The 65,868-nt window shown below is 43.5% G+C and overlaps 1 protein-coding gene and 1 pseudogene across 2 annotated transcripts; one reads left to right on the top strand and one right to left on the bottom strand.

The window, feature by feature from the left end:
- Nucleotides 1–20,706: 20,706 nt before the first annotated feature.
- Nucleotides 20,707–51,203, bottom strand: LOC139478974 (uncharacterized). 2 transcript variants are annotated; one of them, XM_071261694.1, is made up of 2 exons: nt 50,459–51,203; nt 20,707–23,235 (listed from the first exon to the last, which is right to left on the bottom strand). In XM_071261694.1, exon 2 carries the CDS (start codon nt 22,736–22,738, stop codon nt 22,244–22,246), a length of 495 nt encoding a protein of 164 aa, XP_071117795.1. In that variant the 5' UTR covers nt 22,739–23,235; nt 50,459–51,203; the 3' UTR covers nt 20,707–22,243. The 2 variants fall into 2 exon arrangements, with proteins under 2 accessions (XP_071117795.1, XP_071117796.1); XM_071261695.1 differs by having other exon boundaries at nt 50,493–51,203.
- Nucleotides 31,439–56,161, top strand: LOC139478441 (uncharacterized; annotated as a pseudogene).
- Nucleotides 56,162–65,868: the final 9,707 nt, after the last annotated feature.

Genomic DNA, 65,868 nt, shown 5'->3' with positions numbered 1-65,868 from the left:
ACCAAAACTGCTGGCATGGTGAGGCCAAAACTGCTGGCATGGTGAGGCCAAAACTGCTCGTATGGTGAGGCCAAAACTGCTCGTATGTTGAGGCAGAAATTGCTTGTATGGTGAGGCGGATGCCTGGTGAAGCAGAAACTGCTGGCATGGTGAGGCCAAAACTGCTGGTCTGCTGAGACCAAAACTGCTGGTCTGGTGAGGCCAAAACTGCTGGCCTGGTGAGGCCAAAACTGCTGGTCTGGTGAGGCCAAAACTGCTGGCATGGTGAGGCCAAAACTGCTCGTATGGTGAGACGGAGCCTGGTGAGGCAGAAACTGCTGGCCTGGTGAGGCAAAAACTGCTGGCCTGGTGAGGCAAAAACTGCTGGCCTGGTGAGGCAAAAACTGCTGGCATAGTGAGGCAGAAACTTCTGGTATGGTGAGGGTGAAACTCACCACGACCTTTTATCCCCTCAATACCTAGGACCATCCATGGTAACAACGAGTTCCATCTGTTAACATATTTTGGTATGAAGCTTTATGGATACCAACTTCTGGGTTAATGCATTTAGCGACGTTTCGATTTAGATGGCGTGACTATAACCAAGTGATGATATATATTTGTGTGCAGGTATATGATATGTTGCAATGTCAAGCGTCAACCTGACCTTCCTCATCCGATGTCCAGTCCAGCATCCGCCTATGCTATACCTCTCATTACTCCCTTGTTGTCACTCCAGCTTTGATAACGACAAGCATGGGTTGCTGAGGACCAGTCTAACCAGGTCCTCACGGGTCTTTTATCATCTATAGAATTTGGTGCGTGTAATCCATCTTACATGATGTCCGTTCATTAAATATTTAATCTTATCCACTGAAGATACATTTTGCAATGACAACCATAACTCTTACTACATGACTCTTTAGAAAATATCAACGAAAGATCATCTTTCGATAAGGGGGCGGTCAGGTAGCTTAGTGGTTAAAGCGTTCTCTCTTCATGCTTAAGACTTGGGTTCCATTCCGACATGTGTACAATGTGTGAAGCCCATTTCTGGTGTCCCCCCACAGGAACTCGTTATTGGTCAGTAAATAAAAATAAATACCCCCTATATGTAAGGGGGGTATATATTTTTATTTACTGACCAATAACGAGTTCCTGTGTGTCCCCCGCTGTGATATTGCTGGAATATTGCTAATAAGGACGTAAAACAATACTCACTCACTCTTTCGAAAAGTTGTTTCGTTTGTACCTCAGATAAAACTAAGAAAGCACAGTCAACAACTTGAGTTTCATTTGCTTTAACACTGGTATTCTGTATCTGATATTAAAGCAATGAATTGCCATGTCAATACACAAATAGAGACAGAACAGGGGAGGTAACTTCTACGAGCATACTAAGCGCTTTAAAAGGGCGATATGAGAAATACTCGTAGCCGAAAGAATGGCTTGTAAGGAAGGTCCGGGTTCGATTCCCTATACTGGTATATGCATGTAACACTTTTTTGTGGTGTCTCCAATTGAAAGTGACAAAACAATTGGGGTGACTGTGGCATTATGTCACGAGCCCATATGCTTCACGTTTGATCAACGACTTTGTAGCAAGAAGAAATAGAAATGTCTCCTTTTATATACGGGAAACGGGTGCACCGTCGTGACTTAGGCGTGCCAGTAACCTATGATTGTTGGTTCGAATCCCGGATCGCCTCGATATCGTGTCTGTTTGTTAGCACAAACCCATGTTAGTGGGTTTCATCGAAATCTAAACTTACATCTCCTAGAAGTGTCCTAGGAGTCGTGGTTTACGCCGCAATGATCAGTATTTCAGTAATGTCAGTTTTATGTGTGAGGAAAGATCTAAGTGGTGCAGGAAATTACCATTTAATAGTAATATATCTTTATATATTCTCCTTGACTTTGAACTGGTATTCCACGTCAGAATAGGTCCTCGGCACTTATAATGCATTTCTTTAGAGCAGACTATTGAGGGAAAGGGAGTTTCCTTTGGCTTCACATTTGACCGATAGTTGACGAGAAGTGGCGGCCATTTTGAAATCCAAAATGGCAGCCACAAACGTTTGCGGAAAAAATATGCAACATCATCTTTCTCAATCAGTGATGTATTTTGAAGGTTTTTTAAAATTTTGTTGCCAAGATTCTACCCCAAAATCTCTCACATAAGTAATTTCTTACATTAGCCCATATACCAAGTATTTAATTACAGTTCCGAGACTATGCTATCTCGCGGCTTGAGACACGGTATTGCCTTGATACCACCAATGGGTCAATAAGGGTATTTAAAGTTTTGGTGATGTAATGCAGGAAGAAATCCCATCCCAGACATCTATCAATCAGTGCACCACGCGGTTATGGTGCTGAAATACCAAGATTCAAAGTGACGACTGGAACGACAGGGAACCCGGCACCTCCATTCAGTATGTCGGATTGACAAGGTTCCTCTTTGGGTAAAAACTAAATATTTTTTATCTGTTTCACTTCTGCTTTGTTTTGCGTTGCTTCAAACCAGTAATCAAACGACTTGATTACCTAGTTTGTTTCAGAAAGACTCCCTGTAACCCAGGTTACTCAACGGCAGGTATACAGATAGGATGGCTCAGTAGCCATCGGCATCGGCTGTCTTGCAAACTTATGATATTGAAATACCAAGATTCAGTCCTGTACAACTAAGAACCACGCATCTCCGATCTTCTGAGTTTCCATTCAGACATCTTGATAACCTAGTTTATTTCAGACAAGCTCCCGTGAAGATCCGGGGTAGAAAAGGCGACTATGCTTGTCGTAAGAGGCGACTAGCTGGATCGGGTGGTCAGGCTCGCTGACTTGGTTGATGCATGTCATCGTATTCCAATTGCGTGGATCGATGCTCATGATGACAATCACTCGATTGTCTGGTCCAGACTCGATTATTTACAGACCGCTGTCATACAGCTGGAATATTTCTGAGTGCGGGTTAAACAACAAATAAACAAACTATTTCAGACAAGCTCTCGGGAACCAGATAACGTAACGTCAGCTATGATATAGACTGGCCCAGTACGCTGTCTTGCTGTAGGTGTGGGGTCTCACCTGTGTGCTGTTTCAGAAGCCATGTTATGATGATAAGACCCATGCTGTACATTACCGGTGCCATATCAATCGGAAAAAGTGTCAAATTAAATTTGAAACACAAAAGTTTGTATCCAGTCTAATTCATAAATAAGACTAAACATCTTTTGTTCAAGTAACAAAACACGTGTTTTTCCCCTTTGTTTCGTCCTTTGAAAATACTTTTTGCAGAAACAAAAAATAAGAAACGCCGTTGTTTTCCTGAAACTGATATTAAAAGGTTCAGTACACTATTACAATTCAATTCTCTCCCACTGAATAAAGGTGAGCTTCGGTAGCGTTGTCAAATGTCGAGGAAGGATACAGAATCAAGGATCAGGGCGAAGCAGAGGCCTTATTCAGTATTCATACGATGATAACATCTGGCTTCATCAGTAATGATTAGAGCTAATTACCTCTGACAACGTTACAATTAATAAAGTCAATATCGCCATGTTTCCTACCCACATATAACCTTACGCTGGCGCCAAGAGAGGTAAATGCGAAATCTAACCAAATCGCTTCTTGAGAATAATATACTCCCTTGGGGGATGTCAAGATGCACAAGCCCCTTTACTGGCGCCCCGTGTCAGGTTTTCCGGGGAGAGTGATAATGTCTTGCCAAAGAGCCTTAAGCAGTGACCCGCTGGAACAGAGCCGCCATCTTGTTTCCGGGCAAGAAGCACCTGAACGTAATTGTACGTCATTGTTGTCGACCGTTGTCTGTACTCGTTGTCTCCGGTGATGCTTGAGCCTCTATTAGCAGGTTTTAATCTACGTTATCTTGGCTTCCGTTTGCGAAAGGAAGAATGGATGTTGACGTTTGTTCTGACTCGTTTACAAGTTGATGACGAATGCGCTGGACGTCTTATGGCTCCATTGTGCTGATGTCCACATCGCCGGTATTCAGCCTCTGGATGTTTTCCTACATACTACGTGTGCATGCGAACGTGTTTCCATTTATTATGTTTTAAGAAACAACTGAGCCCTAAATATTAGGTTCATCCTGGATGCAGGTACGCCACGTACTCCACCAACAACAACCCCACCCCCACCCCCTTACTCGCCTCCGGCTCCACCACCACACTCAACCCCACCCCACACCACCACACTCAACCCCACCCAACCCCACCCCACCCCACCCCACCACATCCCACCCCACCCCACCACACCACACCCAACCACATCCCACCTCACCCCGCCCCATCCCACCCCACCCCACCCCACCACACCCCACCCCACCACATCCCGCATCACCCCACCACACCACACCCCACCACACCACACCCAACCACATCCCACCTCACACCGCCCCACCCCACCCCACCCCACACCGCCCCACCCCAGCGCAGGCTCCAGGTATGAAGACAAAACATGGCCACTTCATATATACAACAGCGACAGCACGCAGGCTACCCGTAACATACAAACAAACAAACAAACAAACAGCCACACATTTTTAACAAAGGTTGGACCATTATCAGTAAGTATTTAAACAGTAAAATTCAAACAATTAAATCGTACAAAATTGTCGCTCAGATGCAGGAAAGGGATTTCTGTTTCCACTATTCCACTACTGTGAAAATGACTTAACCTGTGCTCCAGTGGGGGGTGGGTCTATTGTGTCTCAATGTGTAAGTCTAGGCTTTCCCAACTTAATAATGAAGGTACTCCCTTAGAATTCTGGTGGTGCGTAGGTAAAATTCTGAAACAAGGAACTCTGAGTACGTAACGTATTTCCATCGCGGTTTGACTTATCATTCCAGACCTTTTGGAACCACCAAAGACTATATGTCGATATTTGGTCTCTGGAACTACATTTATTTATCTGTTATCTTCAATTCATTCTTGATACAGAACATCACATACTGAGTCGAGCCGTGTAAATTTAGTTGACCAATGGTATTCAGATGCTTACTTACTGCACTGACCCCATATTTTTTCTTTTTGCTATATTCTAAAATACTGTGTGAAAATCTGTTTTCGGGACTTTTTGCTCAACCACCTGAATACATCGATTTTGTTTAGTAAGCCTTGAGAACAATCTATCTCGCCACGGACTGCTCAGATGGATTGGTCCGGGAGACGCATCAAAAGAATACACAGTCTTTGTTTTGTCCAGTGGTGATATCTCGAGTGAGTGAGTTGGGTTAAACACCACGTTAAAGAGCATTCCAGTCTTATCACGGCGTGTCAGCTTAACGTGGAGGGAAATCCCGAGTGATGCAGGTATCGGACGTTTACCATTTGGTGAAACCAACGAGCGCGGGTATGGTACTGACAAACCTAGAAACTTAATTTGCGCGAACTAGGATTTAAACCCACTATCAGAGTTTTCTGGCGTGCCCAAGACACTAAGACGACTGGGCCACCCGTGCCCTCTGATTTCTAGATGACTACAGAGTCGCCATGAGGGCGCGCACCGTTAAAGAAAGATTGGCGGCTCAGTGGATTCGTCGAGTTGTGGGTATACGTCGTAATTCGTGTCAGCCCGCTTGCAATACTCTGGTGTAAACCCGGCCCCCGGCCAGCAGTTTGAGAAATTTCTGTTATAATGAATTTCATTTCGACAAGCTCGTCAAACCACAAACCGGGATGTTGGAATAGTTCCAATTCTTCTTTCTCACACGTAAATATATTTGATGTACGAAGTAGAGAGTAAATTCTTAAATAACAATTTTGGTTTTCTTCTTGTCAATATTGAGCAGCCGCTTGAAACACCAGTTTGTTACCACGTCCAGCATACGTTGGAACTTGACTCAAGTCGACGCAAGAACCACGTCGTCGGCGTACAGCAACAGTGCGATACATATGTCAATGATGATGCAGCCCGAAGGCGGGTGTGGGAAGGGCGACCATGTTATATCATGAACACAGCCTACAGTCGGATGTGGGAAGGGCGACCATGTTATATCATGAACACAGCCTACAGACGGATGTGGGAAGGGCGACATTGTCATATCATGAACACAGCCTACAAACGGATGTGGGAAGGGCGACATTGTCATATCATGAACACAGCCTACAGTCGGGTGTGGGAAGGGCGACATTGTCATATCATGAACACAGCCTACAGTCGGATGTGAGAAGGGCGACTTTGTCATATCATGAACACAGCCTACAGTCGGATGTGGGAAGGGCGACCACGACATGCCATGAACACAGCCTACAGTCGGGTGTGGGAAGGGCGACATTGTCATATCATGAACACAGCCTACAGTCGGATGTGGGAAGGGCGACATTGTCATATCATGACCACAGCCTACAGTCGGGTGTGGGAAGGGCGACATTGTCATATCATGACCACAGCCTACAGTCGGGTGTGGGAAGGGCGACCACGACATGCCATGAACACAGCCTACAGTCGGGTGTGGGAAGGGCGACCACGACATGTCATGAACACAGCCTACAGTCGGATGTGGGATGGTCGACCACGACATGTCATGAACACAGCCTACAGACGGATGTGGGAAGGGCGACATTGTCATATCATGAACACAGCCTACAGTCGGGTGTGGGAAGGGCGACCACGACATGTCATGAACACAGCCTACAGACGGATGTGGGAAGGGCGACATTGTCATATCATGAACACAGCCTACAGTCGGATGTAGGAAGGACGACCATGTCATGTCATGAACACAGCCTACAGTCGGGTGTGGGAAGGGCGACCACGACATGTCATGAACACAGCCTACAGACAGATGTAGGAAGGGCGACGGCGCAATGTCATGAACACAGCCTCCAGACAGCCGGAAGGACGTGTCACGTCATTACGCCGGTGATCAGTCAGTATGAGATGTTGTCTCGCAACTAGTTTCACCAACACACGGTGCCATGTGTACAGACTCATCCATCCATCTCAAGTTCTCTACACACCAGATGGAGCTTATCACATCATAATTGCGTGTATAATAACCCGACCGAGCGTGCATATGAAAAATATGATGAGTGATGAGTGATGAGTGCTAAAGTTTGGACTTCGTGTAATAACTCAAATTTGGATGTAACAATTCAAGCACATTTTAGCGAAGAAATTTCCTGATGTATCTCTCTTATTAATACACCATGCATCATTTGTCAAACTGCAATTAATGCCCTTTGCGTTAGCTGGCGGTAAATGAATCTCTTGGCTAATATTGAACAGAAGGCTGGAAATGACATTCTCCTGTGGGGATTTCCAGCGTTACGAAGGGATTGCCTCCCGAGACCTAAAATCTCTGGACGCCCTTCTTTATTCGAACAAAGCACGCGTTGGTATCGACCTAGGCCAACTATCCAGGGGGAGGCGCAGGACCTGCACTGTAGAGAGACTGGCCTTCTCACCCCCAGACACCACCAGGGCCATCGCAAACCCTGACAATGGACCTCATTACAATAAAAACATTTTGCTGACGATGGACTCGCATTCCGCGCATGATCCATGCAGTCTGATTCACAGAATGTAATATCGACAGCGGTGGTTTTCACTTGAAACGCCAAGCTGCTAGATCTGGGATGAATTCTGTCACATCTGATGGGGAGTAGGCGCAATCACTGTCAACATAGATACTGTCACGCAACGTTGAGCACAGATTGATCCTGTAAAAACTCGTCGGATTCAATCAATTGTGCACAACCTACTGCAGACAATGTTACTTTATCGAATTTTATCAATACGTGGATAGAAATATCAAAGCTTGGAAAGACACGCATTGTTGCTGTTACTGAGAGGATTTGGCGTAAGCCCCAAGACAATCTATACCAGGAACTCTTCATATAGTGGCTTGTGTGATACCATCGGACGTATACCAGTTATCATTTTATTATACGGGAATATTAGCTTTCTGCTGATAGCGTACAATTGTTTACATCGCTCTCTTACTTTGATGGGGTAGCTATGTGATAAAAGCGTTCGCTCATCACACCGAAGGCCCGGGTTCGATTCCCAACATGGGTACAATATGTGAAGCCCTTTTCTGGTGTCGCCCGCCGTGTTTTCTTGCACTTTGTATTTTATTGTCTCACATTGATTGAACTGTTTATCATTGATCTAACATTAGTCTAACATTGGTTTATCATTGGTCTATCATGGTCTAACATTGGTCTAACTTGGTCTAACATTGGTCTAACATTGGTCTAACATTGGTCTAACAATGACTGGACTTCGTCTCTCTTCATATTTATGTATTATATTGTCTATACACAAATAATCTATGCATACATCGTTCCTCATGAATTGGGGGCTGTTGGGTAGCCTAGTGGTTAAAGCGTTCGCTCGTCACGCCGAAGACCCGGGTTCGATTCCCGACATGGATACAATATGTGAAGCTCATTTCTGGTGTCCCCTGCCTTGATATTGCTGGAATAGTCCTAAAAGCGGCGTAAAACTGTACTCACTCCTCATGAATTGGACTCTGTATAAGTCTTCTATTTAATTGGACTGTTTATAACTTGTTTAGCATTAACTAGACCGTGTTTTGCATCGTCAAGCATTAATATTCCAGTAGTGAATAAGAATGTGTATAAAATGTCCAGCATTAACTGGACTGTGTATAACATTGTTTATCATTAACTGGGACAGCGTATAACATTGCACATTATTTCTTGGACTCTGTTTAACATTGTATATCATTAATTGGAATGTGTATAACATATTTAACAATTATTTCGAGCGTATAACTTCCCATCATTAATTGGACTGTGTGCTACCTATCTATTTTAAATCTGACTTATTGAACTTGTCCATCATCAGTTGCAATGAGCAGCTTGTATCATTTATAAGCAACACAGATTACCAATTGGGGGAGTCGAACTCAGGCCTTCGGCTTGACAAGCGAACGCTGTAACCACAAGGCTAGGCCCACCACCCCCACCGATGTGATACCACAGGCTTCTCACATACTCGGTCAACCAATTACGTTTTTGTACGTGTGAACTTATTCCAAATGTGTTTCATTATGTTTGCATCCTGGTACTCCCACCGCATCATCAGTCATGGCGCTGCTGGTGTGTAGAGGTGTCCCGCTCTCCCTCAGGGGAGGCAAAAGAATTAGAATGGATTCCATTAGGAGTCCGTCATGTAGTGTGTAGGTAAGTCTGCTTCCACAGACTCGGGGGTGAGGTACTGACAGGGAGGCATAGTACCAGTGGTCACCCACGCAGCTTGAGAAGGCAGAAAATAGATACGTATTTCTTCTAGCGGCTGCACGTCTAATAATGCGTGTATAGTTAAGTGTCAACCTACTGCTTACTGCAGCTACACATACACGGTGGCATGAGAACATTATGGTGACATGCGAACGATTACAGGGTACAGCAGTTTGTTTATTGTTTAACGCCACACTCAGGAATATCCCAGCTATTGTGACCGCGGCCCCTAAGTTATAATAATAATAACAACATATGTATACGGTGTTGTTATATGGCTGCAGTGGGTGTTGCCATTTGACTGTAGTGGGTGTTGTTATACAGCTGTAATCGGTGTTGTTATAGTTCTGTAGTGGGTGTTGTTATACAGCTGTAATCGGTGTTGTTATAGTTCTGTAGTGGGTGTTGTTATACAGCTGTAATCGGTGTTGTTATAGTTCTGTAGTGGGTGTTGTTATATGGCTGTTGTGGGTATTGTTATAAAGCTGTAGTGGGTATTGGTATACAGCTGTATTCGGTGTTGCTATATATCTTTAGTGGGTGTTTCTATATATCTGTAGTGGGTGTTGTTATAAAGCTGTAGTGGGTATTGGTATACAGCTGTATTCGGTGTTGCTATATATCTATAGTCGGTGTTGTTATAGTTTTGTAGTGGGTGTTGTTATACATCTGTAGCGGGTGTTGTTATACATCTGTAGTGGGTGTTGTTAAATATCTGTAGTGGGTGTTGTTATACAGCTGTAGCAGGTGTTATTTTACAGCTGTAGTGAGTGTTGGTATATATATGTAGTGGGTGTTGTTATGCATCTGTAGTGGGTGTTGCTGTATGACTGTAGAGGGTGTTGCTATAGTTCTGTAGTGGGTGTTGTTATACTTCTGTATATGGTGTAGTTATAAAGCTGTAGTTGGTGTTGTTATATATCTGTAGTGGGTGTTGTTATATGGCTGTAGTGGGTGTTGTTATACAGCTGTAGTCGGTGTTGTTATATATCTGTAGTGGGTGTTGTTATATGGCTGGTGTAGGTGTTGTTATAGTTCTGTAGTGGGTGTTGTTATATATCTGTAGTGGGTGTTGTTATAGTTCTGTAGTGGGTGTTGTTATACATCTGTAGTGGGTGTTGTTATAGTTCTGTAGTGGGTGTTGTTATACATCTGTAGTGGGTGTTGTTATATATCTGTAGTGGGTGTTGTTATACATCTGTAGTGGGTGTTGTTATATATCTGTAGTGGGTGTTGTTATATGGCTGGTGTAGGTGTTGTTATACAGCTGTAGTGGGTGTTGTTATACAGCTGTAGCAGGTGTTATTTCACAGCTGTAGTGGGTGTTGTTATACAGCTGTAGCAGGTGTTATTTCACAGCTGTAGTGGGTGTTGTTATACAGCTGTAGCAGGTGTTGTTTCACAGCTGTAGTGGGTGTTGTTATACAGCTGTAGCAGGTGTTGTTTCACAGCTGTAGTGGGTGTTGTTATACAGCTGTAGCAGGTGTTATTTCACAGCTGTAGTGGGTGTTGTTATACATCTGTAGTGGGTGTTGTTATATATCTGTAGTGAGTGTTGTTATACATCTGTAGTGGGTGTTGTTATATATCTGTAGTGGGTGTTGTTATACATCTGTAGTGGGTGTTGTTATATATCTGTAGTGGGTGTTGTTATACATCTGTAGTGGGTGTTGTTATATGGCTGGTGTAGGTGTTGTTATACAGCTGTAGTGGGTGTTGTTATACAGCTGTAGCAGGTGTTATTTCACAGCTGTAGTGGGTGTTGTTATACAGCTGTAGCAGGTGTTATTTCACAGCTGTAGTGGGTGTTGTTATACAGCTGTAGCAGGTGTTGTTTCACAGCTGTAGTGGGTGTTGTTATACATCTGTAGTGGGTGTTGTTATATATCTGTAGTGGGTGTTGTTATACATCTGTAGTGGGTGTTGTTATATATCTGTAGTGGGTGTTGTTATACATCTGTAGTGGGTGTTGTTATATGGCTGGTGTAGGTGTTGTTATACAGCTGTAGTGGGTGTTGTTATACAGCTGTAGCAGGTGTTATTTCACAGCTGTAGTGGGTGTTGTTATACAGCTGTAGCAGGTGTTATTTCACAGCTGTAGTGGGTGTTGTTATACAGCTGTAGCAGGTGTTGTTTCACAGCTGTAGTGGGTGTTGTTATACAGTTGTAGCAGGTGTTATTTCACAGCTGTAGTGGGTGTTGTTATACATCTGTAGTGGGTGTTGTTATATATCTGTAGTGAGTGTTGTTATACATCTGTAGTGGGTGTTGTTATATATCTGTAGTGGGTGTTGTTATATGGCTGTAGTGGGTGTTGTTATATGGCTGGTGTAGGTGTTGTTATACAGCTGTAGTGGGTGTTGTTATACAGCTGTGGCAGGTGTTATTTCACAGCTGTAGTGGGTGTTGTTATACAGCTGTAGCAGGTGTTATTTCACAGCTGTAGTGGGTGTTGTTATACATCTGTAGTGGGTGTTGTTATATATCTGTAGTGGGTGTTGTTATACAGCTGTAGTGGGTGTTGTTATATATCTGTAGTGGGTGTTGTTATACAGCTATAGTGGGTGTTGTTATATATCTGTAGTGGGTGTTGTTATACAGCTGTAGTGGGTGTTGTTATATGGCTGGTGTAGGTGTTGTTATACAGCTGTAGTGGGTGTTGTTATACAGCTGTAGTGGGTGTTGTTATATATCTGTAGTGGGTGTTGTTATACAGCTGTAGTGGGTGTTGTTATATATCTGTAGTGGGTGTTGTTATACAGCTATAGTGGGTGTTGTTATATATCTGTAGTGGGTGTTGTTATACAGCTGTAGTGGGTGTTGTTATATGGCTGGTGTAGGTGTTGTTATACAGCTGTAGTGGGTGTTGTTATACAGCTGTAGTGGGTGTTGTTATACAGCTGTAGTGGGTGTTGTTATATGGCTGGTGTAGGTGTTGTTATACAGCTGTAGTGGGTGTTTCTATATATCTGTAGTCGGTGTTGCTATATATCTGTAGTCGGTGTTGCTATATATCTGTACATAGTGGGTATCTCTTATTACAGAGTTGTTGGTGATGTGACACAGCGGATGACAGTCACATGACCACAGATTACATCCCCAGCTCATTATCGTGTTGAAAGGATTTACACCTTTGATAATCATGGTTCAGCATTTCACACCGGGTATTCTGAATGTGAACGGCAATGTAGAGGTGTTTAAAGTGTCTCTCGTGGATCGCCCGCCTGGTGTAGATTCGGTCTATTGTCTGCTACACGACTGCACAATGGCACCCTTGGACGTGTGATGGCTCTCATGGGCGTCATTACACTTGCCATCATTACTGTTACATGTGTTTACCTCAAAGCCGACAAACACAAAATGGTTAATTTCACACATGCAATTCGTTACCAAGCAACCGATAATGTAGCATATGATTATCAAATCCCGGGTGATGCCTAAAAAAGAATCCACATTTTTTTTAAAACAATGTTACATTGTTAATAAAGTTTTAAAAAATCCGACAATCGAACTCAACGTAAAACACGTTTTAGAAAATCATGATTTTGTTTGATTGTATCGGTTTAAAAAGACCGCGTGGTGATAATAGACGTAATCAGCTGTCATTGAACCATTGTACTCAAAGTCTCATTATCTTAAAAACCGAGAGGTTCAATTTGCTATCTTCACGAGCATCGATGGCCATGCAACGACAAAATACTGGAAAATGCATGGAAAACGACGTAGCTGGTGAAGTGACGTTGCGTCATGGGTGCCACAAACCTTTGATCATGGGTTCGAATCCTACTTTCGCCTTCATTATAGTTCCGAGTTCGTCACAGACCTGTACTGATGGGGTTCTCCAAAGTGGTAAACGTATAAGAGGTACAACTTCGGGCTTTCCTCCCACATAAAGCAGACACGCCGTGATACAACTGGAATATTGTTCAAAACGACGTTAATTCAAAACTAACTCACTCACTCACTCACTCCAAAATAAAGAATTTCTATTGTGCTGGAATAGTATTTCATTTATGAACAGTTTTATGAGCGTAAGAATATTTGTTTTGGAATCTGGACAGTCGACATATTAAAACCACGGATCTACGCCAGAAACAATTCATTGTTTGTTATCAACAGAGTGAACTAAGCAGGTCGTAACTTTGACAGAAAATGTCTCGGAACAGGTTTATAGCCAAATGCCAGTTATCAAGTACCAAGTTATTTCATAACGTTGACAGAAAATGTCCCGAAACAGGTTTATAGCCAAATGCCAGTTATCAAGTACCAAGTTATTTCATAACGTTGACAGAAAATGTCTCGAAACAGGTTTATAGACAAATGCCATTTATCAAGTACCAAGTCATTTCATAGCGTTGGCAGAAAATGTCTCGAAACAGGTTTATAGACAAATGCCATTTATCAAGTACCAAGTCATTTCATAACGTTGGCAGAAATTGTCTCGGAACAGGTTTATAGACAAATGCCATTTATCAAGTACCAAGTCATTTCATAACGTTGGCAGTAATTGTCTCGGAACAGGTTTATAGACAAATGCCAGTTATCAAGTATCCCAAGTTATGTCATAAGGGCAATGGTTTTCGCATCAAGCAATAGTGTTGCAGTGCCACTTGACAGTTGAGGTTTCACCCTCACCTTGACCGATGACCTTGAACTTCGATCCATGGTGATATGTAACGTCGTTGCTATTGTTGTATATGACGTCAAGGGAGATATGTTTTTATTACTTGGCAGAGACGGGATTTTTCCGACTGCCAGGGAAATAATAAATATGATTAATAGGTATATTTTCATAGTGTATTTGGTAATGTCTTTAAACAATTATTATGCTTGTAAAACTCTAACTTATAGGAATGGGGTGAGATGAGGTGAAATGGAGTTTAACGTAGTTTTGAAGATTATTACACTTATGTCGCAGAGCGTGTAGCCATCCCACAGATGACATCCTCACCTTGTCAGTTCACCTCTTTGGTCATGTGGACAATGCGTCCCAACTCGGATAGGAAAGACCGTCGTTCGAATCCCATCACGGGACTCGAAAATTTTATGGACGCTGCAATAGCGACGTGCATGTACGTATGTGCGTGCGTGTGTGTGTGTGGTTACTTGTCCGAATCCGAACTAAGCCGGTTTTATAGTGCCAGCCCACTGAGAAACAATGCCGCAGTTTATCATAGATACCCCGCTCAGGTGGTATACTCCAAGCCGACCAGCCCTTGTTTTAGCCCCTCTATGCCGAGCGCCAGGCAGGGAAACAACAAGTACCAACTTCTAACGTTTTAAGACGGCCGGGGATCGAACCTCAGACCCCCCTTTCTTCTGGCAGGCGCTCCACCACTAGACCACGATGCGTTCGATAGAGATAAAGACGTATGGTTGATGCGATGACTTCTGTTTACCGAACACGCATGTCAACTGCGCATGGCTTCCATCGTCTCCAGGAAGCGATATGGAAATGACAGTATCCGTGCGTTCCTTCATTATTTCCGTAAATACCCTATCTGTCATGCAGTCAGCTTCCGACAGATAGTATCATCTTGACTATCTCAAGTGAAAATAGTGTAATCTATCCCGACTTAATCTAATCGTGGCTGCGTGATTAATGTTCCTGGGCGAGCGAGAGCGACATCAGCCTGATCTGCACCAAAGAGTGATCAATGGTGATAGCTGGGCTTGTCTCGGACGGCTGTATAGTTTAAAGTCTGTCTGTTTGGCAATGTTTCTGGCAACACTTATGAAATTAGTTGTCGGAGTATATTCACTATTCACCATTACTTGCCCTGTTATGGACTGTTATGGTGTGTCCTAATGGCGGACATACTTTCAGGTCAAGGGGTTCAGGGCCGTTTGTGTATGCCGAGATGTAATTGAATTTTACTGTTCGGAGTTGCGATGAATTCACTCACTAACTTACTAAAGTGTATTCCGTTAAACGTATACAGCAATCTTTAGTCGATTTAACACAACCTAGGCGTCTTCGCCGGGTCTGCATTTGACAAGACCTGTAGCCGCCTTGTTTGACCGTAACTAACACGGTTTAGGCGACTTTGGTCGACTTCAGTTTGCATGACCTAGGCCTCTTTTGGTCGACGGTATTCAACAAAACCTTTGTGTTAGAAGTTTGCATTCAACAGGATCTAGGTGTAGACCGACTTATTATCACCCGCCACGAAGTGGAAGGGGGATATAGAAATGGGTGGTGTCCGTCTTTCCTACCGTCACGTTTCGTTTACGTCTTCACCAAACTTGGCACACAGATACATCTACTGGTAAACTAGTGCCTTTCGAAAGTTTAGGATCTTAACAAAAAATATCGATTTTCCATGACAAAGTATTTCAGGAAGACTGAAAATGGCGGTAGTGCTCGTTTCCGGAGCAGATCTTGAAAACAGAACAATATTCCTTGCCTTGCACCCAACCGGACATGTCATATTGGTGGGGGATATGAATATTTCATATTTGTTCAACATGACCTAGTTGGCTGACTTTTTCCACAGGACCTAGCAGTCCTTGCGCGACTTTATTAAAGAGGATTTAACTGTCTTTTCTCGCGCGTACTCAAAATGACCAAGGAGTCTTTAGTCAACTGTAGTCAACAGCACCTAGAAGCCCCACGATATAGCGACTGACCACAATCCTCCACAGAGTACACGTCTATCATTGCCGACCCGTCAGTCTGTTACCCCTGATGACAGAGTCCTGTGTACCCTCACTCACCCTAGGGCGGCCGCCCCTACATCAGCGTCCACCACTGTTCAGTAATGGACATTCCACTCCACTCAACGGAAATTAACCACTTGCCACAGTAAATGACGCAGCATCGTCGCACAGGTGGGATCTGTTGTGGACGTATAGTGATGCCTTGTTGCTGAAAAACGTCACTGGGAGGAGAGAGCCGTGTTTCAGGAAAGGTTTGCTTGTTGTTACACTTAACACAAAAAAGCGCAAAAGTGGAAATTCATCCATTACACGATATCGATTCGACACGACCCCGCTCAGGCCGAGACAGCTAATCGAAGATCTAGTTACGCCATACTGTATGTTCAGAAAGCTCGCGCTTCGGGATCTATTGATATAAACATTTGCAGTTAATGAGGCATTGATTAAGATATACGGTCTTTAGGCGTCCGACGTTCACTTATCAGTTGTCGGACAAGTAGCACCTAGCCCTTGGCATGGCAGAGGGATGGGAGATATTGACAGGGTTGGTCGACCAGTATCAATTTGGGATGTTCAATTCTTACTTCAGTCGGTCCCTATAGATCTCCAGGGCTTGAAAATAGAAACTGTAACACTTTGAATCGTCTCCTGTGTTTTCATTGACTACCATTACATGTATACATTTTTAGACGACAGTTTGTTTGGCATATAGAACATAAATCAGACCACCACTGAGTGTAAGAAATTGCATTTTATAAACATTGTTGAAAAATCGATAACACGAAGTAGAGACTAACTAAGATTGATGTCAAGACTCGCTGGAAGGTGACCTTGATAAACAGATTACTAAAAATCCTTTAGAACCCCAGCAACCTTACTATTAGTGCTGTCAGAATGAGCAAGACCCTGTACGAGATCTGGCCCAAAGTCAGTTTACATAAAAGGAAAGATACATCAATGTGATGCAAACAGGAAGGTTACCATAGAGACTGCTACTTTATTATAGGGGGTGGGTTGGTAGGTGGGTGGGGTGGGGTGGGGTGGGGTGGGGTGGGGTGGGGTGGTAGGTGGGTGGGGTGGGTTGGTAGGTGGGTGGGGTGGTGATGAACTAAAAATAGTTACATGTATTTAGGGAAAGAATGGTACTAGCGCAGCATACCCAGGGAACCAGGCTGCCCCCAACTGGCTTTTCTATGATTCTTAAAGACGGCTTTAAAGGGGGACTACGATCGGGTGAATGGACAGTCCAAGCATGAAGCGATTTTACTCCCTCAAACACAACTTTAACCACGTTATTTTACGCCACACATATTCCTCGAATTCCTGGATTCAAGGAAAGAAATGTAATTGATTCATGCGGTTGGCACTCGTAATGATATTAAGCTGTGTCCTGTGTAATTAAAGTGTGCTAACTGGGAGAATAAGTTTGATCCATCATCGATCGCGGTGATTGTAATTTCGCCAATTCTAGATAATATGCAGTAAAACTGTTGTAATTAGGAAGATTTACGTTTCCATTTTAGTGAGGTTGATAAAACCCTTATTTCATTTCTGAAAACAATGAATTACTTTGTGAATCATGCGGTGCATTAAGCGGGTTAACATCTTCATTTTTTAATGCTTGTTTTGTTTGTTTGTTGTTTAACACCGGACTCATAAATATTCCAGGTTTATGACGGCGTTCTGTAAATTATCACGTAATGACCAGACAATTCAGTGATTGACACCATGAGCATCGATCCACGCAATTTCGAAACGATGACATGCATCAACCAAGTCAGCGAGCCCGACCACCCGATCCCGTTAGTCGCCTCTTACGACAAGCATGGGTTGCTGAAGATCTATTCTAACCTGGAGTCTTGTGTGTCAACTGGTTCTATTGGTGACTATGTTGACAGTGGGCACCAATCTTTGGGTCATAGCCCGCCCATCAAGTACATCCTTTCGAGAGACCATTTGTCCGAAGACTTTAAGCTTCAGAGTTTACTCATAAAGGGCCCACCATAAATTGTCTTGAAAACAAGAACGTGTTATCGGGGTTAAAATAAATTCGTTCATTGGACACATTGCATATTCTGAGCAATAATGTATTGTTTGGTATAACAGAAATAAACTCAATTACTACCACCACCATCATCATCATTATATCTATTATAATTATTATAATTAAGGAAATATTTAATTGGAAAAAGTCAAACCCCTCCCCCACCCCCGCTTCTTCCAATCACCATCAAACCCCACCCCCCACCCCCACACCACCCCCACCCACCACACACCCAACATGGTGTCGGTCCCAGAGGGGCGTGGTCCTGTCTCCGTCCTCACCGGGCTGTTGCATCATTAGATACACGAGAAGATGACCCCACGCACTGAGGTGAACACGCCGTCTACCACCAGAGACAAATAATCCCTTACCGTGTTCTGACATTGGTGTGATCCATATATTCATCGTCTCGTCCACCGATCCCCATCTCCAACCGCTGTCGTAGATGCCAGGATCCTACCAACTATATTGTATGCTAGGATCATCTGTCCCGGGCAATGAGAACAACTAGTAATATCCTCTGACATTGTATAAAAAAGGAAAGCACTACTAATCATATAGAATCAATGTCCGAAGCTAGGAACCAATGTCCCTTTGGTAATTCTGGGTTAGGATGTTTCCAGTAACGTATGCTCGTCAAGAATCGATCAAAAACGATCGGGTTATAGGGTTCTGTATCTTACAGGACTGTTCGTTGCTCATGCCGTCGATCACTGGTTTTCCTGGTTTAGACTCATTTGGATACAAACAACCATGGTATAGCTTGAATATTGGCCACTGTGGAGTTACACAGCATGCTTGTCGTAAGGGGCAATGTGGGAAGCTCATTTCTAGTGATATTGCTGGAATATTGCTAAAAGCGGCGTAAAACCATACTCACTCACTCACTTGTAAGAGGAGACTGACTTGGCATTTGGTGGTAAGGTTTGATGATTTGGTTAATGCATGTCATCATATCCTAATTACATAGATCGATGCTCACGATGTCAATCATTTGACTGTCTGGTCCACACTCGATTATTTGAAGGCTACCGTCATATAGCTGGAGTGCGTCGTTAAACAATAAACACACATTCACGGAATTCTAATTGTATATTCGACCGGGAATCAAATACCAAGCCGCAATATGCTGCGGATCAACGTCCATGGCAGGGCACTGTCAGTGAGTGAGTGAGTGAGTGAGTTTTGTTTAAATCCGCTTTAAACAGTGTTTCAGTTGTTATGAAAGCCTGAATTGGCGCAGGTCTCAGGCTTTTACCACTTAGGACAATTCCAACAGCACGAGTATGGTGCTGACCATCTTCTCGAGGCAAGCGTGTCCACTAGCCTATATCAAAGCCAAGCTTCTACCCTTGCCACATCAAGGCCACTTTTCTTAGCTCGACCCTGGCGCCACCCCGCGTAGATCGCTGTTCTTATCTCGAAAAGCTTCACAAAGATGGCTACGACCTATTCCATCAGATAACGAAAACATTCGCGATTTCATCCCTGACCAATAGAAAAACAACATAGGCAATCGGTGGGGGGTTTAAAAGATGAAAAAGACATATTCGTGTAAAAAAACAAACAGGCAGCGGTAAATCACTTTCATGCGAAGGTGTACCAGTCGTGGATGCTGATTTTGTGAAACGTTCTCTGATTGGACTATCGATATGTGCGATAGTCCAATCATATTTAGCACAGGAACGTCGGCTTGATGTGGAAAAGGATGGAAATAGGACTTTGATAAAAAGGCTAGTGGACGCTCTTGCCTCGGGAAGAAGGGTTCTGACAATCCTAGAAACAATCAAGGCGAAGAAGGATTCGAACAAACGGCCATAGGTTTCTGTCCGCTTACGAGACACAGCTTTGGTTTGTGCGCTTTGGACGACAGGACCACCTGTGCGGTGTGAGCTAGGAATTATTGTCCCAGATTCCTGGGATTCCGGACTATGAGTACTAAGACGCCAGTCAACATTCAGGATTAACTGCTTCAAGAGAAGGGTCAATGGACATGTGCAAAACTGGACCAAGGGAAGCTAATGTTTATATATTTGGTAACAACTCATCTCTGCGCTACAAAGCACCATTTAATATTCTGGGGCTTTTGCACAACACGGTCTGTCAGAACATCGAGCATGCTCAGCGAATAAGTATTTTTGAAGTAAACTATGAGTGTCTGTACAGTCACATATGCACTGACACCAATATTACAGTCAGATCTTACACTCTGCTACAAGACCTCTCCATCTCTGCGTGAAGCTCTGAGGGTATCTCCGTGGCAGGTCGTGGCAGGTGAACCCTGACCAATCCAAGTGAAGAATACATGAGATCTTGGGTCAATCAGATGTCATCTTTCTAAAACGATTCGGCTTCAGTTCTTTGGCACTGTGCTGTCGGTGGTGCTTCTTCTTGCATGGAGATGCTACGGACCTCAACAGGGCGTATATACATAAATTATCCACAAGAAGATAATAGCCCATTTATATTTTTGATTTCGGAACTCCCCGATTATATTCGTTTTCGAAACACAGAAATCAAATACGCAGGTTAAATGCTTTACTCACTCGTGTCGATAACTTAGAAGTACTGACGCTGATTGGTTGATAAAAGAATTTACATGACGCGACCTTCTATGGATGTGCCAGCACACCTTCACGCAGAGAGGTATCATATAGGAGTAAGTGATCTGATTTTTACAGGATAGCATTAATACAAACCTTACCTATCCTGTGTATTCCTTCAGTCATTTCGTCCGCTTTAACGATGAGTCTTCTGTGATGTGCAAATGTGATTGTCTAGATAAGTACATACAAGTATACCTGGGCAGACAATAAGCGCCTCCATATAGCTTTAATATTCTTTTTGGAAATATCTAGGTATAACATGGACTTCATGTTGAGTAATGCCTGATTCCAAGACGCCTGCTGAAAATGTTTGCACAGGAACAATGTATGTTCCTTCAGATGGTCGCGAGCAAAGAAGAGGAAAGTTATTTTAAAAGGGTGGTTAAATAACAATTGCCACAGAACGGTTACAGGAAATGCCAATGGATAAGTGATATACACCTCAAAAGAAGGTACAAAATACCCTATTCTTTCACATTACCACAGTTAATCTGCCAAGCCATCGGTTGTTCTTTAACTTCTTTGAGTAGCATAGTTCAAAATATATATACCAGTTTGTAAAGAAAACTATATTTGTTTCGCCAGGAAAATTAACACAGGAAAGGATTTTGTAAATGGTGTTCTTATACAGAAATATATACTTGCGATGCTAGTGTTTTCCCTGGTGTATATCATTGTAAGGTCTGGACAGAGGAAGTAACGTGATTAACTTGTTACGTGGTGTTAGCGACCCCTCCTTTAAACACAATGCAGAGGAGTATACCGTGACTCGAGGCCTCAATGATCAGCAAAGGCCCTGCTTTATTAATGTGCGCAAACACCGATCCAGCTTAATCCAGATGAAACAAAATGATTCATGAAAAAACCAAAAACATCAATGCTCTGTAAATGGTAAAGTATAATAAAAAAAGTCAAATGAAAAAAATTGCAAGTCTTCTATCACAGTAATGGCTGGCCAAAGTTTTACAGCGCTAGACTCAAACTTCCCACATTGTTAAGATTGCTGTAGGAGGCGCTGCCGCACGACGCCGTGGATGTTACTGAACAAGTGACGACGCCAGGACTCCTTGCAGAGCCGGTATCATCGCGATTGTAACAAACAGGCAAATACTATGAACAGGAAAAATATGTTCCTTACAACTGCCAACAGTGGGTTTAAAAAACGTACAATAATCTTACACATCAATTTGTTTGTATCCTGAGTGCGCTGATGTCACACCTGCATTTTCGGCATAATATTGTACACAAGATATACTTCTTCGTCAGAACCAATGCATAAACCGGAAGTTTCTTCTGGATCCGAAATACTCATGTGTTTCGTAAGCTGCTGCACGTATCCATAAGTTAATGTACGTATTCATAATTGACCTTGCAATATATCCGACATTCTGGATCCGAAATACTCACGACTTTCGTTAGTTGCTGTATAGACAATGCGCTACCTCATTTATAAATCCGAGATCATCCTGCATCCGAAATACTCATGACTTTCGTTCATAGTGGTACGTTTCCGGAAGAGGCCTAGCAATGACCTCATGAACATATCCGAAATCATCCTGGTTCCGAAATCCTCATGAGTTTCGTTTGGTGTTGTACGTATCCACAATGTGCCTGACAATGACCTTATGCATAAATCCGAAATCACCCTGGATCCGAAATACTCACGAGTTTTGTTAATTGATGTACGTAAATATACTGAACCCAGCAACGACCTCATCTGTCAAACATCTGACACCAGCAGTGTCTGGGGAGGGTGGATGAGGTCATCGTCCATGGCGCCAACTATACTACTACTATCATAAGCGGCGGCTGTCGTGAGAGTATGGAAGGCCTGTATCGCCACCTTGTTCACGTGGTTCTCCTTCTGCCGTTGGTGATCTGGCATGTGTTTGAAGAAGTTGTCCAAAGCTGCCTCTTCTTCCATCTCCCTCTTCTCCGTCTTCAAATATTTGATGATCATCACGACGATTCCAGCAGAGTAGAACACCAGCACCGTTGTAATGTACATCACAGCGCCAAAGTCTGTGTCGTCCGAACTGGGAGACCGGCCTGTGGTTTGATTCGAGTTTTCGGTTTGGTTGCGCTTGCGCATACATTCCTCATAGAGCACCGACAAAATGAAGGGGAGGGTCCGGTTCTGGGCTATCATTATGCTGTGGGGGTGGGTGAGAGGGTGGGAAGGCTGTGAAGACTGAAAAGTGCACGTGTACCACATTGATGACACATTCTATCCACAATTCTTGTGGTAAAACTTAATCCCAGACTCTCAAGTGAAGGTATGGCTTCATCGATTTCTTTAAATCACTTTGAACACTCGCTTCAATTCAGTGCACTAGCAGTATTTGCAAAGATTCAATTTGGAATCACATCTCGTAACGCATTAGTTCCACATAAAGCTATTCGTCACTGTTAGGCCGTCAAAAAGTCCAAACTTTCACAACAATGCTTCTGAATTTGGCGACTGAAACAACACGTTGAGCAATTTGCTTTGAGGTAGGACAACCCACAATGTTGTCGAGATGAAGTTTGTCACAGTAATGGCACCCCCTTCAGGCAGCGTGTTCCCTGCCTAATGAAGCAAACACGTCCCCCTGAACGACTATTGACCACAACAGCGGACACTGATAGGCTGGGACGGTGGACGAAGCACATGGGTCAGTGCAGTGGTCAGTAGATGAGATGGAAGACCGACGTCCACGGATAACGGGTAATCTGCAACGAAAGACGAGAATAAAGAGCATCACATGAGATGAGGGACGCGGGGCGATTGTCTTGGGGTCAACGTTATAACACGTATTTTCAATACGCGTAGTTTCTGTGGTTCCTTTGTAATAAGTTATTATTATGATTATATGTTTCATATCATAAGTACAGAATGCTGAACATTGCAAGGTTGCGTTAAAATCCTGTGATTCATGGTATATATATATATAGGACAGCCATGACTTAGGGCACACCGTGACACAACTTAACTGTTCAAAGAAGCGTTAAAACATTGCTCACAAACATGAATACGATTGATCATGCTTTTTCGAAACCAAATTGCATTGTCCTATCTCGTGTCCCTTGAATGGCCTCATATATCCACTCGTTTTGACACTAAAATTAATCAAATCACTTTGGAAATTCGATCCGATTGGCCGAGGACAAATGTCTTCAGATTTGATATCAGTAGCGAGTGAGTATGGTTTTACGCCGCTTGTATAACTGTATAAGCAAAATGACCACACGCATAGTTTCCATGAGGGGATCGAGCCTGGTGTTCGGCTCAACAAGCAAACGCTTTTTGCCTCTCTGCTACCCCAACATGCCAATCCAATATCAAAAGACGGTGATCCATCATCTTAATCTACTGCGTTACTGGGGCGTGAAATGCAGAAAGGACTGTCATTGTAAAACATGTTTGTCATTTGTTCAAGTCATACACAAATATCTCCAAAACATCAGCTTGCAACCATTGCTTTTGCCATGTTTCTACGCCTACAACTAAGAACGAATTTACTCCTATATTCAATTATCCGGGCGCGGAGTCAGTCTTAATAATCATCTCTACCATTTTCTTTTTCCGCTGTAGACTAACGGTATTGTTGGCTGCCCAGACAGTGTGCCTTTGTTAGTGAAGGGGCTTCTTAGAGCTTCTCAGGCCGCAATAGTATGAGACAATACAGCACGTCCTTAACACACTATATTTTAGAATAAATGTTCACGTGATATTTTAATACAGGTGTCTTAAAGATACGATATTTTAATACAGGTGTTCCAAGCACGTGATATTACAATACAGATGTCGTTCACATGTGAAATTTTAGTACAGATGTTCAAAACACGCGATATTATAATACAGATGTCCTTAACATGCTTCTGTAAACAACATATGCCACTCACACGTTACAGTAAACAACAAATGTCCTTAACATCCAGCAGTAAACAACAAATGTCCTTAACATCCAGCATTTAAGAACAAATGTCCTTAACATCCAGCAGTTAACAACAAATGTCCTTTACATCTAGCAGTAAACAACAAATGTCCTTAACATCCAGCAGTAAACAACAAATGTCCTTAACATCTAGCAGTAAACAACAAATGTCCTTAACATCCAGCAGAAAACAACAGGTGTCCAGCAGTGTGGCATACTTGCAGCTCCCTAGTGCTGGACACGTCTAGAGTCGTGACGAACCACTCCGTGTCTTGATAGTGTTCACATCCGTCACTCTTACCAACTACTGGCAGACTGAAAGTGGTTCCGGCATTGGATGTTATTTCACTCTAGTGAAGTATCGATTTTAGCTTCCACTAAAAAAGCAACAATTGCTCGCAGGAGATGCTGGATATCCTGGCAACACGCAATGTAGGGACATATGTTTCTCGTATTCTCCATCTTACATTTCTAACACGTATCCAACAGCCAACACAGGCCCCGTGTGACACTCAAGTCAGTACCAGTAAACAGCACAACATAATCTTGATTATTTACAGGCGTTGCTAGACTTGAAGCAGTCCACGATTCCACAATAAATAAAATAGAAATATAGAAATATTCAAAATACATATTCCTTTCATCTCAGCAAACAGAGATACATGTATATGTTATTCTTCACACCAGTGTGTTCCGAATGCAATAAAAAATCTGTTTCCGGGGTTTCCAATTACCTCGGGGTTATTATTTTATTAATATAAACATTTTGAAATAGTTTTGTTATTTTATCAACTCGGTTTTTAGTAAAGATTTCCTATGATTATGGAAAAGGTTTCGGTGCCTTTTTTATCACTAGGCCAAATGCTGCATTTAAGCCGTTTAATGTTGCCTAGCAACAATGATGAAGTCTCAGTAGTGATGGACGAAGCGTGTTAATAGTACTATGCGTTTTAGAAGACTGAAGCATCTTAAATCATCCATCTTTTTATGGTCCGTAATGGGTTTTGTAGTTAGAATATCAGTGGAAGAAGGAATACACTTTCAGGTAATCTGTTTTATAAACGCTAACAGTTTCTATCCTCCTGTGAAACCGTTTTATCATGGGTTTCATAAAGGCGTAAATATCGGTCAGTGATGAATAACTGTTTAAAGGGTAGTAATCATGACGCGGATTACATTTCATTAGCGGATACCGTTATGAGATGATAGCTCATTGATGCCCTATACATCAATGTCAGTTATCAGAGAGTACAAGATTGAATCACTATCAGGCGGCCTTAACATTACATTTCATTTAAAAACATATAATCTTTGAAAAGAACTATCCACCGGGCTACTTCATGAAACTATATTAATCATAACCAATATCAGATAGATTCCTTGCAAAGACATGTTTTATCTTTCACAAAAAGAAAACTGGCCAGTTGCCGGGTACGCGTCTGTAGCGACCGATTACGACAGTTCTTGTTTGAATGAACATTTAATTTCAAAGGCTAAATACCATCTAACCATGACTTAAATGTTTCGTGAATCCAAGCTGCAAAAAAACTTTATTACGAACACCTGGTGTCATCACTGATTTTCATTTCCCCGTTCATATAATTGTCACCGCTATTTTGCCATTCTACGCGCAATGGAATCTGTTTGGTGGGATAATCGAGAATGGTTACTGTCTATAAGCCTTGGTCCAGATTGAGAGAGGACAGGATGACAGAGGGCTTGGTGCTCCAGCGCACAAACATAACAACCACAACCACTACTACTATGTGCTGACCCGACACATATTGCTCCTTTTAAATATCTTCCTCTAGATACTACTTAAAAGTTAAGGACCACCCGATCCTTTCATATTACTACAGTTAATCTGTCATGTGTGGTGTGTGGTGTAGTAAGTACTTGTATATACCGGGGGGACGGGGGGACGGGGGGACGGGGGGCCAAGTCGTCTACGGCGCCGCGATTCGCTGTGCAGAGTTGCGGCACACCAGAAACCTATGACTGTGGGTTCGAATCCCGGTTCGCCCCGATTATGTTTTTAGGTTTGTCAGCACCATACCTGAGCTCGTGGGTTTCACCGAAGTGGTAAATGTCTAAGACCTGCATCACTTGGGGCTTTCCTCCCACATTAAGCTGACACGCCGCGATATAACTGGGATACTGTTCAAAGCGGCGTTAAACCGAACTCACTCACTCACTTGTATATACCGAGAGCTATCGACTTGTCACTTCCTTCCGAGAAGCATACACGGATCCCTTGGGTGTTTCTTTGTTTGTTGTTTAACGCCGCATTCAGCAATATTCCAGCTATACGAGGGCGATCTGTAAATAATGGAGTCGGGACCAGACAATCCAGTGATTGAGTATCGATCCACGCAATACGATGACATGCAGCAACCAAGTCAGCGAGCCTGACCACACGTTCCCGTTAGTCGCTTCTTACGACAAACATGGTCGTCTCTTAAGATAAGCATCCGTTGCTGACGACCAATTCTTGGACGTAGGAATATATGAATAATCATGACCAACGTCACACTCGTCTTTAACCCACAACCCAAAACGTAGTTAGGTCTAGTTTCACTGAAAACCAGCGTTAATTCGAGTGAGTTTGGGTTTAACGCCCTTTTGAACAGTATTTCAGTTATATCACGGAGCGCTGGCTTTCTGTGGGAGGAGAGCCTGAAGTAATGCGGGTTTTAGACGTTTACCACTTTGATTAAATCCACGAGCACGGGTATCGTGCTGACAAACCTGGAAATGTAATCGGGCGAATCTGCAACCCGTGACCCCTCGTTAATTCGTTAATCCAAGTATTTAACAGTAATACAGAACAACATTTCATTGATATTTTGAACCAATGTTATTGTAACACATGAACATATTGTTTGTTATGGCAATCAGGCATTTGTTGCATTTCGTATATGTAAAGCAATATTTTACATTTCGACACATAATATTTAATTATATAACGGATAGAACATAAAGAAGTATTAAGTATGTATAGTATTATATTAGTATTAGTATTTGTGCAGAGACCAACCCCATATAATTGTAGCCTTGAGTTGCACATTTTCTATTTCATCAAAGCTTTGATGGACACAAGTCATGAGTCATGAAATGGGCGATCCCAAACACACATTGTCTTTAGTGCAGCTTTGGCGAAAGGTTACGATGACATTCCGTGCGGGTCACAGGTCAGGGTCATTACCATTTTTCAAAACAGATCAACACTAGGCGGAATATCGTCCAGCATTGAATTCACCATGGCAACGATTTCTCGTTATAAGTCTCAGAACATTACAAATTAAATTGCCAGAGAATACATAATTCCCTTGGGCAATGAAGTTTTACACAATAAAACTGATTTATAATGAAACTTCTGCAATAAAGCAAGCACACTCATAAAAGAGGACATTGTGTGTTATAAGTCTTTAACTTTATGAATATGAGTTTGACAGAATTGAAAAGGGAGACGCTATCTTCTCGTTACATGTGCACCCACGTGCAGTCGTCTTGCTAAAACATTGAGTTTTTATATAATTGGATTTTTTTATTTCGAAATTCCTTGTATTTTAGTGCTGATGGTGTGGTTAAAATAGTAATAGCATGATCAAAATAAGTTCCCGATCCCTGAAGGACAAAATACGTACCCATTGGAATACGTTATGGCAATGGTAATTAAATGAAGCCAAACATACAAGTCACAACCGCATGGACAATGGCTCTGTCAAAATCCGGGTTAGAATTCACCTTCAGGAACTCATGCTTGTAAAAGGCGATCGGGTGGTCAGGCTCGCTGACTTGGTTGATGCATGTCATCGTATACCAATTGCGTGGATTGATGCTCATGATGTCGATCATTGGATTGTATCGTTCAGACTCGATTATTATATCGCCATTATGGCTGGAATATTGCCGAGTGCAGGATCAAACAACAACAAAAAACAAAACAGGCATGGAAAAAGTATGTGAACTCGCTTAATGCATAGTATGATTCACACAAAATTCATGAAATGAAAAATGGTTTTATCAACTTCAGTAAAAGGGAAAGGTAAAACTTTCCCAATTACAACAGTTTTATTGCACATTATCTAGAATTAGCGAAATTACAAATCGACGATGGATCAAAATTATTCTTCCAGTTGGCACACTTTAATTCCACAGGGCACAGCTAAATATCACACATGAAACAATTACATTTCTATACTTGAATCCAGGAATACTTTTTTCCGTAATTGGAATAGACACATCTGTGATGGAAGGTGGCATCACGATTCGCTGGAACATGCCTACACCTAGAAATGAAGTTTAATGTGTAACTAAGGCCAAATCCGTCTGGTTTCGTGATCCAATACGGAAGACCTCCAAAGTGCATAAATATATCTGAAAGTGAAGCCTGACATCTGCCATAACGCCCAGCACGCACGCAAGGTGGTCGATGCAACATCTACACAGAGGTCACAACACTCATCAAGTTGTGTTCTCATGCATGGGTCCTGATTGTTTGGAATACAGCCCTAACAATGAATACTTAACATCCTCCAGTAGAGGTCATCATCTGGTCCCTGTATAAGAGTTGAACATCGGTGGCAATAATGGCTTTCTGAAAACCAGGGTAAATATTTCGATGTTCAAAACCTGATTAGGCGGAAATATCGTGTACAGATTCTCGCCTGTTTCAAACGGACTTTTCCACCTTTTTCACTTCCCATCAGTTTTTTTCTCATCGGACACTTTTCTCATCAGAAGTTATACTAACAAACACAGTCACTCTGGGGAGCGCGGGCTGAGGCAACTATTCAGTGCAATATTTCAGACGAGCAAATCTTCATATCAGTCAAACTAGTTCCATTCAAATCATTTAAAGTACGGGGCGGTCGGGTAGCCTAGTGGTTAGAGCGTTCGATCGTCACGCTGAAGACCCGGGTTCGATTCCCGACATGGGTACTATGTGTGAAGCCCATTTCTGGTGTCCCCTGCCGTAATATTGCTGGAATATTGCTAAAAGCGGCGTAAAACCATACTCACTCCTCATTTCAAGTACAGTTCAACTGGACACATCTCCTATAACTGAGGGGGCACTGTAGCCCAGTGGTCTAAGGCGCCGCAATTCGCCGCTATAAAGAGTTGCTTCCCTTAGGCGTGCCAGAAACCTATGATCATGGCTTAGACTGCCGATTCGCCCTGTTTATATTAAAAGGCTTGTCTGCACCATAACCGTGCTTGTGGGTTTCTTCAAAGTTTTAAACGTCTAACACCTACACCAGTCCGGGCTTTTCTCCAAAGTCAAGCCAACGCGCCGTGATTAACCGGACACGTTTAAAGCCGTATAGCGTATATTTCTTACGAGCAAATCTCTATTCCAGTCAAACTAGTTCCATTCATCCATTTAAAGTACAGTTAACCTGACCACATCTATGACTGAGGCGCCGCAATTAGCTGTGCAGAGTTGCCTCCCTATGGCACGCCAGAAACCTAAAGTATGATTGTGGGTATGTCAGCACCATACCCGTGCTCGTGGGTTTCACCAAAGTGGTAAACGCCTGACAGTTGCGTCACTTTCCTCCCACGCTGAAACGCCGTGATTTTACTGGAATATTGTCCAAAGCGCCATTGAACCCAACTCACTCCTTCCTATAACTGATCCGGAACGGTTGATGTGTGCAATGCATACACTACAAAATCATAGTCACGTCACAGTATGAACAGGCAATATCAAGGTGTATTCTGATTCGATAATTTCACATTTCGTTACAGCTTTTGACAAAGCCAATATGGATGCAATTCATTTTTTTTTCAACTGGCGAGCAATTCCCTCCCTGAAAGACCAGTTTAATTACCTGGAACACTCAAACTGGATAGAAGTGTTGTCATGTGCAACATGAGCTCGTCATGGCGCCGATTGCATGCTCAGTGCTGCGTTGGTCTTCAAAAGTTCTTGTAACGATCTGGTGCGAGGTTCTAGCGTCTTCAGGGAACGCCTAACATCTTCTTTGGTCAAATGTTCCACAGATGTTGTTTTTTAGTGGTCATGTTATGAAACCACAGCTGTCACAGACAATGCAGGCAATACTTTAGTCCGACCTATTCGGTGGGTGAAATGGGGTTTAACGTCACTTCCAAGATTATTGCACTTATATAGCGACGTGCATGCACGTGTGTGTGTGTGTGTGTGTGTGGGGGGGGGGGGGGGGGGGGGGGGGTGTGTGCTTGTACTAGTCCGGACTGATGCCGATTTATAGTGCTAGCTCACCGAGATACCATGCCGCAGTTTAACATGAATACCCCACTCAGACTTAGCCCCTTAATGCCGAGCGCCAGACAGGATAACAACAAGTACCATCTTTTAACGTCTTTTGGTATGACGCGGCCGGGGATCGAACCCCGGACCTTCCGCTCTTCGGCCAGATGCTCTGCCACTAGACCACGGAGGCGGTCTCCGACCTATTCGTGGAAGCCTGTAATACCAGCTGTGGTAGAATGTGATTTGTATATTTCGGGATGCAGATGCCATTTAGAGAAAGTACGGAATTGTTCAGCATGTAAAGAGGGGTGAGACAGGCCCCAATACACAGCACTTGAGATAACGTCAACAATGACTGTAGATTCAAACTTCCCAACAGTGCCACCAGGTGGCGGTAGTCCATCGCTACATTGTGATATTTTGTGAGGTACGAGCGACACCTGGCGTCGTTGTGGAGAGTTTGTAGTCGAGCCTGCAGAAGACCTGTTACGAAGCGGTATACACTTGGAAAAAGTAGTTTGAGACAAATCAACTTTGGCACACGCATAATTGAAATTGTTAGGACAGCTGTGTGCTGTATGTTTTATAATTGTATGGCATGTGCTGATCGCACTGTTAGAAAGTGCAGTCGGCGAATGTGGAGGGCGTTTGTGTTTCGTGGATAGTTCATCACGTGACAACCCCCATATCAGCATGGATGACCTTTCACCACCCCATATCAGCGTGGATGACCTCTCATCACCTCATATTAGCGTGGATGACCTCTCACCACGCTATATCAGCGTGGATGACCTCTCAACACCCCACATCAGCGTGGATGACCTCTCAACACCCCACATCAGCGTGGATGACCTCTCACCACCACACATCAGCGTGGATGACCTCTCACCACCCAATATCAGCGTGGATGACCTCTCACCACCCAATATCAGCGTGGATGACCTCTCACCACCCAATATCAGCGTGGATGACCTCTCACCACCCCACATCAGCGTGGATGACCTCTCACCACCCCAACATCAGCGTGGATGACCTCTCACCACCCAATATCAGCGTGGGTGACCTCTCACCACCCCACATCAGCGTGGATGACCTCTCACCACCACATATCAGCGTGGATGACCACTCATCACCCCACATCAGCGTGGATGACCACTCATCACCCCACATCAGCGTGGATGACCACTCATCACCCCACATCAGCGTGGATGACCTCTCACCACCACATATCAGCGTGGATGACCACTCATCACCCCACATCAGCGTGGATGACCTCTCACCACCCCACATCAGCGTGGATGACCTCTCACCACCACACATCAGCGTGGATGACCTCTCACCACCCAACATCAGCATAGATGACCTGTCTCCCGTCATATTCCACATCAGCATCAAGAACCATTCGTCAGTGCATCACCACCAACAAACACATACTAGCCACATCGCAACATAACCACCATCCACCACTACCTCACTGTGACACTACCACACTACCCCATCACTATACCACTACAGTCTACCACACGTCACGCCACATATGTCATCAAAACTACCCTACGGTGCAGCAAAGATTAATTTCTATTTCATTTGGCTGTGATCGCATTTTGCTGGTGGATGAATTATTGGACTTATCCGCAGTGATCGAGTTCGCATGTGGAACTCTCTTAATTCTCAAACGCATAATTCTATAAAAAAACTTCCTTTCTTGTGGAACTTTGGTTTTGGAAGTAGACGCGAGACAGAAACACGATATCACCCCAGTGGTAGCTGTCAGACAATTACCATGTAGTAGTGGAACCGTGAATTATAGAACGGTTACCATGTAGTAGTGGAACCGTGAATTATAGAACAGTTACCATGTAGTAGTGGAACCGTGAATTATAGAACGGTTACCATGTAGTAGTGGAACCGTGAATTATAGAACAGTTACCATGTAGTAGTGGAACTGTGAATTATAGAACGGTTACCATGTAGTAGTGGAACCGTGAATTATAGAACGGTTACCATGTAGTAGTGGAACCGTGAATTATAGAACGGTTACCATGTAGTAGTGGAACCGTGAATTATAGAACAGTTACCATGCACTTGTGGAACCGTGAATTATAGAACAGTTACCATGTAGTAGTGGAACCGTGAATTATAGAACAGTTACCATGTAGTAGTGATCCCTGGTTGGGGGTAATTATCATGACTAGTGGTTCAAGAATTAAGACAGTAAACCCCCTACTTGACAATTATCATGACTAGTGGTTCAAGAATTAAGACAGTAAACCCCCTACTTGACAATTATCATGACTAGTGGTTCAAGAATTAAGACAGTAAACCCCCTACTTGACAATTATCATGACTAGTGGTTCAAGAATTAAGCCAGTAAACCCCCTACTTGACAATTATCATGACTAGTGGTTCAAGAATTAAGCCAGTAAACCCCCTACTTGACAATTATCATGACTAGTGGTTCAAGAATTAAGCCAGTAAACCCCCTACTTGACAATTATCATGACTAGTGGTTCAAGAATTAAGCCAGTAAACCCCCTACTTGACAATTATCATGACTAGTGGTTCAAGAATTAAGCCAGTAAACCCCCTACTTGACAAATATCATGACTAGTTGTTCAAGCATTAAGACAGTAAACCCCCTACTTGACAAATATCATGACTAGTGGTTCAAGCATTAAGACAGTAAACCCCCTACTTGACAATTATCATGACTTAAACCATGGCTCCTTTGTATTTATAGTTAAACACTTGGCAATGACGGAACTTCTTTTTTCGCTGTCATTTATCTTGGTTATAGAACAATTTCATGTAAACACGTTTGTCGCCAGCGGGATTCGAACGGGTCTTCTGCCACGGCGACATTGGACAAATCGTATGAAATTAACAATTAAATATTTACTTACTGCGATATATGTTTTATGCAATTTTTAAACAGTATGTTACTCTATACATTCTAGTATTTGTATGTACTTGTGGTTTGGTAGCTTTTCGTTCAACGTGTGGTCGACTGGGGATTATTGTGGGTAAATTGTTATATTTAGGAACATAGTGGGTGGGTTAGTTTAACGGGAGTTGAACGGCTGACGTTGAACCTATCTTGTAGTCCTTTTAGTAGCAGCTTATGCCCACGCGGGCGTAGTGGCTGGGAAGACATGACGATGCCACACTTCTTGCATGCTCGGCTGCGGAAGCCATGATTGGGAGGGCCGAGATGAAAGGAGCGTGTTCATCGGGAGTTAAGATAGCGGGGTGGTAAAAAAAGAACATGTTTAAGTAAGCAGGTTGAATTGGTTCACGAAGGTAGGGGATGGGAAAATTACGTAGTTTGTAGTTAAGTGGAGAAGGTTTTTGCCCCTGTTGTTTTTCTTCTGTTTTTTTTTTTTGTTAAATAAACTTTAAACCCAACTTCGCTCATTGTGTTTTATCTATATTTAGAACTGGTAACTCGATCAGGAGCCTCCTAGAACATAAAGACAAAAGAATACTGAACATGGAGAAGAGAACACAACGCAAAGCACCGCAGTAAAACATCAGACCTTTTGTCAACTATTGTTTATAATTCTACTGTCACTAGGCGCCTTTGACAGGCTTTACAGGGCGCCTATTACAAACGAAATGAACAGGTATAAAAGAAAGTACTATAATCTTGATCAGGGCTATGTTTGCTCATAATAGGCTCATCAACATGGGCAAATACAATTTATGCTTGAATTGGTCCAACATGAATGGTTTACTTGCCCCGGGACATAACCCAAATCGGCAAAGTGCGAGGTGCACATGCGAAAAGCTCGGGGAACATATTTCACGTGCTCCACACAGTCTTCTCATAGTTGAGCAGACCCATGAAGATTCCGGGGTAGAATAGGTCTTCAGCGACCCATGCTTGCCATAAAAGGCGACTATGCTTGTTGTAAAAGGCGACTAACGGGATCGGGTGGTCAGGCTCGCTGACTTGGCTGATGCATGTCATCGATCCCAATTGCGTGGATCGATGCTCATGATGTCAATCACTGGATTGTCTTGTCCAGACTCGATTATTTACAGACCGCCGTCATATAGCTGGAATATTGCTGAACGCGGCGTTAAACAACAAACAAACCAACAACATAGTTGAGCATAGAGTTCCTTCATATCTTTCATAATAAACGATTAGGCACTGGGTCCTCGTGGTCTAACCTATACCTAAACACATCATAACTAACAAAACATGAGTTCATAACATTATTGCTGTATGAGTATTTCATACATACAGGAAACTGACAAAGAAAGTATATCCTACTACAACGATAGACCCTAAACTTGTACTTAGTTAGCGCCCCCTCCCCCCCCCCCCCCCCCACACACACACACACACACACTCACACACACACTCACACACACATTAATTCATTTAAACTGCTAAAGTAGCTTTTATCCCTCCTCCCACCTCCACCACCTCTCACTCACTTCTGTATCCCCATTAAGCGCTAATAAAAGACATATAAAGCACCCATTTTTTAAAATTACCTAAAATGAATTTGAATGAAATGGGTGTATACGCATTTAGACCCTAAACACGTTTAGCTCTTAAACACAATACTAAACATATTAAGACCTAAATATGTCAAAATTATGAGACAAGGAACGTGTTTATAGTCTTAGGATGTAAACACATTTTTTACAGCCTAGTGTTAAATGAAACCAACTTCGCATTCGATAATAAAAAAGACTAAGTTTTATGAATGCAACCTTTATTCAGAACATGAAATATTAATAAAGACGAGTGAAACAAATCGCATATTTGATTTTACATCTTTAACAGTAAACTAACACAGTCTGACAAGCGACGCCAACTCACATCTATCAGGGGATTAAAACAAATAAATACAGTTAAGCTAATTTCAATTCCGCGCACAGAATTCCAAGAAATCGTAATCATTGCCAACAAGAACGGGTTATACCCATCTAACACTGGCGACCTACTGACCAGCGAGACCAAATCAGTATGTATCGCGGGATCGAGGCGTTCAGCGTAAAATACTTAAACTGGTGCTCTGATTTCGTTGCGAACACGGACAATACGCGGTACTCGCTTTAGCACCACAGGGAACTAGTTTATGATGTTCGCCTGGCCTTTTGTTGGTTATAGGAATTGAACATCGACATTGGCCGTGATCAGGGCAATATGCCTGTCTCAGGCTTTGACCATTAAACTTCAAACGTCTGAGTGATGAATTATCTCCCTTTGTGTTGGACGTCCAATTACGTGTATTGCCTGAGGGGTGACGTGGTGAGCATACTACTCCTATGGGAATTGCTTCCTGCCAGACCATCTACACGAGTACGCCCAATTACCCTTGCCCACATCGGAGAAGATGCGGTGTCGGTGACAGTCGTAGATCTTCTTCAGTTCAATTTGATCAATGGCGCTTCACTGACTGACGCCGTTTCACTCACCGTCTCATTTGCTTTGTGTGTAGCACCAATCGGACTAAGGGCTTTCTTCTAAGACGGGCGTTTAAGACATCCGTTTTGCTGTCTACCCAGACAATATTACCTTGACAGCTGTAGCGTTTCAACGGCCGGGGTGATTAAAGCTTACTTCTCGTCTATTTCGGTAAAGTTCCGTTGCAATCTGCCGTAGCAGTAATAGCCAGGCGGAGTAATTAAAGGCTTGCCTTATAGTGAGGACGAAACGATCCTCATGCTACAGGTCCTTACATGACAGGGGGCACGGGTGGCCCAGTCGTCTAAGGCGCCGCGATTCGCTGTGCAGAGTTGCGTCCCTTGGACACGCCAGAAACCTATGATTGTGGGTTCGAATCCCGGTTCGCCCCGATTATGTTTCTAGGTTTGTCAGCACCATACCCGTGCTCGTGTGTTTCACCGGAGTGGTAAACGTCTGAGACCTGCATCACTTCGGGCTTTCCTCCCACATTAAGCTGACACGCCGCGATATGACTGGAATACTGTTAAAAGCGGCGTTAAACCCAACTCACTCACTCACTCCTTACATGACATAGTACTCGTCTGTGATACAACTTTCAGAGGTTGGAGTATATTGTATACTTTAAGAAAGTAAAATATCTAGCACTTTTTTTTTTTTTGGTGTGGGTGGGTGTGTGGGTGGTTTTTTGTTGTTGTTTTTTTTGTTGTTTTTTTTTTTTTTTTTTTTTTTTTGGGTTTTTTTAGGGGGGGAGCTGTTACTGCTGGAATTTATGTGTAGATGTAGGCTGTGGTCGGTGTCACGGTTCTATCACGAATCAACATTGAGAATAACAAGGCCGTTATCTACGTGTCTGGACACCCAAGCTTACGAACGTGATGTGTCTGCCACTGCTTCTGTTCGCGAAACGAGGAGAGACACCAACCTTTGAGTGAGTGAGTGAGTATGGTTTAATGCCGCTTTTAGCAATATTCCAGCAATATCACGACAGGGAACACCAGAAATTGGCTTCATACATTGTACCCAGGTCGGGAATCGAAACCGGATCTTCGGCGTGACGAGCGAACGCTTTAACCGCTCGGCTAATGCTAATATTTGATGTATTTGATACGGGTATCCTTGTTGTGTGTTTAGCCTTATGAAAACAACGTTTTCGTATTGTTTTGTAATGTTGTAAGGTCAAATTCAAGTTTCAAGTAAAAAATTTCTTTTCCTCGACAGTTTATGTCGGTACACGCATAAGGCATGTTTTACAAGGGTAATTCATTGAACGATTGAAGTCAATAGTAGTACTTTTCCAAAAAAATCTCAAACATGCAAACATGAGTCTTTATACATCCCGGTCAAATTCCAAAGTCCAAATTAATAAATATGAGAAGATCCGGGTGATATTTTGTCTTCAGCAACCCGTGCTTGTTCAGTGAGGGGCGATTTTCGGGATCGGGTGGCCAGACTAGCTGACCTGGTTGATTCATGTCATCGTATGCTCATGAGGCTCATGATGTCAATCACTGGATTGTCTGGTCCAGACTCGATTATTTAAAGACAACCGCCATATCACTTGAATATTGCTGCGTGGGCGTTAAACAACACACAAACAAACAACGGGAGCATTACAAGGGATATATACACCTGACAAAAAGATTAAGCACCGCTTTACTAAATTATTTCCACATAAAAACGTTTCAGTTTACAAAGGGACATAAGTAAAATACACCACTGTAGGTAAAAAAAACTGTAGTTAACGCCGCACTCAACAATATTCCAGCTATATGACAGGAGCTTGTAAACAATCCAGTCTGGACCACATAATCCATTGATCGATTTTGTGAGCAATGATTAACGCCGTCGGGGTACGACGACACATCCGACCCGTGAAGATTCCGGGGTAGAAGAGGTCTTCAGCAACCCATGCTTGCCGTAAAAGGCGACTATGCTTGTTGTAAAAGGCGACTAACGGGATCGGGTGGTCAGGGTCGCTGACTTCGTTGACATGTTATCGATCCCAATTGCGTGGATCGATGCTCATGATGTCACTGGATTGTCTGGTCCAGACTCGATTATTTTACAGACCGCCGTCATATAGCTGGAATACTGCTGAGTGCGGCGTTAAGCAACAAACAAACAAACAAACAAACGACGACACACCCAGACAAATCACAGAATCTGACCACCCGACCCACTTGGTCGCCTCAAACGACCAACATAGGTGGGGGTGGGGATGAGGGTGAGGTACCAGTGGGATGTGGGAGGCATTTCCACGCGTTGTCTTTTCCAGGTCCATAGAACAAACCGAGATGTATCTCATTCACTGGATGAGATTAAGATGCAACATCACCAATTCCCCTCTATCGGTATTATACAATAAACAGTGGATTTGATATCCCCAAGCGATGGTAGTCAATATTCATAGAATACACGATACAATCAATATAACATGTCTCCATTATTCAAGGACGCGGTGGAATATCGCTGACTTGGGCATTACACAGCAAACAATGGATGTCGGATCGTAAAAGGGAAACAGCACAGCTACAACAGCTTCTAGGTGGTACGACAACGACGTATATGTATATATTCTAATTATATTACTGGCTGGCTATTGTCTAGACTAATCCATAATGACTTTCTCTTCCCCGAACTGGACAGAATATAATGACCTACCAACTCAAGACATGATACCTTTTTAACGACATGGTCAAACAGAGGCGGATCAAGGATTTTAACCAAAAAAAAGAGAGAAATTTGTTTGTGTGCATGCGTGCGTGCGTGCGTGCGTGCGTGCGTGCGTGCGTGCACACTGCAACCACGTCACATGATGGAAGAACTGAGGCTCCATTCCTCTGTTTAACATGGATATCCCACTCTGACACAGTGTACCGACTCCGAGCCAGTCCTTGTTTTAACCTTTATGCCGAGCGCCAACATGGACAAAACAAGTACCATCTTATAAAGTCTACAGTAGAAAAAGAAATCAAATACCTTTTCACAGATAAATGACATTAAACTCAATAGCCCCAAGCCTACAGATCAAAACACTTAGGCGTCATTCAAATATAACGTGGGTGTCAAATCCAGATATTTTCCACAAAAACTGATCACTCTCGAATTGTCACAGCAAAATAGATCCTCTTTCAGACTGGATATAGAGTTCATAACCCCAGGGGTCATTAACAACTTCGACATGTCAGTAAACACACAGTGCAGGGAATTCATGAATAACATTTGCATCGCAATCATTATCGCAAATGTATCACGTATTCAAAGGGTTGGATCATTATGGATAGGAGTGAATTTATGTTATCCATAAATCGTGTCTACTTTGTATTCATATAGAATGCAATGAAATTGTATAAGTCACTTTATCAGTAATTGTATTTCTGTAATGTAATGTTCAAAGGGCCTGCGGCCTCTAACTTGAAATAAAGGTGTTACACAGTGTCTACTTTGTCATCCGTCAACTTCTAAGTAATGCCTATCAAACAATTCGGGAGTGTATCCAAATAACTATAAAATGCTCGTATCATCATGTGAGAGTCCATGCAGGTGAAAACGTTTAAAGGTAGTCATCAAACGGTCCTTCCAAACGCTGCTATATCCCAAAATGCGACTAAGCTCGTCGTAAGAGGCGACTAACGGATCGGGTGGTCAGGCTCATTGACTTGGTTGATGCATGTCATTGTATTCAAATTGCGTGGATCGATGCTCATGATGTCAATCACTGGATTGTCTTGTCCAGACTTTATTATTTACAGACCGCCGTCATATAGCTGGAATATTGCTGAGTGCGGCGTTAAACAACAAACAAACAAAACAATCCCAGACTGAGGTTTTCATTTTCTCTTCAACATCACGGATCCTGACTGGTGCCGTGTGCAGAAAGGGAATTTCATTCTGACGTATTTACATCACGTGGGAATTATACCGTCGGAATATGTTTAAATTTAGAATAACAAAATTTTAAAATAAATGGATGCCTAACATTTTCCAATCCTCGCTTCCATGTAGGCCGTGACAAACGGGATCTTTTCATTTATCGGACTCATTCCCAAAACTTGAATGAATGTTGTCAAGCAATGCCATGGAAGCGTTTTAGTGCCACATTTTAAAAATATCATCAACGTAGTGAGTGAGTGAGTGGGTGAGTGAGTTTGTTTTTACGCCGCCTTTAGCAATATTTCTGCAATATCACGGCGGGGGACACCAGAAATGGGCTTCACACATTGTACCCATGTCGGGAATCGAACCCGGGTCTTGGGCGTGACGAGCCAACGCTTTAACCACTAGGCTACCCGACCGGCCCCTCATCAACGTAGATGTAAGTATCATCTACGTATATGTAAGTATCATCTACGCTGATGAACGTATCTTCTGCGTAGATCATATATTTTATTCACAAATACGCTTCCATTAGTTCTTCTTTCAGCCAGAGTAACGTTACCTGATCATCTTTTCCAAAACTATTTTACAAGTATGACTCTGAAATATTCCCAATAACGGTGTTGAAACATAAATTGTTTTTACAGTATTGTTGACATACGGATCGCCTTACCATGACAACACCAATGTGAAACAATGGCATCATGGTATAATCCCCCGGGTATATGCTATTTGTATAGCGTACGTTCTTTTCTATACCCAACGTCTTTAGACCAAGGTATGTTGGTCGTCAAACATGAACATGTGCCAATAAGTGTCAATAGTTCTGAGTATGTTGACAATGTGATTAGCAGTTGAAGAACATGATGACTTTGTGTACATATACGAGGCTTTGGGCGCATTATTCACTGATCAGAGTTGTGCCCCTTCAACGTACCCGAATCCAGTGATCGTGGGTTCGAATTTATGATTCTCCATTTTAATCCATTTTACACATTCCATTTTACAATTTACACTGTGGAACATGCGCACTATTTAACACACAAAGCGACATCTACATTGAAAGCTTGAAATTTGACATTCCTATTTGGAACTTGCTTTCTCTGTAATTGAATCCCAAAACTATAATATATGCCTGAACTGGTTAGCACGATCCAAATGTGAGTGAATATAGTTTTACGCCGCGTTTGTCAGTCGCATGCACTATCGCGGCGGGGACGCCAGAAATGGGCTTCACACATTGTCCCTATGTGAGAATCGAACCCGGCCTTCTCGTGAGAGAGCGAAAACTTTTAACTGCTAGACTAGCTCATCGCCCCTTACGACAACAAAACCTGTATCACAGACATGACAGATGTTTTTATACATCCAGCTTGAGAAACACGGGTCATTGTGAAAACAAACAGGCAGACTCCCATGCAATGCAATGTTTTGTGGTCTAGTTAGGGAGAAACCATCTGATTCTCGAAGAGAGGGGTGCTGTGTGTGTGTGTGTCAGTGTGTCTGTGTGTAAGATCAGTATTTGTTTTTATTATCTCTTTCTAGTTTCAGCAGATGCTCATTTTTTTTAAAGCGGTAAATAACGCACTTTGTTAATTGGACACTTGTCTGCACGAAAAGAGGACAATATAGTCTTCCCTACAACCCTGAAAATCAAATGGTTGATCCCTCAGCCACTCCTGTCCGCGTGGAATCTAAGTAATCTACGGTGTAGTTGTAACATAATTGCTTCGCGACTTCTGTTGCATGACCGACAGAAAATTACTACTCGATAAAACTTTGTATAAATACATCACAATGTAAACATGTTATTTTTAAAGCAATGTATTGTTCTGCTGCCACCCAAACGTAACAAGAATCGATATGAACACACGTTTGGGTCAGCAGGCGTTCTGCGTGCAACGGAAGAATCCATTTCCATTGAACAGGTAGGGTGGCGTGGTGTGACTCGGTACATGCACTTCGTGTTTTCGCCAAAGCGCCCTGGAGAGTTGTTGGTTCAGAACGCCTCACCTAACACTAAGTACACTTTTATGTTTGGAAACGTATTTTAAGCGCAATGAAGCACACCAACAATAGCAAGAGAGCACTTGTCTGTTAATGGCGAACAAATATTCATTTAACAAAGGCTCATTTAGAATATCCAGATTCCACCACCCCTGTGCCCACTATTGCAGACACAATTGTGTTAATGTACGGAAGCCCGTAAGGGAAATTCAAGATAACATGTTGAAATTCCAAGATATTTTATTGAAAACTGAAGATACCATGTTGAAAATGATAATTTGAAATTTTAAGTGCAATAACAATGTTAATTATAAAATCATTTGACATATTATCTCGACATTTCAACATGGAATACATTTTTCTAACATTGTGCCTTGGATTTTCAACGAAGTATCTTGAAATTTCAAATTAGTATCTCAAATTTTCAAAATAGCATTTTGAATTTTCAAGAAAAAGCTAAAAATGATATGAACCTTGTTTGTTTGTTGTTTAAAGCCACACTTAGCAATATTACAGCTATACGACGGCGGTCTGAAAATAATCGTATCAATCCAGTGATTGACATCATGAGCATCGACATACGCAATTGAGAATTTTGGACACGATGCCATGCATCAATCATTCAGCGTTAGTCGCCTCTTATAACAAGCATGGGTTGCTGAAGACGAATTGTAACCCGTATCTACACTGGTGACTTGATATTAAGCGTTATGACAGACAATTTTGTTTTAGGGAACTGTTTCAAGTGGAAGGGTTTCCGGACAATTAGAACAAGCCAACAATAACTGGCAACGCAATGGAAGAAATGTATTTTGGTTTACTCATTAACTAAAAACATAGAACAGCTGAGCTCCTCGGCAGTGGCCCGACTCCTGCGTGGAGTGGAGTGCAACCTCTCCCCAGTCAAATGACGATAGGGGGCGCGGTGTACGAAGATACCTGCAGTGAATGAGTAAGTGAGTATGGTTTTACGCCGCTTTTAACAATATTCCAGCAATATCACGACGGGGAACACCAGAAACGTTCTTCACACATTGTACCCAATCGCGCTAAATTTAACATTTGAAACCTCACGCTGCGCTGCACAGTTAAATCTACAGGTAACCTAACTCTAGCCCGGGTCTTCGGCGTGACGAGCGAACGCTTTAACCACCAGGCTTCCCGACCGCCCCACCTGCGTTGAATGAACAAGCGTCTCCAACTAGGGGTATGAATATTGTTGCACACCCCACACCCCATACCCCATGCACATACCCCATGTACACATACTGTCGATAAAGTATGTTTAAGTCAAGCTGACTTAGAGGGAACGAGGGGCCAAGTGGTCTAAGGCGCCGCAATTCGCTGTGCAGAGATCAAACCTATGATAGTGGCCGGGGGCACGGGTGGCCAAGTCGTCTTAGGCGCCGCGATTCGCTGTGCAGAGTTGCGTCCCTTGGGCACGCCAGAAACCTATGATTGTGGGTTCGAATCCCGGTTCGCCCCGATTATGTTTCTAGGTTTGTCAGCACCATACCCGTGCTCGTGGGTTTCACCGAAGTGGTAAACGTCTGAGACCTGCATCACTTCGGGCTTTCCTCCCACATTAAGCTGACACGCCGTGATATAACTGGAATACTGTTAAAAGCGGGGTTAAACCCAACTAACTCACTCACTCACTATGATAGTGGCTTCGAATCCTGATTATAGTTCTAGTTTTGTCAGCACCATGCCCGTGCTTGTAGGTTTCACTGAATTGGTAAACGCCTAACTAAACATCACTTCGGACTTTCCCACTCTATTATTTTGACAGGCCGTGATAAAATTGAAATGCTGTTCAAAGTAGCATTAGGCCACTCGGGTGATTTGGAACAATTTGCAGTTCTATCGTTCAGCCTTTGTGCGCAATGCAAGACATACAATTGTAAATACATACATAGAATATAAATTGTCAATGCAAGAGAATAACCAGCCTAGATTTTCTGCTGAAACAGATTCCACTAGGCGTAAAGGGCAAATAGCCTTGGAAATAATATGAATGGACCACTGAAAATCAGTGATGAACCAGGTGTTCTCGAAAAGGGTAAGCATGTCCTGCCCTATCGTTAGCCATTCATACAATTTGCATAAAAAAATTATTGCCTGACGCAGCACAGCACTACTTCGATGCAACGTCAGCCTGTAAAAAAACCAGACGATCAAGTGATCGATGACCCAGGATATCCAGTGACACGAGAGTACCATTACTGATTTTGTTGAAACTAAGAAAAACGGTATGTTAACTTTAAATTACGTCCGCTGTGTACAAGTGCAGAGATTTTGCTGCTATAATTAAAGAGAACCCTTAAGAAATATATTCGTGTTGCAACACAGTGGGGCGCAGTAACGAATGTCATCTTTAAGTCATGGTAATTTTGCTACACATATTCCGAAAAGGCCTGGCCACTTGGAGATGTTTAGATCCTTGCATTCTCGATTTTTTCAGTATTCACCCATAGTGTAATTCTCCTTAATATCGTCCGTTTAATATTCGGGGGAAGGGAGTCCAAATACTTGTGTGTCAGTCTATAACATGCATTCACGTGGTGAATGGAATCCTAATTGACTAAAGCACCACGTGAATGCACCAAAAGTGCATCCACGTGGTGATTCGGATCCGAATAGGTTCCAGAACCCATGAATATATTGATAGAGATGCATCCACGTGGTGAACAGAATCCAAATATGTTCTTGGAACACGCCAAATATCTGTCGCCAAAGATGCATCCACCTGGTGATTCAGTTTTGTTTGTTTTTTAACGCCGCTCAAGCAATATTCCAGCTATATGACGGCGGTCTGTTAGTAATCGTGTCTGGACCAGGCAAGCCAGTGATTAGCATCATGAGCATCAATCTGCGCAATTGGGATACGATGGCATGCATCAACCAAATCGGCGAGTCTGACCACCCGATCCCGTTACGACAAGCATAGCCGCCTCTTACAGCAAGCATGGTTTGCTAAGGATCAATTCTAACCCGGATTTTTACGGGCTCCTGGTGATTCAGATCTGAATATCGTATAAGTACTCACGTGTCTATTGCTAAAGCAAAAGCTCCTATAAACATGTTTCAATGAACTGGCAATTTCAAGATATATATGAAGCTATTCGTGTACGATGGCATCCACATCATACGCATACATTAATTTCCGCCGCGCTCTGGTAAATCCATAAGAAGTGCACGGTAGAACTATCTCTGACTGAAATCTCCCTTGGGTTCAGAAGACGGTAGTTTACCACTCGCGTGATCAAAGACTCAGTCCTCGTTTCTTGCACATTAAAACTATTGGAAGCAGTGACTGGATATCAAGCGCCACCTATCACTGGAGCCAGTGAATCTGTACCTTGACTGCCTATGCAGCTCACGCTCTTGTGAGATCCCTCGTATTATCAAGAATGGATTACTGCAGTGCACATATTACAGCAGCACAGAAAAGCTATTCAACAAATTGCAGGGTCCAGAATACAGCAGCCCACCAGAGTACCCAAGAGAGCACATATAACACCAGTGCTACAAGCTCGACACTGGTTACCTGCCAGAGCAAGAACTGAACAACTCATGCATATCTGTGTAACCACCAAATGTGTCCCGATTACCTCACGGAACAAGCAAGCGCTCTCCACCAAGAGCCTTACGATCTGCTGACAAACATGTACTAACTCTCTCCATGAGGAAACGGAAATATTTTGGCAAGAGATCTTTCAGCTTTAGCGCAGCAATTCTCCGGAATGAACTCCCGCTAGAAATTAAACTGCAACCATCCTTGGACAGTTTCAAGAAATTGATTAAAACACGCCGAAAGTACAGCGATGCTTACATAACTGCTCCTATTACTATGTACATGGTGTAGAGAACGCATTTGACATCCCTGTAATGTAGCGCTTTGAGCATTCATCCCTCTGTCTGTAAGAACAGATTGTGTACTCCGTACAGCTGTCTGTAAGAACAGATTGTGTTCCCCGTACAGCTGTCTGTAAGAACAGATTGTGTACTCCGTACAACTGTCTGTAAGAACAGATTGTGTACTCCGTACAGCTTTCTGTAAGAACAGATTGTGTACTCCGTACAACTGTCTGTAAGAACAGATTGTGTTCTCCGTACAGCTGTCTGTAAGAACAGATTGTGCACCCCGTACAGCTGTCTGTAAGAACATATTGTGTTCCCCGTGCAGCTGTCTGTAAGGACAAATTGTGTTCCCCGTACAGCTGTCGGTAAGAACAGATTGTGTTCCCCGTACAGCTGTCTGTAAGAACAGATTGTGTTCCCCTTGCACCTGTCGGTAGGAACAGATTGTGTTCCCCGTACAGCCGTCTGTAAGAACAGATTGTGTACTCCGTACAGCTGTCTGTAAGAACAGATTGTGTTCCCCTTGCAGCTGCCTGTAAGAACACATTGTGTTCCCCTTGCAGCTTTCTGTAAGAACAGATTGTGTACTCCGTACAACTGTCTGTAAGAACAGATTGTGTTCTCCGTACAGCTGTCTGTAAGAACAGATTGTGCACCCCGTACAGCTGTCTGTAAGAACATATTGTGTTCCCCGTGCAGCTGTCTGTAAGGACAAATTGTGTTCCCCGTACAGCTGTCGGTAAGAACAGATTGTGTTCCCCGTACAGCTGTCTGTAAGAACAGATTGTGTTCCCCTTGCACCTGTCGGTAGGAACAGATTGTGTTCCCCGTACAGCCGTCTGTAAGAACAGATTGTGTACTCCGTACAGCTGTCTGTAAGAACAGATTGTGTTCCCCTTGCAGCTGCCTGTAAGAACACATTGTGTTCCCCTTGCAGCTTTCTGTAAGAACAGATTGTGTACTCCGTACAACTGTCTGTAAGAACAGATTGTGTTCTCCGTACAGCTGTCTGTAAGAACAGATTGTGCACCCCATACAGCTGTCTGTAAGAACATATTGTGTTCCCCGTGCAGCTGTCTGTAAGGACAAATTGTGTTCCCCGTACAGCTGTCGGTAAGAACAGATTGTGTTCCCCGTACAGCTGTCTGTAAGAACAGATTGTGTTCCCCTTGCAGCTGTCGGTAGGAACAGATTGTGTTCCCCGTACAGCCGTCTGTAAGAACAGATTGTGTACTCCGTACAGCTGTCTGTAAGAACAGATTGTGTTCCCCTTGCAGCTGCCTGTAAGAACACATTGTGTTCCCCTTGCAGCTGTCTGTAAGAACAGATTGTGTACTCCGTACAGCTTTCTGTAAGAACAGATTGTGTACTCCGTACAACTGTCTGTAAGAACAGATTGTGTACTCCGTACAGCTTTCTGTAAGAACAGATTGTGTACTCCGTACAACTGTCTGTAAGAACAGATTGTGTTCTCCGTACAGCTGTCTGTAAGAACAGATTGTGCACCCCGTACAGCTGTCTGTAAGAACAGATTGTGTTCCCCTTGCAGCTGTCGGTAGGAACAGATTGTGTTCCCCGTACAGCCGTCTGTAAGAACAGATTGTGTACTCCGTACAGCTGTCTGTAAGAACAGATTGTGTTCCCCTTGCAGCTGTCTGTAAGAACAGATTGTGTTCCCCTTGCAGCTGTCTGTAAGAACAGATTGTGTTCCCCTTGCAGCTGTCGGTAAGAACAGATTGTGTTCCCCGTGCAGCCGTCTGTAAGAACAGATTGTGTACTCCGTACAGCTGTCTGTAAGAACAGATTGTGTTCCCCGTACAGCTGTCTGTAAGAACAGATTGTGTTCCCCGTAAAGATGTCTGTAAGAACAGATTGTGTTCCCCTTGCAGCTGTCTGTAAGAACAGATTGTTTTCTCCGTACAGCTGTCTGTAAGAACAAATTGTGCACCCCGTACAGCTGTCTCTAAGAACAGATTGTGCACCCCGTACAGCTGTCTGTAAGAACATATTGTGTTCCCCGTACAGCTGTCTGTAAGAACAGATTGTGTTCCCCTTGCAGCTGTCTGTAAGAACAGATTGTTTTCCCCGTACAGCCGTCTGTAAGAACAAATTGTGCACCCCGTACAGCTGTCTCTAAGAACAGATTGTGCACCCCGTACAGCTGTCTGTACGAACAGATTGTGCACCCCGTACAGCTGTCTGTAAGAACAGATTGTGTTCCCCGTACAGCTGTCTGTAAGAACAGATTGTGCACCCCGTACAGCTGTCTGTAAGAACAGATTGTGTTCCCCGTACAGCTGTCTGTAAGAACAAATTGTACAGCCCGTACAGCTGTCTGTGAGAACAAATTGTGTTCCCCGCAAAGCTGTCTGTAAGAACAGATTGTGTTCCCCGTACAGCTGTCTGTAAGAACAGATTGTGTTACCCGTACAGCTGTCTGTGAAAAAAGATTGTGCACCCCGAACAGCTCTGAAAGAATTGATTGTGGACCCCGTACAGTTGTCTATAAGAACACCTCCTAATCCCCCTGTAACAGTGATTCTGTACCCCGTACAGCTGTAACAACAGTGATTCTGTACCCCGTACAGCTGTAACAACAGTGATTCTGTACCCCGTACAGCTGTAACAACAGTGATTCAGTACCCCGTACAGCTGTAACAACAGTGATTCAGTACCCCGTACAGCTGTAACAACAGTGATTCAGTACCCCGTACAGCTGTAACAACAGTGATTCTGTACCCCGTACAGCTGTAACAACAGTGATTCAGTACCCCGTACAGCTGTAACAACAGTGATTCTGTACCCCGTACAGCTGTAACAACAGTGATTCTGTGCCCCGTACAGCTGTAACAACAGTGATTCTGTACCCCGTACAGCTGTAACAAAAGTGATTCTGTACCCCGTACAGCTGTAACAAAAGAGATTCTGTACCCCGTACAGCTATAACAACAGTGATTCTGTACCCTGTACAGCTGTAACAACAGTGATTCAGTACCCCGTACAGCTGTAACAACAGTGATTCTGTACGCGGTACAGCTGTAACAACAGTGATTCTGTACGCGGTACAGCTGTAACAACAGTGATTCTGTACGCGGTAAAGCTGAAAGTATGTATGGGTTGGACATGTGTCAGTTGAACTCTACAGCGTTCGCCAGGAGATATACAGCTGTCGATATGGTTTCACATCTTTGGACATTGCTCAATCCCCCGTATCATGGAAGCCGGGAGCTCAAGGGGTTCCAATCCTCCGTTACGTTAAAAGCATGCGACTCTCAGAGACACATATAGGTGATTAAGAAGGTGCCGACTGCCGAGTCAGCTAACGCCTTGCACATTAGTCCTGCTAACGTTATTCGCATTACGCAAACGTTTTTAACGCAACGCTATTAGCCTGAGCAATCATATCTCACTGAGCCTGTCCCAGCATTGGGTATACTAACGAGTTTGACAATGATGGCATTGGGCGTTGATTGGTAACTCAGCCTCAGTATCTGTCGAGAGAAATCGATGACAATATACAGAAAGATATTTTCTCTCACAACACATTAATCACGTTTCTATGTGTGAATTATGTTTAGACTGCGGCTGGGGTAACGATGATATTACCGGCGTTAGCGACCAATGCATCACCAACACAATAAACGGGCTGACTGCCAGGGATAAAACCCGCTGATGCGGAATTATTGAAGCAATAACTGAGTTTGGCCACGGGGGAGCGCGTTATCAGTCATCACGAGCGTGAAATGTGCATGTGGAGAGATGTAAGTATAAGACGCATTTATCACAATTTGCACCTGGTGGAAGAATGGCGTGGTGATAATCGCGGTTATATATGGACACTGTAATGTGCACGCTGGAATATTGAAGTTAATGTTTCAATTCCGAGAAACACATGTGTTATTATCAATACAGGCATGAAGATGAAGACATGGGGTTTATGTGGGATACGTGATTCCACATCCATGTAGACACGCTTTAGACCGAGTTGGAGAGAGTGTTCCAAAGTTTGCTAGATTAAATTGCTTATCAATTTTATTGAACTTTGATGTATACTTTTTAATAAGGTAATGAATTTGTAATTACAACAATGAACAAATGTACATCGATAGATAACGTTTGCTTTTCTCTCTCTCTCTCTCTCTCTCTCTCTCTCTCTCTCACACTCTCTCTCTCTCTCTCTCTCCATATATATAAACAGACTCTAACATCATCATAAACAGACTCTCTAACATCATCATAAACAGACTCTAACGTCACCATAAACAGACTCTAACATCATCATAAACATACCCTAGCGTCATCATAAACACACTCTAACATCATCATAATCAGACTCGAACATCACCATAAACAGACTCTAACATCCCCATAAACAGACTCTAACATCATCATAAACAGACACCCTAACGTCATCATAAACAGACAACCTAACGTCATCATAAACATAATCTAACATCACCATAAACAAACTCTAACATCATCATAAACAAACTCTCTAACGTCATCATAAATAGAATCTCTACCATCATCATAAATAGACGCTCTAACATCATCATAAACAGACGCTCTAACATCATCATAAAAAAGACACGTAATACTCACAACATCGCCTACATCCAAACGTTGACTGACGTACCTAGCGTCCCCGCTAGAAGCACAGTTCATCATTCCTCCTCCCGCTGTGACCACATCGGTATCCTAACCACCACCATTTGTATTAAGCCGAATGTGAAATCGGTGATGGGGCTGTTTTGAACATCCTGACCGCTCCCCGCGTTACTGCACACAAGCAGTTCCCTCCGAGCGCGCCGTCAGCAACGCTACCAAAGCTCCATACACCGCCACAGGCTCAAAATCATTATTGATCATAATTCGACAACAAACTTTGCAGGAGACAGAAGTGGTTGAATAGCTCCGCCGGTTGAAGTAGCTCCCTCTGAAGAACCGCTCCTACTCGGGTCCCACCGCGAGAAGACGGGTCACGAGAAGCGCAAGCCATATGAGCAGTTCCGCAGCTTTTGTTCGGGCCAGTCAATGCGCGCCTGGTAGGAACGAAGCCATCGTTTTTCCCGATTCATAGCCCATATCGATTATTCTTGGTAAAGTTCTTTGGTATATTGAAATTTACATGTTGATTGATGGGTCGCAAGTACCGTGGACAGTAGACAGACGAATTGGCTAGTGTCAGTCACATGACAGCGTCTACGAGACCGAAGGCTTCAGATTCAAAAAATATTTCCCCCGAATGGGCTCAGAGAGCTAGAGAATGACCTCTCGGTCAGATTCAAAGAGCTTAATAAGCATCCAGGGCTATATATGTCAGCCGTTCTCTGATTCGTACAAGCGTTATGTCCTTCGACACGAACATGTATACGTGTAAGCTGACGTACTTTACCGTCGACGGGAGTGAGAAACGGGACGGACGTGAAGATATCATTCGTGTAACATTTACAAGGTGGTGATTGAGTCACGAATGGCGCAGTTATAAGGTCGGGATGAAGTAGTGCACGGTCCACGTTGTTGCAGTAGCCACACGGAAACATCGTCATGCTGCTGCTGCTGCTTTTAGTGTAGCTGCAGGGGATGTATTATCTGTGGTTGAGTGACGCAAATTGATTTCCTGACTTTAATTAAATTTTTAAAAATTCAACTTTGCATGACTTGATTCTGTTACAGGGATATTTGGCAAGATGCCAGGTGGAGTTTGATTGAGATTTATACAGATGTTTTGTACTGGATGTGATGGGGAAGATTGGTTGCCTTGACAAATCAGAAATGGCGTTTTGCGTTTAGGAAATACTGCTGCGCTCAGCACTTTGACACGCGTATTCAGAAAGCACCCACGCTTCCTTGTTCACATGTAAAAACGCACACGCACACGCACACGCACATGCACAGGCACAACCGCACGTAATCTAATAACGGAGTCCTTAAAAAGCAGTATAAAGAAAAGTCACGCAAATACAATCTCCGACTTCTTAAAACCATCCGTAGTAAGACACCTTAAGTGGGTTTTTTTATAAGAGTGTGTGATTCGTGAAAATCCGGGGTAGAAGAGGTCTTCCGCATGCAACCCATTTTTGCCGTAAAGGCGAAAATGCTTGTCGTAAGAGGCGACTAACGGGATCGGGTAGTCAGGCTCACTGACTTGGTTGATGCATGTCAATGTATCCCAATTGCGTGGATTGATGCACATGATGTCAATCACTGGATTGTCTGGTCCAGACTCGATTATTTACAGACCGTCGTTATATAGCTGAGTGCGGCGTAAAACAGCAAACGAACATGTCGTTAGAGGCGACAAAGTGGATTGGATGGTCAGACTCGGTGACTTGGTTGGCGCACATGTCGTTAGGATCCGTGAAGATCCGGGGAGGAATAAGTCTTCAACAACCAACGTGTGCCATAAAGGCGACTATGCTTGTCGTAAAAGGCGACTATGCTTGTCGTAAGAGACGACTAACGGGATCGGGTGGTCAGGCCGCTCACTTGGTTGATGCATGTCATCGTATTCCAATTGCGTGGATCGATGCACATAATGTCAATCACTCGATTGTCTGGTCCAGAAGCGATTATTTACAGACAGCTGTCATATAGCTGGAATACTGCTGGGTGCGGTGTTAAACAACAACAACAAAAAACGAAATACTTGGAGCCATTATATACATGGAATTAGGCTGAGTGTACCGATAAACAACAAACGAACGAACGAACAGACTACCTGGCCATCATGCACAAGTGCCCTACGTTGGAAGAACTGCCCTGACAGACAGACTTCTTCACAGTGTAGGACCATCCTTCTCGGCTCAAGTTTTTTTCACTGTCAGTAGCAACCAGCTCGTTCCTATCTGTCAACACCCTCCATCACCACCCTGAGTTTATTGCCAGCCTCTACACAAGCCAGCTTTCCGTTTTTCAAATTAGAACCTCCAGCCACCATTCCTTCCAACACCTCTGAGGACGGCGTCAGGCAGGATCTGTTGTCCTCTGGAGTCTAATAAAACTGTCACGTTCCAACTGCTTCCACACTGGTCCAGTGTTGGTGCATGGAGGCTGTGAATTTTCTCCATATGGTGGGATATAATTAAATATTTTTCCACGTTGAATACCATTCTGGCTTATTTCGACTTCCGTGGTCTAGTGGTAGAGTGTCCGCCCGGAGAGCGGAAGATCCGGTGTTCGATCCCCGGTCGCGTCATACCGAAAGACGTTAAAAGAATGTACTTGTTGTTACCCTGCCTGGCGCTCCGCATTAAGGGGATGACCCAAGGACTGGTCGGCTCGGAGTATACTGTGTCTGAGTGGGGTATTCATGTTAAACGGCGGCATATGGTATCTCAGTGGGCTAGCTATGTAAATCTTCATCAGTCCGGACTAGTACAAGCAGCCACTCACATGCATGACCGTCGCTATATAAGTTCAATAATCTTGGACGCGACGTTAAACCCCATTTCACCTCACCACCTTTGGCAGGAACGTCAACAATGGCATAGCAATGGACACGGGGGCTTAGGCATGACTGAGTGAGTGAGGTGTTTAACGCCGCTTTGATCAGCATTTCAGTATTGACGCAGGAAGAAAAGCTAAAGTAATACAGATCATAGTAGTATGGGTATGATACTGACAAACCTAGATACATAATCAGAGCGAATCGGGATTCGAACCAAGACCATAGGTTTCTGGCACACTAAAGGGAAGCTCTGAACAGCGGAATCAGGACATAGGTTCATTTTTCCTTTCGGGGGTTCGATCCCCCATAAACTGATTATGACCCTTGCTTTTTGAGCACAATACCTCGAAGGTTTCACCAAAGAAGGAAAAGTCAACGACCTCGGTACACTTAATCCTACTTTAAACTAGGACACTTAAAAGCGGGTTAGCCCAAACCGAATCGCTCTTGGATATATGTAAACTGCGTTTATAACGAACACGCTTATAACGAACTGACGGATATAACGAATTTAGGTTTTGGTCCCGACCATTTGCTGTATATGTGCTGTACATATTCTTGTAACGAACTACTGTTGTAACGAACTAAAATAAGTGATCCCTTTGGGGTTCGTTATAACCGTAGTTTACTGTATGTCGAATGATGTAAGAGCACTGAATATTGAAAGGCCCCGCTGACGCGGTAAAACATGGGCCCTGGTGGTCGAGTACGTACATCACCTAATATGGGCTGTGGATATTAATGGCCAAGATTAATCAACAGTGTTATTCGCTGTGGACCTCTATGGGCGTTCATTTGTCACGACTACCAGCCACATGGGAACATTGTGTGAAGCCATTTTGTTGTGTCCGACCCAAGGATATTGCTGGAATGCTGCGGAAGGTCGGCGAAGGTTTCACACACTCGCTGTTACGCTGATAATGTTAATGCACAGGTAAATGCAGCGGAATAATGCTTAGATTAATGCAGCGGAATACTGTTCAGATAAATGCAGCGGATAATTATTTGGTTAACGGTGCGGATTAATGTAAGGTTATGCAATGGATTAAAATAAGGAGCATAGAATGAATTAATGTAAGGACAATGTGATGGATTAATGCCTCTCTACGATCGTCGATTTTTAGTTTTAAGAAAACATAATTAACAGTTAAATAATAATTTTACGTTGCTTTGCAGATTTATTTTTTATAAATATTGAAGTTGGAAGATCACAATATGTATTGTTTTAGGAAAATGTTGAGCTTTTTCACAACGTGTGCATGTTTTTTTCATTAGTGAGTGAGTGTGCTGAGTTCAACGCCACCTTGAACATTATTCCAGTTATATCACGGCGTGTCAGCTGATGTGAGAGGAAAAGCCCGAAGTGATGGAAGTCATTTTCAATAGTGGTTGGGTATGGTTTTACGCCGCTTTTGAATAATATCAAGACAAGGGGCACCAAAAAAAGGCAGCACCCCGGCATCCCAGCACCCAGGACCCCGGCAACCCAGCATCTCTACACCCCAGCACCCCGGCACCCCAGCATCTCTACACCCCAGCACCTCTACACCTCAGCATCTCCGGCACCCCAGCATCTCTACACCCCAGCATCTCTACACCCCAGCACCTCTACATCCCAGCATCTCCGGCACCCCAGCATCTCTACACCCCAGCATCTCTACACCCCAGCACCTCTACACCCCAGCACCTCTACACCTCAGCATCTCCGGCACCCCAGCATCTCTACACCCCAGCACCTCTACACCTCAGCATCTCCGGCACCCCAGCATCTCTACACCCCAGCATCTCTACACCCCAGCACCTCTACACCTCAGCATCTCCGGCACCCCAGCATCTCTACACCCCAGCACCTCTACACCCCAGCATCTCTACACCCCAGCACCTCTACACCCCAGCATCTCTACACCCCAGCACCTCTACAGCCCAGCAACCCCGCACCCCAGCATCTCTACACCCAAGCACCTCTACACCTCAGCATCTCTACACCCCAGCACCCAGCACCCCGGCACCCCAGCATCTCTATACCCCAGCACCTCTACACCCCAGCGTCCCGGCAACCCAGCATCTCTACACCCCAGCACCTCTACACCCCAGCAACCCCGCACCCCAGCATCTCTACACCCAAGCACCTCTAAACCTCAGCGTCTCTACACCCCAGCACCCAGCACCCCGGCACCCCAGCATCTCTATACCCCAGCACCTCTACACCCCAGCACCCCAGCATCTCTACACCCCAGCACCCCGGCAACCCAGCATCTCTATACACCCAAGCACCTCTACACCCCAGCACCCCAGCACCCCGGCACCTCAGCATCTCTACACACCAGCAACCCCGCACCCCAGCATCTCTACACCCAAGCACCTCTAAACCTCAGCGTCTCTACACCCCAGCACCCAGCACCCCGGCACCCCAGCATCTCTATACCCCAGCACCTCTACACCCCAGCACCCCAGCATCTCTACACCCCAGCACCCCGGCACCCCAGCATCTCTATACACCCAAGCACCTCTACACCCCAGCACCCCGGCACCTCAGCATCTCTACACACCAGCAACCCGGCACCCCAGCATCTCTACACCCCAGCACCCCGGCAACCCAGCACCTCTACACCCCAGCACCCCGGAACCCCAGCATCTCTACACCCCAGCACCCCGGCACCCCAGCACCTCTACACTCCAGCACCCGGAACCCCAGCACATCCAAACCCCGGCACCCCAACATCTCTACACCTCAGCACCCAGCACCACAGCACCTCTACACCCCAGCACCCCGGCACCCCGGCACCCCAGCACCTCTACACCCCAGCACCCAGCACCTCGGCATCTCAGTACTCTATGCTACCCTCAAGGACTGACATAATGTGTGTAGGGTGATTAAACTGTTTGACGTGGCTAATTGTTCCAGAGAACGTTGATTATAGCACAGCCTATCAATGTTTTTAACCACTTTGCCTAGTTCTTGCTCGACTATTTACAGTCCTTAGTCATATAATCTGACTATTTCTGACTGTGACGTAAAACAACATTCCACAAAGGCTTACATCTCAGTTAAGTGACCACATTTTCAAGTCATCTTGTCCGGAATTATCTTTTGATCTTAATCGATGAAGATCGACATATTTCATGAAAAAACTATTACGCAAAACTTACTGAAATGTGGCAAGAATATTAAATGAGCTTCGTATCAGCAATAAATTTGTTCCATTACGGACGCAAGGCAAATCTACGGAAGTGGATATGTGACAAAATTGCGTTATGCTATATGTCACTTTCATAATTCCATATTGCATTTAATTGCCCTTATACAATATGGTATGTTACACATTGCATACCGACATTCGAAACTACATCTTTCATCTTAATAAATGCAATAATACTTGGTGCACAATTGTCCTTTTCTTGCTAAAAATCTACTTCATGGATGATGTAATTTTTAATATCAATTAACTACTGTAAATGATCATTCATGGCATTTCACACTGTATATGTTTTCTACACATAATTCTTTGTTTCGTCTACACGAATTAATGACGTTGATGCGAAGTTCAACCGAATTATTATAGCTCTGCTATTCTCCCTTTTGGTAAAAATGGAATCATAAAGTATCATGTCGCATTTTGGCACAGATGCCTTTCCATACACGTCAACCATTGATCAGACGCAGTTTCGTAAATCAGTAAGGTGGTGTGAGGTTGGACATGAGTGATGCTTATACCCCGTCATACTGGGATACAGTCCCGGGCGATGGAGGTACATTACTCGTCTCGCAAATATCGTTAAATGTAAAGTACTGACAATGATTGAGGAGTCAATTAGTAATTGATTGCCAGTGACCCAATTTTGAGTGCTGGTGTGTTTCTATTAATGTACCCGAGAACCGCTGTGGATATCATTCTAATAATTAGTATATTGGTGTCGAGGCGTTATGTTTTAATGGGAAGTTTACACGATGTACGTTGTTGTTTTTTTTGTTGGAAGAGAGGCTGGTCACATGACCGCGAAACTGACGTTCATAAGCGTCTGAACGACAACATTTGACGTTCATACGTTTTTTACATGACTGTATCCTTGAAATGACGTGAGCACTGATGGATTACTTCCACGCGAGTAAATACAAAGCTTTGATTTAACAAACGGTGATCATTCACACACTTTAACATTGCATACATTGGAAAAAGCTCCGACGTTCATACATTTGACCTTCACCATTCAAATTCAGACCAGACTCTCGATATTCATATTCCACTGTATTCTCACAAAGTGAAAGTCGATTCTTAAATGGTGCAACACGGGCGACTGTGGATATAAACAATGGATCGTTCCCCTTTCGAATAATCTGAGTATAAATGTGCAGTGGTCGTAAGTGACAGACGCAAGCTCGCGATAATCAGCAACACGTTTTGCAGACACACGCGAGTTCGAATCGGCTTGGTGGTGATCTTTGCTTAGTTAATAATGCTATTCCAGACCCGTGTTGGCTGAGATGATCAAGGCATTCAACGTGCGTCACACTTGTCCTATTAAGCCCCCGTCTCCAGTCAGAGACGTGATGTGACTGAAATTCCCATAAACCGCGTTACTTAACCGCCACAGATTAGCGTGATCATGGATGAAGCGTTTATCTTGTTCATCTGGAAACATTTCCTCTTATTTCTGTTTCCTCATCACCTGCTACAGTATGTCTCCATCGTTCCAGTGTGTGATGTCCCGTACATGCATCCCGTGTTATATAACATGCAAAACGGAACAGATATACCAATCGTGTCCTATGTGACGTACTGTGATCTATCTATGTGACGTACAGTGACCTATCTATGTGACGTACAGTGACCTATCTATGTGACGTACAGTGACCTATCTACGTGACGTACAGTGACCTATCTACGTGACGTAGAGTGACCTATCTATGTGACGTACAGTGACCTATCTACGTGACGTAGAGTGATATATCTATGTGACTACAGTGACCTATCTATGTGACGTACAGTGACCCATCTATGTGACATAGAGTGACCTGTCTATGTGACGCACAGTGACCTATCTATGTGACGTACAGTGACCTATCTATGTGACGTACAGTGACCTATCTATGTGACGTACAGTGACCTGTCTATGTGACGTACAGTGACCTATCTATGTGACGTACAGTGACCTATCTACCTGACGTACAGTGACCTATCTATGTGACATAGAGTAACCTGTCTATGTGACGCACAGTGACCTACCTTTGTTGTTGTTTGGCGCCGCCGTAAACGATTTCCCTGCTTCATGGTGGCGGCTTGTAAGTATTTGAGTCTGACTTAGACAAACAAATTATTTATATTATGAGCAACATCACACACAGTGGGATACGATGACACGCAATCACCCAAGACAACGAGCCTCACCTTCCGATCTCTTAATTCTCCTCGCACGGTAGCATAGATTAAGAGGGAGCTATGTTAACAAGGTATTGCCACTGGTGAAATCAGCATGTGACAAACAGTGTCCTCTATAATATTATATGTCCTGTAGCTCCCGATCCAACTGATAACATCACGTATCACCAGTTTACATTATACACATACAAACTAATGTTTGGTGAACGGACGGGGCGTTGTTGCGTCCAAGAAGTGGAGCCTTATGGAGGTGGTACTGTCATGGTCTGGGGTGGCATCTGCGGGGACCTGAAGACAGATCTGGTCATCATCGAAAATCTCACTGCACGTCGTTACATTGATGATATTTTGCGGCCTGTGGTACTGCCTTTCCTGCAACGATACCTACGGACGCTGTTTCAGCAAGACCACGTCACCCCTCACACAGCTCGAGTCACTAGCGACTTTCTGAACGCCAACAACGTGACCGTATGACAACAGCTAGCCAGATTACCGGACCTGTCGCCCATAGAGCACCTTTGGCACCAACTTGGACGTAGTATTCAACAGCCGCCAGTGACGAGGGATGCCTTGGCAATCGCCTTACAGGAAGAATGGCGTAGGATCCCAATCAGGATATCAGGAGACTCGTGTACCCAGTTCGACGTCGTGTTAGGGCATGCATCGTTGCTGGGTGTGTGTTCGTGTGTGTGTGTTCGTGTGTGTGTGTTCGTGTGTGTGTGTTCGTGTGTGTGTGTTCGTGTGTGTGTGTGTGGGTGTTCGTGTGTGTGTGTGTGTGTGTGTTCGTGTGTGTGTGTTCGTGTGTGTGTGTGTGTGTGTGTGTGTGTGTGTGTGTGTGTGTGTGTGTGTGTGTGTGTGTGTCACATCCGATACTGAGCTATGTGTGTAGCACGGGACTTTAAAAGAGATCGACGTCGATTCTGCGGGTGTGATCGAATACTGGACAGTACACCCAGCATACATACCGTTTTTAAATAATTGTTTTTTTATAATAAAACATCAACTGTTACAACATTTTGCGTCTAGTTTGTTTTAGACCAGAAACTTGTTTGGTGGCATTTCTTTTGCCCGCTAGTTTACTAAGTAGTGCCTCTTAAGGAATATTGTGTTCGGCTTGGGTTTTCGAAATAGAGGTGATGAAGACATGAAGCCGAAAGTACATTTCGGAAAGGTCGTTTAAGCTCGTTTTCGAGATACAGGCACCAGATGTGCTGCTCTGAATGCTTCCTTCACTTGTACTGAACATTTAGTAGCATCGACAATGATTTCAAAGTTCACTGACACGACCTGTTCTGAAGGTGTCCTCAAATCTTCCAAAGAGAGGTATCCTATCCTATACTAAGGATACGACTTATTAGCTGGGACCACGTTATAGGCTATTATATACGATTCACAGTGTTCTAATGGAGACATAATATATATGCACTCATTAAACCTCACAAGAAACATAATATTATAGTTTTTGTGCTTATTGTGTGCTATCTGAACTGGTAAAATAGATTGTTAATATACTGAACCCCAAAATAAACGTCACCCCAAGTATAATTGCATGAAAAATTATTTAAATATGTGGGTAATTTTTGTCAAAGTTTCTGAAATTTAACATTACCTTGTCCGGAAAAATGGAATTTGATGATATAAAAAACAAAGCAGATGACAATATAACCGATTGCCCAGACGCATCAAGGCAACGGCCATGGTAACACGATGCACGTGAGTACCGTGCAAATTGAAATGCACATGCGTTCCCCCATTTCTTGCCCTATAAAAATTCACCCAGATCGGATTACATTCATTCGTTATTGAATTGCTACCACATGGTAAGATTGACAAGAAATCTGCGACACCAAGCCCTTGGACGATTGCAAGCTGGACAAACAGCCCAGCAATTAGCAAATGCATTTCAAATCCACGTTAGGACCATATACAGTTTCCAGCAACGGTAACAGACCACCAACATTACAGATGACCGACCACGTAGTGGAAGACCAAGGGTCACCACCCGACGTCAGGAATCCTCAGATTGTGCGACAGCATCTTCAAAATCGCTTTGGTACTGCTGCGGAAACTGCTCGACAGACTATGGGGACACACCAGCGACACATTAGTTCGGACACCGTGCGTCGACGATTGACAAGCAGACACCTGTGGGCTCAAGTACCTATGGCATTCATCAACCGCCTCATCTATTCCATGTATCGACGTTGCACAGCAGTCATCAATGCACGTGGCGGACACACGAGATACTGACTTGTGATGCCATTTTCTCAGGGACTAGTGTTGTGTTTCACTTTAAGAACATTTGACACTTTAATTTCAACCTTGGTGATCAGTTTTGCCAAGTTTCATTTTTTTTAAAGTATGTTTAACAGTGTGTGGACAAATAAGGTTTCATATATCTATCCATGGTGACGTTTCTTTTGCGGTTCGGTACAGAACTTATGTACACAACCTGAATATGACGTGGAACAGATACAACGGAGATTCATTGCAGCGCTAACACATCTGTCATGTTCTCTTTAGGGATCCAGGTATCCTGTGCTGATAAATCGCCATCCATAATCACACACTGACGCTTGTCAATGAAGGACACGAAAAGACATATATAGATCGATTATCCAGACGAAATCTGCATTAACGCGAAAATATAACCATGATTCATACACCACCCATCTTTTAGGGCGTGTTGCTGTCTCCTGTTACCGGGTATGGGTTTTGTCAATGAATGTGTAATGATAAAATATTGATCAGACGAATGACCAATATGAAGTTGTTAGTTTCATTAACATACTGAATTTTTTCGCTGGTATATTTGAATATGGAACAAAACAATCGTTGCGAAAACAAAAAGGAAAATCGGTTATTATCTTCACTAATTAAGGGTGTTTAAGATGATTGCATTCGTTTCACAATTCTTAAATAACCCGGGACGGTCAGGTGGTTAAATCATTTGCTCTTCAGACCGAAAATTAGGGTTCGATTCCCAACACACAATATGTGAAACAAATTCCTGGATTAAGTTTTGTTAAGGGCGGCATAAAATCATATTCACTCAGCCAACGAATTATGACAGGCGCTGGCAACATTGAAGAATTGAATATATAAAAACAAGCCCTGCACTGGTCACTATGCTTGAGGACCCGTATAGATCAGGGTTAGAATGTCCTCAGTAACCCATGTTTGCCGTAGGAGGCGACTATGATTGTTGTGAGAGTAGACTATGCTTGTTTTGTGTCCTACACTCTTTGGAGAGGCCATGTCATGCTATGTCTGTCATGACAGTTCTTCCAACGTGGGACATTGGTGCATGGTCAAGTAGTCTGTTCGATTGTTTGTTTTTGATCGGCACACACAGCCACATTTCAGATATTTAACGGCTACAAGTAGCTTATGTACTAGTGCTCTAACACACCATCATGTGCGGAGACCCTTGAAGATCCGGGGTAGAGTAGATATTCAGCAACCCATGCTTGTCGTAAATGGCGACTGACGGGATCAGGTGGTCAGACACGCTGACTTGGTTGATTGCATGTCATCGTATCCCAAATGCGTGGATCGGTGCTCATGATGACAATCACTGGATTTTCTTGGTCCAGACTCGATTATTCACAGACCGCCGTATCATAGCTGGAATATTGCTGTGTGCGACGTTAAACAACAAACAAACAAACACTATGCTTGAGTATTGCATGAATAACTCTCCTGGCTCGCTTTGTATCATGCTACGTGATTGTCAGTGGGAGCGAGGCTGGACGCCGTCAAAGCGAGGCTGCTGGAATATAACTTTCAGTGAGGTTTAAAAAGGAGTTCATCTGATCAAAATGGAGCATTACATAAGTTTGAAATGCAAAGCAATTATATGAAACAGAATCCTCAGACTATGGATCCAGGCTTTTTACATAATCCCAGCAAGGATTTGAATTTCCTCTTTCATAATAGCTTTAAGAGATTGACGAGTATTTACTCTAACCTTTAACGCCTTGTCTGATCCGATTCCGGGAAAAACACGCATAGGAGCGGCAACATTTAGCGTGTGTTCTCAAACCGCTAGACACAACGCTCTGGGGAAGAGCAGGACCATCTCTCTGAGGAGAAAATGTCATGTCAATGTCATGTCATTGTCATGTCCTATATTCTCCCCCCATATACTGTAACAGTTATATATCGCGTTATACGTTCTCTCTTGATACCATGTCCTCGCTCTCGATATACCACTGTATACCATAGCAAACGTTCACTCTCCAGATACCATTCTATATCATGTGATACGTCTTCTCCCGATATACTGCTATATAGCATGTCAATTCTAAAATGTATGATCGTAAACATATAAATACTTGGTGTTTTTATCAACATTACGCATAGACTTAAACTGTTTACACAAGCTGAAATCTGCTGGTGATACCCACAACGGAGAGCCAATCCTGACATAGAAACATGTCTTGTTTTCTTTTATTCACCCAGCAGTAAGTGGGTATCCGGTAGGATGAAATGGTGATGTCACTGTTAACTTTCTAAAGCCTCACAGGCAGCATGGGTTGTATATCCCCCAGGGAGCTGAGAAGGAAAATGGAGTTCACACTGATCCATTGACTACTACTACTACTACTGTTACTACCGCTATAGTTACTACTACTACTACTACTACTACTACTACTACTACTACTACTACTACTAGTAGTAGTAGTAGTAGTAGTAGTAGTAGTAGCGCCTTGTTATACCATCTTCCACATATGTTCCAGAAGATCCGGGGTAGAATAGGTCTTCAGCAACCCATGCTTGCCGTAAAAGGCGACTATGCTTGTCGTAAGAGGCGACTAACGGGATCGGGTGGTCAGGCTCGCTGACTTGTTTGGTGCATGTCATCGATCCCAATTGCATGGATCGATGCTCATGATATCAATCACTGGATTGTTTACTCCAAACTCCATTATTTACAGACCGACGTCATATAGCTGGAATATTGCTGAATGCGGCGTTAAACAACAAACAAACAAACAAACATATGTTCCTTTGATGCTGCATCATGCCATCTGCAATGGAGGCCACATCGTCACTAAGCAACACATAACACATAAGGCAAGTCTGGACATATAAACAACCTCGCCACGAGTTTTTTCTAAGTTGAACATAATGAATAATATATAGCTTATATAAAGCCCTGACGGGTACCCATGGTAAAATGAAATAGTCAGAGAGCGCACTGATTTTCCCTTTTACTTACAGAAAGGTTTCAGTCTATTGTTTACAGTCAAGCGACTGAAAAATCACCAAACATGCAGCAAAGACTGCTTTTCTACCTTGAATGGTATTTCTGGACCAGTGCATGTAATGTAACGTAAACAGCTAGTACATCCTGCTCTGACTCTAGCCTGGGCTTCGTGTCAAAACATATCTGAGGTAAACCCTTTATGAAAGCTCAGTATGTATTTTCCTGTGTCATTTTTGTGGCCAGCTTTTGGAAACTCAACAAACATGCAGACTCACATGCCTTCCTTCTTAGATAAGTATTTCTGTGCATGTTGTGTAAACACCTGCTCTATGGTAGTGTACCCTGGCCTGAATCTAGCCTGAGACTTCACATATCTGTATTAGTGATGGGAGTAAACAAAACGACTCAATCTGTATTATCCCATGTCATTTTTGTTGCCAGGTTTGAAAAGAGGTCAAATTATGCTTTCGATCCAGCTGTCAGAATACACCGGGAGATCAACAGTTTATTAATTCGCGTTAACATTAACGTCTTGATTTTTTCTGATTTTATAAATTCATTAGCTGTACCTCTGGACAAGACGATTTATCATTCTTGAGATTATTTAAATTCTTGAACACCTCATCACACAGTGACTTGTTCATATTGGCATTAAGTATTTTATATGGATTTTGGTGTTGGAACAAGACGACAAGAGAACAGATAACAATTACGTTAATCCCATTGGCTTCCTCGTTATAGGGTGACATGACTATCATTGGTTTTAGGCCGATTTAGTCCGAATTTCATTATTCAGTATTTCAGCTTCTTGTGGGAGGATTTCCCGAAGTGAGACCGGTCTAAGACGTTTACACGTTTCGTGAAACCCACGAGCACGGGAATGGTGCTGGCAAACCAAGAAACATAATCAGGGCGTACTGGGATTCGAGCCCACGATCATAGGTTTCTGGCACGCCCATGGGACGCAACTCTGCACAGCAAACTGCGGTGTCTTGGACGAGGCCACCCCTGTCCCAGCCTCCCTCTATGTAGGTACAGTCAAACACCGTTCTGTCGAACTTTGACTTGTCGAACTTACGGTTCACTCGAAGTAAAAGCATGGTCCTTCTTTATCCATCATTTCTGGTTGTATGGAACCTCAAATAACTCGAAGTATTTATGTAGGTCCCATCAACTTCGACACAACGGTGTTTGACTGCATATGTCAACACAACACTGACTCAGTACTCGCCTTAAGCAGCTTGAACGTCGTGACGGTGAATTAAAAAGTGCAAAGGTTGCATCAGCTCAATTGCATTACATAGCAAAGCACTTAGTCACAGTCAGCATATGTCACTGATAACACCATGTGGGGAGCAAGTCTCACGTCGTGTGTATAGCGCATGATCTTTATGTGTTTATATTGAAACTATTCCCAATCCTTTCTTGATTTCAATGCAGATAATTCTGTCCGCCTGTCAGACCAAGAATACTTCATATACCGCTATCTTTGATTAAGTGATAGTCGACCTGCCAGTCAGGGCATTCATTAAATGGAGTGCCATCAAGGCATTAAATAATCAGCTAAGTGCATATACAAACACGAGCCCAGCCCCCAGTGGTTAACACACGGCGCATATATCCGTGTGTCTAGACGAGATCTTGGCACCAGACTTCAGAAGTCTTAGTTCCTGATAAGGCTTATTAAAACATGCTTACATGCTTGAAAAGAGCAAAGGTCTGGTCGGGACTTCTTCACTTGAGGGGGATTGGCTCTACTTGCAGCAAGTGGAGGATGGGGGTATGTGTATACCAGAACAGGAGTCCATGGTTTATGTAACATTTTTAAGGGGGTTGTGGTGAAATGGGCTTTAACGTCGCGTTCAACACTATTTTGTGTGTGTGCGTGCATGTGTGCGTGTCTTCATGTACTAAACTGCGACTATGCTTGTCGTAAAAGGCGACTAATGGGATCGGGTGGTCAGCCTCGCAG

This window comes from Haliotis cracherodii, unplaced genomic scaffold (genome assembly GCF_022045235.1).
Source record: "Haliotis cracherodii isolate W230 unplaced genomic scaffold, xgHalCrac1.p SCAF_4, whole genome shotgun sequence".
In the NCBI taxonomy this organism is placed as follows: Eukaryota; Metazoa; Mollusca; class Gastropoda; order Lepetellida; family Haliotidae; genus Haliotis; species Haliotis cracherodii.
Note: the sequence above shows the minus strand (reverse complement) of the source record. Positions and strands in the feature narration are given on the sequence as shown.

Coding starts and splice junctions, on each gene's coding strand:
- LOC139478974 (XM_071261694.1), bottom strand. CDS start 22,738: ATGTGGTACACGTGCACTTTTCAGTCTTCACAGCCTTCCCACCCTCTC.